This window comes from Sinohyriopsis cumingii, chromosome 7, assembly GCF_028554795.1.
Source record: "Sinohyriopsis cumingii isolate HCF-2022 chromosome 7, ASM2855479v2, whole genome shotgun sequence".
Taxonomy (NCBI): Eukaryota; Metazoa; Mollusca; class Bivalvia; order Unionida; family Unionidae; genus Sinohyriopsis; species Sinohyriopsis cumingii.
The window spans coordinates 120,350,878-120,422,966 of NC_142967.1; the positions used below are offsets into that span (position 1 = coordinate 120,350,878).

The following is a 72,089-nucleotide window of genomic DNA, read 5'->3' on the forward strand; positions in this document are numbered from 1 at the left end:
CGCATTGTTACGAGTCTATGCTCTTAAAATAGGTAACAGAAAAGACTGACATGCAACAAGCTTTGTAAAATTCGGCACATCATTTATGAAAAAAGGAACTTACTCTGTTGCGAATTAAATCCCAAATAGTCCTAGAATTACAAACATATGTCCTAATAATTAAAGTTCTGAATAAACATTAGTGGAAATCCAAATTAAGTCCAAAGCTGAAGGTGTTGGTGTGCGTGTGGTGGCCTGTTTCGTGTTGTTGTTGTATCAATAGTCTTTTGTTGAATCACAGTAATATGATTCCAGGTTTGAATTCACTATAAATCCTAGTGAATGATTCTGTCCATAGATATCATTTTTCATGAGCAGTCTGTATTTCCAGAGAAAAATAACTTGAATTAAATAATATGAAGAAATAAATTCCAGCCGAATGAATTTCTGAACACAACAATAATAGGAGCTGATTCTGTTAGATCGTAAAGCACAAATGAATACTTTTTCCAATAACAAGATTATATAGTACTCTACATGTCCTCAGATCACAATTAGAATTTTTAAATAAAAATTATTACCTAATGGTAAATTTGAGTCGGGAATCTTTTAAATGTTTACAGCATAAAATGTTGCTTATAATTAGATCTGTTACTAAAATTATAATATATAACCTGCACTATATGTCACGTACTCCAGGTGAATCCCATCAAACTAGACCCAGACACAAATATAAATGTTAACCTTTATTAATAATGATCCTAATATTAAACCCATGCTAACAGAGAATATTTTAGCTATGTATTAGTTGATTACAGAACAAAAAAAATCAATAATTCACGTCAAGTAGAAAATAAACTTGATATTGGACACGATTGAGCCCAACATACACTATTATATTACAACAGCATATAATAATATAAAAAAATTAATAAAAGGAAGAAGAAAAAAAAACAACGCAGATGAAATATACATAACACTTCTTGTCGTAAAAAATGAAAGATTTATGCACCAAAAAAAAAACATTTTTTACTATTAGTCAAAATAAAAATGCGATAAAAAGACTTCATAAGATGAAAGCTTATGAATGACACAAAGTATAATATTCCTAGACAAGAGAAAGTGCATCTGTTATTAAATTGTCTTTACCCGTAACGTGCCTAATGTCAATGCTGCATTCCTGCAACATCAAACTGTACCTTAATAATCTCTGAATTTGTTTTTCATCTTGCCAATGGAAGCAAGAGGGTTGTGATCACTAAACACAATAATCGGAGAAGGAGTTAAGCTAATATACACTTCAAAGTTTTGCAATGTCAATATCAAAGCCAAACATTCCTTCTCGATTGTGAAATAATTTCTCTGGTGTTTATTTAATTTCTTACAACAAAAAGCATACTTTATGACATTTTTGTCTTCTTCAATCAGTACTGCACCAACCACAACATCACTTGCATCAAAAAATATTTTAAATGATTTACTGGAATATAGAGCAGAAAGAACTGGTTTCCTCTTAAGAATGGTCTTTACTTATGAAAGGCCTACTAACATTTGTCAGACCAATGGAACTTGGTTTTCTTGCTCAATAAATTTGTCAGGGTTCAGCAATTAGTTCGACCGCTCCGGTGGCCTAGTGGTTAGAGCGTCAGCCTGGGATGCGGGAGGTCGTGGATTCGATCCCCGGCCGAGTCATACCAAAGACTTACATCAAGAGGTTAGTGTTAGGACTGGTCGGCCTGGTGGCAGGATAATGTGACTGGGTGGGACATCATGCTACATGTCTGCGGCATGATACCCCAGTGCTACACATCACTATAAACTGTCACACTGCAGACATCGTAGTGATATGATTTAATTTTTTTTAAAGCTACGTTAAAACTTCAAATCACACACACGCGCGCGCGCGCGCAATTAGTTCAGCAGAAAAAGGTGGAACAAAATTTCCGACACTACACAGCCATACCAAATTATCACATCAGCTGCTTTTTACAGAGAATTCAGAGGTAGTCTTTACCTTGACATATATAGGTTTACCTTGTCTGTGCCCACCATAGGTCCTAGAAATGTAACACAAGCACGGCAAAACTCACTTTTAGATAAATTAATTGTCAAATTTGCATCAGTGATTCTGTCAAAGAATTTCCGAATTGATCTTTCCAGGTGTCGTTGTACATGATTACATCATCGATGTAAGCATCAGAGTTATCTAGACCAGATATCACCATGCTCCTTAAACGTTGAAAAGTACATCACGATTCTTTCATCGCAAACGGCATAACTTTATATTAATAAAGTCCACCTGGAGTCACGAATGCCGCAATTTCTTTTGCCCGTCAGTTGAATTTGCCAGAATCCTCTCAAAAGGTTAAATTTTGTGACATATTTTGTATTTACAATTTTATCAATGCTGTCGTAGATTCTTGGCAATGGAAATGAATCGGTTTTAGTCATGCTCTTGGCCTTTCTATAATCTGTACACATGCGGGAAAGTATTGTTTTGTTTCGTTACAGATATGCATTGTGAACTTTAACCATTCTCCAACAAATGCTGAATTTCTTTTTTCAAACATTCCTGTTTGAGAGTATTCATCCTTTACAGGTGTGGAATTTGTAATTTCAAAATCATTATAGATTTTATTTGTTTGTGCAGGAACATCTGGAAAAAAAATTCTCACATTCAAGTAATAGCAGTTTTAGTTCATTCTATTCTTGATGCTGCAGATGTGAACGTTTCTGGTTCAAATTATTCATAATTTTTTAATTCCGAAGTTTGGTTACTCCAAAATCACTATTGAGCAAATGGATTTCATCACTTAAATCCTTCCTGTATGGGACAGTTACAACTAACATGGTTAACTTGGCTGTCTCTATGAACATACTGTTACTCCTTTAATAATTTTATATCCTAGGAGTACTAATAGGGCAATTTAAATCACTCGTTTTTCCTTCTCACTTTGTAAAACCCATAAAAAAATAATCTGAAGAAAATTTTAAAGAATGTGCAACACACACACGCACGCGCACACACACACACACACACACACACACACACACACACACACACTATGACCAGAATGAACAATTATCTCAATTGTAGTTCTGTCGTACTTTAATTTCACTTTAGACTTGAATTGTTGGATAGCTAATTCAGACTTGCTGAAAAATTCCAAACATAAACTTTGGCACTTTGCCAGACTGGACAGCTTTGGACAGACCAAGCTAAGTAAAAAGAACTTAATCAGAGCTTTTACTATTGTTTAAGTTTTAGTATTCCTCAAAGAAATGGCCTTTGGGAACCTTGTGGAAGCACACGTAATGGTCAACACGTATCGGTTGCCTGACTTATGTTTAGGTAAGGGACAGACACAATCTACCATTATCCTGCTAAATGGTTCGTCAAATGCAGGAATATGCTATAGATAAGCCTTAGGTATCTTCTGATTGGATTTCTTACCATTTTACAAATGTGGCAATATCTACGGTATTTACAAACATCACTTTTCATTTTGGCAAATAAAAGTAATTTGTGATCCGTCTTATTGCTCCCTGAATGACAAGCCAAATGAAATTTCACTGTCCAGAGTAATAATTTCCTGTCTGTACGATTTTGGAACTACAATTTCATAGTTCACTGACCACTCGTCACCAGCAGTTCAATAGAAATGGCTTAAGATCATTTGGTAAGTCTTACTAATCCCTAAATGACCAGCCAAAATAACTTCCTGGGCCAGACTAAGAATTTTCCATCTATCCGAGTTTGGAAATATAATTTGATAGCTCACTGATCACTCGTTACCAGCAGGTACCTCAGGTGGTCTCCATATTCTCAATGTAACAGACAGGTACATGTATGGCGTCAGTTTCGCTAATAGTCCTCTGAAACAATCAGTAGATGTTAGCGTTTTTATCCTGTTCGACAAGTGATTGTCGTTTTGCATCGTGATAAGAGTGTAGAGAAAGGGTAGATAAAAGATGACCACTTTGACCAGTACCTGTTGATTGATCCAAATGAGGAACAAAAGTGACGGATGAAAAGCCTGACCAATACATGTGTCAGCTAAGGAAATAATTTTCTGATCAACATCATTCTCAAGATCTTTCTTTGCCATACCTCTAGTAACTGCACAAGCATGGTACAAATCTGGGATTTCTTTTTCAATAGGATCGACTTTCTCATCCAAGCAATTATTATCAGTTATAAATGGATCAACTACAACCTGATCTCAAGCTAGGTCATTGCCTAGTAAAAACTGAATATCGTCCGTGGGTAAAGACCACACTCTTGCGAGTGCCACGGGTCCTGAGACTAAGTCTGATGACAAATTTACACAATACAGAGACCGTTCAGGTGGCCTAGTGGTTAGAGCGTCCGCCTCGGATGCGGGAGGTCATGGGTTCGATCCAAGGCCGAGTCATACCAAAGACTTACAAAAATGGTACTAACAGCTGCCTCGCTTGGCGTTCAGCATTAAGAGGTTAGTGTTGGGACTGGTCGGCCTGGTGTCAGAATAATGTGACTGGGTGGGACATCATGCTACATGTCTGCGGCATGATGCCCCAGTACTAGACACCACTTTAAACTGCCACACTGCAGAGATCGTAGCGATATGACTGGAAAATTGTTAAAGCTACGTTAAAAATCTAAATCACATCACATCACAGCACATCACACAATGGAGAGGAACATTAACAAATCCGCACTCTGCTCCCTGAATAAGAATACTCTCAATAGAAGAAGACTTCTCAGAAAAAGGCAAAGTACCTGACAATAAAAGACTCTGAGAAGCTCCTTTGTCCCTTAAAATTTTAAGAGAAGATTGGCCGAATCACCCAAGAGTGATATAGAACGCTTCGATATGAACGGTTCATAATTCTCCATAATCAAATCAGACTGGGGTTTATTAGACCCAACAAATGTATTGCTTTCAATACATGACCGTGACCTTGACCTCTTTGAAATAAGAGCATTTGGAATAGGTTTGTCTTGATTCAGATGCCTATTTGTCAATTTGTAGCAATCAGAAATAACGTGTCCTTTTTTTCTTGCAATAGGTACACGTAGGAAGAGACAATGCTCTTGAATCAAGCTTCTCTGAAGTTTGATTTTTTGAAGTTGTGCCAGTTTGAGGAACATTAACAAAGCCGCATTCCACTCCCTGAACAAGAACATTCTAGTTACAAGAAGTTAGAAGAAGACTTCTCGGTAGAACGCAAGGTACCTGATAACAAAAGATTCTGAAAAGCTCCGGTCTCCCCTAAATTTGTGATAGTGATAGGATTGGCTGAATCACCCGTGAGTGACATATAACCATTTTACATGAATGGATCATAATTTTCAATAACAAAAACAGACTGGGACTTCTCATAAATAAGAGGATGTGGAATAGGTTTGTCTTGATTCTGCTGCATCTTTATTCATCTGTAGCATCAGAAACAAATTGCTTTTTTTTTCTTGCAATAGGTACACGTAAGAAGAATAACAACTTCTGATCAGTCTTATCAGAAACATGAAAACTTTGTCGGAGAAAGTCACATGGTCAGCCCGCAATGTTTCGTATTGTGCTCCTTATTTTCGCAAGAATCTTTGGAGTAAGACAACCTTTATTTCGCTATAGAACATTATATTTTTTTAATGTGCTGCCATTATAACAATTATTGGCTTTTCACTAATGTGTCAATAACCCTCATTCGTCCACCTGCGCCAACCATCAACATTATTTGATCAGAGAGGATGACAGCAATTGATCTATAACCATTTGTATCTATATTTTTGCAACTCTTGGTACATGGATGTATCTGTATTATGTGTAAATTATGTTCATGACTGGAAATTGTAGAGATTATTTATAAAGAAGATATTACATAGCTAATTTTGTACACGGGTATAGATTCTAATTTAAGATATTACATTACTTGAGGAATGTATTTTCACCTCTAATGCTTGTGGAGCAGGACATTTTAGTCAGTCTTTTTCTAATGTTCTTGTTGTAACCTCAGTCTCAAGACCTATCTAATGTTGTGTTTATATATTATTTGAGAGGATTGTTTGGATTATTCTATAAAACTACAAAGTACTCATTGTAATAAAATAGTATTCTCGACTATTATTAATTATTCAAAGAAGTTATGGACAATGCAGTTTTGATACACCAGGACTGTTGGCAGACGAGTGCATTCGAGGATCTGAAATTCAATCTAAACATTCGATTTTGGACTTGAATATAACTTTTTAGGATAATTTTAGATTTGATTCATAATAATGTAATTTCCTCTCATACTTTCATTTCATAACTTTCATAATTGAATTATTAGTTAAGTTTTACAAAAATTGTTAGTTTTGCTTCTTTTTGTTACTTATTTTATGGCCAAAGAGTTGTAACACACTAATGGGTAGTTACTTGGCAAGATAACTGTTAAATGTTGCCTTTATACGAGTATGTGCTCGGGATATGAAGTGACAACAGTGATGTGCTTCCAGAACTCGTAAGCTTCAACAAAAGTGTTTCTGTGGCCACGGAAGGAATTATCACAGGCATCCACGTCATTCAAATTAGCATCATTGTGGTCTAAGGTTGACATTGCCCGGGGTGGGAGTGGGAGACAAGCGCCCCAATCCTCCAAAATGCCCCATACGGCCTGCGTCTCTTACTGCCTCTGTCAACTAAAATCCAGCTCCTGGCCTTCGCGAGTGGCTTAGATTTGAAGCCCGGCAGACCATGTTTTCTACTAACAGGAGAAGGGGTGAAGGTGGCCCACTGGCGCCTTAAAACCAGTTGCTTCGGGTAGATGGGACTCGTAAACCTTGGATGGTAGCTCATCTAGGAGAAGGAAAACTCCGATTCCAAACCTCTGCTGCCTTGTGGCTATACCCACTCATGGGAAAGGCTAAGGGAGTAAACCCCGACAGAAAATCCGGAGATGGAGTCCCTAAGGCGGTATGACATTGACTTCAACGTCATTCCGGCAACTCCTGCGACGCCGTTGGTGCCAAGCTGTATCGGCATTCGTCGTTCCCTTGGGCACACCAGCTGCGTGGAGAGGGGGGATCTGCTGCATGGGCAACAGCTGATTCTCCATACCACCCTGCCCAGGCTTCATAGCTCCACTGGAGAGGACACTCCAGCGTCGTCGTACGGCGTCGGCACAACACGAGAAGTAGCAGTTTACCGGTTCTAAGTCAAAGCTCGATTGGCGTAGAGCTTGGCGCCAGGGGTTACTTCTGACGGTGGGAGAGATCATCAGGTCTCACTGGACAGCTACCGCCCGCCTCAAGCTGGGCAGCCCCCAGTCAGTAAGGTGCTGCCCGCCATGGCCTGCCTGCTTCACTGGGTGCGTGGAGCTTAGAGAACCATCTCGACAAGTGGGCCACAAAACTCTGCACCAGGAAAGACTAATAGAAGAAATAAAAAGACTCCAACTCTTCGTTTTGCAACCTGGAACATCAGGACCATGTGTCCTGGATTGACTGCTGACCTACAGCAGATCGACGATGCACGGAAGACTGCCGTCATTGACAGAGAACTCTCCCGACTGAACATTGACATTGCCTGCCTCCAGGAGACCCGACTGGCTGACAGTGGCACCATCAGGGAAGCCAATTACACATTCTTTTGGCAGGGGAAACCCTTGGATGAACCCAGGCAGCATGGTGTAGGCTTTGCTGTCAAGAACACGCTAATCGCCTTCATTGAACCTCCATCATCAGGTACTGAGAGAATCCTTGCCCTCCGGCTGTCAACATCCTTAGGCCCGGTCAGCATCTTCAGTGTGTACGCCCCAACCCTCTACTCCACCTACGAGGAGAAAGACAAGTTTTATGAGGCTCTGTATCAGGCAATATCCAGTATCCCCAACAATGAAAGCCTTTACTTACTAGGAGACTTCAATGCTAGAGTGGGAACTGACCATGAGGCCTGGTCCACCTGTCTCGGCTTTTACGGAAGGGGCAAGATCAACGAGAATGGTCAGCGACTGCTGGAGATGTGCTGCTCCCACAGCCTATGTGTGACCAACACTTTCTTCAAATGCAAGGAGATCCACCAGGTGTCGTGGAGACACCCACGTTCACGCCACTGGCACCAGCTGGACCTCGTCATCACCAGGCGTGCAGAACTTGCCAGTGTCCTCCTTACCCGCAGCTACCACAGTGCCGATTGTGACAAGGACCATTCCCTCGTGGCCAGCAAGGTGCGAATATTACCCAAGAAGCTGCACCACGCCAAGAAGAAGGGTCACCCACGTATCAACACCTGCTGTGCAAGCAACCCAGAGAAAACACAGCAGTTCATCAGCAAACTGAAGGACGCCCTCACCAAAGTGACACCTGATGACACCATTGATTCCAAGTGGTCCCATATCCGTGACTATGTGTACAGTTCAGCCATCACAGCTTACGGGAAGAGGGAGCGAAAGAATGTCGACTGGTATGAGGCAAACTGGGAGGAAATGGAGCCCGTGACTGAGGCAAAGAGGAAAGCCCTCCTGGCATACAAGGCTGCACCTAGCCCCAGAATTTGCGTCGATGCTAATTTGAATGACGCAAATTAGCCAATATCAACACCAACAATACTCCAAATTACATCATTGTTGTCAGATGTTTGTTATAATTCCGCTGTGTGCTTGGTTCAAAGGTAGCTTTGCGAATATATCTGTAGAACCCAAATATGTAACTGACAGGAATCGCACACAAAAACCCAAATTATAGTTCATTATGTTGCGATCAACACCGAGACTCCAATATTTTGATTGGCGTCATAAAACGTAAATTCTTCTATACCTATAGCGGCAGGGTGGTCTATACGTTCCACTGGAGATCGTGGTTTGGATCGTACATGCTCAGCATTATCGTTTGCGTCCTGGTCAAACAGCAAAGACCAGAAGACCTCGTGTCATCGCTGCTTTATCTGAAAATTTACCTATCAATTTTAATATTGCTCAAACACGCTTTGATTTCCTTTCCGTACATGAGATATTACTCGCTGCCAAACAACACCTTGATATTGTTGTTGACAAATCCAATTTTATTACCGGCAATGTAATTGGTACCAAGTGCATCATTTTTTATAAGTGTTCCAGCAATTTCCAAGAAGACCTTACTTAGGAGAAAATACCAAGATGTACCATGGGCTGGTAATTCTATGCTCATCCAGGTATGGATAATAATGATAATTTTTTTTGCTTTAATAAAAGGTTTAAACAATGTGACCATGTCAAACGTATGACAGAATATTTCTTCAAATCTTGCGAATGTTTATACATTTTCAGTTTCGTCTGATACCTTTCTGGTGGCTTCGCCACTCTCTTCCAGGTCCAACCCACAAATGTAATCCGCTTCCCATTACCGCATCTGCAATAATTGAATAGATACGACTTTTGTTGAGCATCTTCTTTGATACTTTTACTCGCCACAATGTAGCAAATACCGAATGGGACTTGTTCCGCAACTTTAACTGTATTTGGCGAGGTCTCAGGGGTGTTCACTGATGTGTCAAGAGATTCAAAGTCCGCGTAAATTATATGCAGGACTTTCATATTTCACTACATCGCAGTAAATTTCAGAATGTTCTTGCTAAGTTCTGGCATGGGTGTACATTGCGGCGTTTCACTGATTCGTGGGTCGGTGGTTCTTTCCGGGGTTTTCCCGGGTTCTTACTCCACCATTAGTACTGGCCGCCATGTATAGCCTATCGTGTCCTGAAAAATGGCGTTAAACCCTACAGCAAAAACAATACCTTGATATATGTTACCCATTTTCAATAGTAACCTATTTGAAAGTTTACCGTCTTTAGCAAGGGGAAGGTCACACAACAACTGTGCTGAATCTAAGAAAAAACTTGAATAGTCGTATAACCAAATCGAGTCATTCTTTTTTAGATTAATATCTGGTTCAAACGTTTAGTTAAACAGGTGCTTGAAGCGACTATTTTGAACAGTTGAAATTTTGAAATCTCTACACTCACTTAGCCCCATTTTCCTCATCACTTTTCCCTTTGAGTCCAGCAATGATTCTGAGTAGCCTAATTAAATGTATTTTCTCTGTTTCTTATTTTTAGACCCACCCAACCCCCACACCTCACCGAACCCAAAACTCCTTCCCCCTTGCGGACTCGGGGGTGTAGATTGTGCTGGATGCACCTCCTACATGCCATAAAAGACAACTGATAGAATCAAGTTTTTGTCCTGTGAGGTGTTTCTTGGCTATGTTCCAGCTGAGGTCTTTGACTTTTATACAAATACAGTTTATATAAGAACTTCACACTTTAAGAATGTTTACCCTTTTGTTATTTGCGTTATCTTTGTTTTCTTATCCTTTTATGACACTTAAATGTGCTATATATATATATATATATATATATATATATATATATATATATATATATATATATATATATATATATATATACGTTATTGTGTTGGTGTGCCATTTTACCCGATACATACATCATTACATACATATATACATACATACCGCAAGCCAAACTCTCCTCGCACCCCTTGGATCTGCCCATTAACACAACAGCACTGCCGTCACCCTTGCTAGTTACAACATTAATTACAAAACATCAGCCAGTTCTTCCAGTTCCTTTGTATGTGTTTACCTTAAACTAGCAGATTAAAACTGGTACATTCTTTGTTTTTCTCAATGCCTAAGGGTGGCAAATCGAAAAGGACCATGACATTTCCAAACAGCTCTGAATTTGTTCTTTCTCCGTAAGTACTCATCTTCCACTAAAAAAAACAAAATGCTCTCGATTTGAACAAAGCTTCTAGTATATCCATAGTGCGATGCTGACTCGTAAACGGATCCATCCATATGATCCTGACATTACACTTTCATTCACCTGTCAACGCCAAATGAAAATCTTTCGGTAGGTTTTCATTTCAATCATGCGATGGAAACAATATTAAGTACAGGATCAACATCATACATTTAATATTATTATTATCGTGTGCAGTGCATACTCAGCCATCTAACAGCGTCATCATCAACAAGGTGAAGAGCCTGCAGTCTACCGGGGAACATTGTCTAAGATTCTGTGGACAGTTGTTCACAATGTGTTACATGGTCTGTAGAGTCCACAGAAACAGGAAGAGTCAGTGGCTTCATGCATTGAATGTATACTTTAACAGATAATCATATTCGTAATACTTCACTCCCGTTTTTAGTCACGTCAATTAAGAACAAGATGGCTGGTATAAAAAACCCACCAATAATATTTTTTTTAAAAAAAATCAATTAAGAAATAACCAGATTAATTATATACTTATGAAACAGGAATGCTGATAACATTTTCTTCTTCTTCAAAATGGACACCATAATACCCGTATTGGAGGTCAGAGAATCACCATATATATAGAGGATCTCAACTGGGTAATGATTTAATATTGAATTTATGAAACTCATTGAATTATGTCCGGCTTTTGGTCTCCAAAGGGCAAAAAAATCCAACTTGACATTATTTAACGAGTTTCATTAAATTTAATATTAAATCATTACCCATTTGATATTATTTTTATCACAAGGTTTTTATTTCATTCGTAACTATTTAGAAAGAAATAAGAATTAATAATTTTGTTCATTCTGACAGACGGTGCACCTTTCATTTGTTGTGCATAAAATATAGTCCCAAACAAAGTTGATCTAAACTATAAATCAAAAGAACAAGTGTCCATCGAATTGAACAGAAGAATTTATAAAGACAAAATCATTTTTTAAAACAGAATGATCAGTGCTTGTGCAATTACATTGTTTGATACGGTAAACAACAGGCCTAGAGTACATACTTACCCTAAAATGTGAATTTCACAACTAAACATTACATTGTTATGCTTTTCATGAGAAATAGGATTACTGGATGCAGAAATTCCAATATTTCCTGTAATGTATTTGTGACCAGATATTTGCAGTATTTGATTTGGAACAGTAGACTGTACAGAAGACGTAAACAAATTTCTTTTTGAGTCGGATTTGCAGCACGTATTTACAGCGTAAATACGTTGTGGTTGGATCAAGTTCTTTCAGCTGTGAGACTGATTTATATCCACATTCTTCTGTGAACAGATTTGAGTTTATTTACTTCTGTAAGTTATCATTTAAACCACGTTTATATATATGGTAGATTCTGTGCTACATATATACCACCAGTGCCCCCTCCCCACACAGTTACTATCAAATGAGCAATACCCTTAGTTTTATTTATTGTTGTTGTTCTTATCTTAGAATTTTACGTCATTTTTCTTGTGATGATATTGTTATACATGACATAAGAGAAACTTGTGGGGGTAAATGGTCCATATTCAGACAGCCGAGCTAATTTTTCCTCAATTTCCTTTCGCGAGCTACGTTGACAAATGGCCGCAAAAATGTTCATTGAAAACAAACATTTCAGAAGGCGGGGTTATAAATGTTTTGCCACGATCGCAGCCAAGCAGTAAAGAGAACGCTGCACAATAATTTATGGGCTTATATGGACCAATCAGAATCACATAAAGTGATATGTTCACATGTTTTAGTATCAAAAATATTAAACTGCACACACTATAGGTAAAGTGTACCAACTATGTGATAATTCATAACTAACTAGATATCGTAAAGAGTCGCCTGGTGCAAACCTCATGTCGATATGGCTTTCGGGTTTTGTATGTAATAATATTTTACTGCACCTCTGCACAGTAGGTGGTGCAACTAAAGGTAAACAGGTAAAGCTCGAAATATGTAAATTAAATTGCACCAAATAATTTAGAAAGACAAATCCTTCCAAATAAATGTAAGGACGAAGAAGAACTATATAAAATAAAAAAACGCGAAGGTGTTAAAAGTCTGTAAAATATATGTAAAATAACAGGTAGAGGTAACACATTTAAACTCCTTAAAACATGGTAAAAATTTGTTATATAAACTGTTTGCCCTTAAAACATCTAATATTTTCTCGGGTGCTACGACTTCATAAAGCCTCTTCATGCAGTTCATGTCACTTATGGCTCGCAGAGTGAATCGACAAGGTAAACAAGAAAGTTATCAGCTGTCAGTACTGGCGTCGTAATGCATCCCGTTTGAGGTTCACTGTTCATGAGTTATACCACCTCATATCTCCGATTTGTTCTATACAGTGGGTGCAACTGTACTACAGTGACTTTGGTGTTCTTCGGTTTGTTTGAGTTTTCATTTTATATAGTTTGCCAAGTATGACGCATTGTACAATATTTCAAGTCAGTATAGGGATATTTCAGTCGCAAACGGCTGACTGCAAGGCCGTATTTACAAATTACATTTTCAAAGCACGTCAAAACAGCCGCTATATTACCGTTTATACCAATGTGACTAGGCAACCAGCAGTGCAGAACAATTTTCCCAGACTGCACGAGGACACGATTATTTTCTAGAGAAAAAAAATCGGGATATTAACGTCTTGCCAGACTTGCAATGCAGAATCCCAAAAGATGAAATATGTTGTTTTTTTAAATATCTCAGCGTGGTTCAAAGCTTTTAGTATGGATGCTCTTCTGCTGGAGTTTAAGCTTTTATCATGTTACTGGCTCGAGATGGCGCCATAGGGAGTTGCATCGGCAGCTTCAAAGCTCTGTCTTTCAAACTGACCTTACGCAGGGACGGACGACTTCTATGGAAGGTTATGGCTGTAGCGAATTTAGTCAGGACAAAATGGAGAGGATTTGGGAGACTTCGACAACCACGATAGTGATTTGGGAATGAAAAATTGTACAGTATTTCCAACACTGTATTTTCCTGTTTGTAAACGAGGGTGAATTCTTATGCCATATGGGGGAATGATGCCTGGTTTCTGAGATCACACGATTTGGTATTAGGGCCGAAAAACGACATGATATACGGTATTAAATAGATTAGAGAAGTTTGGTGGCAGAACTGAAGAGCCAATAATTCGTTCGTCTCAGAGAATGTTAAGGGTCGTTTGCCCCGGGATAGAGGAGATGATTAGTGTTAACAAGATTTTCAAGATACCAGCAATGGAGGCCATATTGGCTGTCAGATCGACATCACTTTATGTGAAACTAGTTAATCACAAGAAGTATGTTGGTGAAAACCCCGTGTCGATATTATCATCCATCTAGGATTAGTAGCGGTAAAACAATTTTCAAGATGGCCACTGCGGCGGACATAGTAGAGGTCAGAATGCACCATCTTCACTTGGGACAAGCTAGATACCATACGAAGTCTTTTAGTTCAAACCCCATGTTGATATGACCATCCATTCAGAAGTAGAAATAACGCGATTTTTTAAAGATGTCAGCTGTGCTGGCCATACTGGATGTCAGAGCAGCACACTTTTCATCAAGGCCTAATTTGAACCTTAGGATGAGTCTCTGTGTGTGTGCAGTTTCATGGCAATCTTTCGAGTAGTTTACGAGTTGCAATAACACGTGTATTAATAGATGGATGGATGGACGACGGACAATAACACCCGATTTCCATTAAAAATCAATCACTTAAATCAAAATTCCCGAGTTAACAATGTTTAATATCCACTCCTGATTGTTATCCTCTAAAAATAGGTCATATCAGTTAACATATCTTAAGTTTGAAAACTGTTAACTACCTTTAACGATGAAAAAAGCTCATCCTACCACACATTCCGTAAGTTATTTCCTTTGATTTGTGAATGTCAATTCAGCCACTAATAATTCAATTAAGACAGGACATCACTCTATTGTAATGCTGACTTACATTGCCCCGTTGATTCACTCGAGCACGAATTTAAAACGATTTCAGTAGCTTTGGCAAATTAACTTAACTGTAAACATTACGTTCTGATTCACATGTATACTCAGTGTACATGTATGGAAAAGAATTATTTTATATTTTACTGGCATTATGGAAGGTGAACAGAATGAGGAATTGATGATGAATTTTATCAAACAACACATCTACCATTTCAGAAGTACACTACATGCATGCACATATCAATCTGCAAACTATTATTCATCAGTCTGTATATCTGGTCTCAAAATGAATTAACTTAACAAGATTCCTGTCTGTAAAATGAATGGCATAAGAGGAATTGACAGCACAACTTGATTGTTAATGCATGACAAATAGGTAACTGGCAACTAATTTACTACTAATGCTACTAATAATAATAATACTTTATTTGTAATGGATGACTCATTTAGTCAGACAATAATATCCCTTAAGACCGTCTTTACAATAAAGTATGATAATATGCAATATACCAAAGATAATAGTGATTACTATTTATTTTAACATGTCTTTAGTATTATAAATACTAAATTCTATTACAGTCTATCAGCAACAAATACATACTCAAGGTTATTACATTTGTATGGGAAATCATGAACGAGTTTTTCAGAGTAATACTGCATGACCTTGGGAGTATTAATCCGAAAAAACGACTTAATATTTTGACATACAAATGCAGTAACCTTTTTATTTAATAATCAGTTGTTACTCTACCTATGGCTTAATTATACAAAAAATACTCTACATTAGTGGTGTTATAAAAAGGGTACACTGTATCTTAAAACATCCTAAAGTGTGACAGCCACATGAAAACAGCCACTACAAGTTGGAATATCCTAAAGTGTGACAGCTTCATGAAGAAATTATACTTTTCCTTGGAATATGCTAAAGTGGGATAGCCACATGAAGAAATTACCTGTACCTTAGAACATCCTAAAGTGTGACATTGACATCCACGTGAAGGAATGACACTATCTTGGAATACCCTAAAATGTGTCAGCCACATGAAAAAAATGACACTGTGCCTTCAAATACCCAAAAGTATGACTTCCACATGAAAAAAATGACACTGCCTTGGAATACCCTCAAGTGTGACAGCCACATGAAAAACTAACACTGAGTCTTGGAATACCCTCAAGTGTGACATCCACATGAAAAAACTGTACCTAGGAATATCAAGTGTGACAGCCACATGAAAAAATGGCACTGTGCCTTGGAATACCCTAAAGTGCAACTGACACATTAAATATAGCACTGTATCTTGGAAAAACCTGAAGTGTGAAAGCCACATGAAATATGGAACAGTGCCTTGGAATACCCTAAAGTGTGAAAGCCACATGAAAAAATGACTGTACTTAGGAATACACTAAAGTATGGCAACATCATGGAAAAATTACATTAGAACGATGATAATTTTAAGAAAATTCATTGCCCAATTATAACATGTCATGTACATATCCATTATGATTGTAAAACTTTACAAAGATTCAATGCAACAGAGTGAAATCGAGAAAAGGCATCACAGATGGATTTTACAACGGAATATTTTAAAAAATGTCAGTTTAATACATATTGATATCTTGCCTTCCTTATACTCATCATATTCATTTCCACTATCTTTGCAGTAATTGAGCAAAGTTTTAAGGAAATGTATTTAAAACTTTAGATTAACACAGATTAAGAACTCTATAGTGGGGCAGGTCACTTGTAAACTGACAAAGTTTGAAACCTTTTGTTTTCAAAAATTCCTTTAGCATCCTTACAATATATCATGTATGTTTCCATTTTCTCTACAACAATTGTGCTAAGTTTCAAAAGCAATACATTGAAAACTGTGGGCGAGTTGATAATGATTACACAAAATATGACTGTACGGTGCGAGGCCCAGAAGAATGGACCTGTGCTATTGAGCACCCACAATATTTATACAGGGGATAAACCTTGATATTATAACTGTAGCACAAAAGGTAGGTCAGTGTTAAGTTGTTTTGCTTGCATACATGTAGTAGTGCTTGAACTGGTTCCATCCATCCAATAAGAAATATAAAGTTAAATGTAAATTTAATCAGTCAAGCATACAAATGTGTTTAGGTTGCTAGTTTTGCTATTTATAAGTATAAGAATGAATGTACTCCAATAGCTTCAGGACTGTACATGCAAGTATCTGAAAAATAAAGGTAACAAAATGATGCAACATTGACACGAGTACTAATGGAGACAGCAAGCAAATGTCAGTAAAGAATTTCACAGAATGCAATATATTAGATTTTCCACTAGGGGCATATTAGTAATTTCTAGATCAAGAGATCACTGTGACCTTCTTTACATATTCTAAATAATGAATGCCTCGAGCATGAAGAGGTTTTAAATAAATGAAGTTCTGTACAATAACATAATCACTGAAGCATGAAAAGCCAGGAATCATACACTGCTTTTGCCCATGAAGAGTAGTACCCAATAGGGTGAATAAAGTTTAATGACTGAAGATAAAGCAATGTCTGAGGAATGTATCTAAATACAAATATGTAACATTATTAGTGGAATGTGAAGAATAAGACACACTGGCCTACTTTTGCTATGGTAACATCCTTAAGATAAATACACCCCTACAGTTTTATGACTGTACATGTCTGAAAATTGTGCTAAATGCAAAACTTAAATAACATTTGTGCCACCATCACTGACAATGCCATGGAAATATTGATACCGGTCTCATGTATTTTTGCAGTCAAGACAATAAAAAAAAAAACTTTTGTCTTTATTATGTATTGCAGTGGAGAAAACAACGTACATCACAGTAACCCAGCTTAGTGCTGGGCACATTTATTCAAAGGTATATCACAACTGTTTTGGACAAACGTCAAAAGGAACAAAAGAATTTTTAATCAATCATCAGTTTCTGCCAACCATAAATAATCCAATAATTTGACAATTTCACATTTTACCAAACCAGAAGCTATATTTCAACAAGAGGCCCAAGTGGTGGCTAGATTGCTAACTTATCCATCAACCTTAAAGTCCGAGTAAAAAACCATTAGACACTTGTGTTCAAACATTCTAGCTATCACTAGTTTACTCCAGAATTCTTTTTTTTACCATCTACATTTGATGATCCAAGTGAAATCTGTCACCTGATGGGGCTGACTGTAAATGGAATAGCCAAAAGAAATCAAGATCAGGTACAATTTTTTTAAAAGCAATTCTGAATGAGTCCGTTGAAGAATCCTAACACTCCAATAGCTAAAGGAATCTCCAGGACTCTAAGACCGCTTCTTTCTTTTCATCCAATAAGTGCTGAAACCATCTTTCATACTTATGAATGATAAAATTTTGAAGATGACATGGGCATATTGGACATATGAGCAGCATCAATTTCATTTAGGACCGTCTAGACTTTTTAAAATTAGTCATTTTGGTGAGAACTGATCAATGTGACAATCCATTCAGTAGTAGCAACAAGATTTTTATGATTGCCATTGTAGCAGTTGTATTGGCTACAGGATCAGCACCATCAGGACCAACAAAATATCACAAGTGCTCATGTTGAAAACCCCATGCCAGTATGGCCATCCATTCAGGAAGAATAGCTACAAGATGTTCAATATAATCAGTTTAGTGGCCATACTGGATGTCCAATAGGTAGTTTTCATGAAGGACCAAGTGGACCTTGGGTAATGTGTAAAATTTCATGGCCAACATGCAAGTAGCAATAACCAGCTTGTGCTAACATACAGATGGAACAACCATAAACATGTCATCCCAAAAGCTCTTCTGGTCTCTGACCAGTAGTGCTAATAATACAAGATAGGTAACAGCAATTCTATTTCATCATGCAATACTGCTTCATCATGATGACAGACTGAAATAGTGAATCCTATGTACTGCCCACTTCTTGAAGCAAGGATACAAATAACAGAACAGCTTTTCTTTTTACTTTTAATGTTCAGTCTCTGACATGCACATTATTGAGTTTATTCATGAAAATAAAAGTTTCAGTTGATATGATCCATTTATAAGCCTTCATTTTTAACAAATTAGTTATCTCAGAATTATTCAATATAATGACTTTAATGAAATATAAAACAGAAATTAAAAAGAAAATGGAAAAACTGAAGTGGATTTACTGTAAATCACAATATTTTCAACAGCACAAGATTTTCACCAATTTTTTTAGGCATCTACACTTGCAAAAATGTACATTAGCATAGCATTAAACAATGCGCAACTCCAAAAGCAAATACTTTACTACTATTCTAGATTCAGTAACTTTAAATAAATTAAATGCTGCAAAAAATAATACGACTTACAGAAATCAAACTGTGTTTTGCTTTCAATTAGGCATAGATACGATTAAATTTGTTATCAAGTCCATACTGATGTATACAAGTACATATTCACGATATTATATTTATCCTTTTGGTTACTTCAAAGTGAATGCAACAGCACATCCAACAATACTTTAATATACCAAAGATACAACTTGAGGCTGTTCCATCTAAACATGCATGGTGTCCAGTGAAGGCACTTTTCTTTACAGCCAGGGTACTCCCCTTGCTTGCAGAGTTCACATGAAAATGATCCAAGTATCTTCCCTGAATAACAAGTATGTTTTACTGGAGCTGCCTGCACGTATGTAAGGATCAAATTCTGGCAAAAATATAATTACATTAGAAAAAAATAACATACATAATTTTTAACATTGCTGAAGTGCACAATGCATATAATAACAGGCTTTATATAATCAAAATTAATAAGAATTATTTTCAAACAGGAATGAAAGTAAGTCTGAAAGGAACAATCAGTGTTTTATTATTATGAATTGGACCTACATGTACACAATTATTTTATAAAGTTTCTTTCTGCAAACAGGAAAGAATGAGTATGGTGGCTAATAATCAACTTGCTAAAAACAAAAGCTTCCTCTTCAGCAAACTGTGACAAATCAAATTCTCTTACAATTCCAAATACTTATGAACTTTTGGAATCCACATCTACTGAAAAGCCTCATAAATCCAGCTCAACCTGATAGCTGGTCAAATCTCTCCTACTCAACCAGTCATGCATGACCAACACTGGAATACTGTATTGTATGTAATTTCCCTTACTTTTAATTTTTCTTTATGTACAGAAATAGTTCAAGGAATAAGGAAATTAATTAAAGATGTCTTAGGTACCACAAGTTTGACAAATGTAATCACTACATATTTGTCTGTTTCCAAATAACAGGCTAAAAAGTATTTATGTAAATTTAGAATGTATGATCAACTGCATACATTAAATGGCAGGCAGATATGCAAGACTAAACTGTACATGTTCAAGGATTAGGAGCCAAAACTAGTTCTATACGTAAAGCTAGGCTTTACAACAATGCTTTTTTCCTAAATGTTTGGAAAATGTGATATTCCCTCTCATTTCTTCCAATTTTCATTTATCAATACAAAAATTAAGGAAGAAAGTCTTTCACAATCTTCTAAGTACTAATTTTGTTCAAAAACCATATATCAACTTGTACGTTATGTTTCCATAATAGTACAAATTTACTTATGATAGCTTCTGGTTACCCTAAGACAGCATTTGACAGTAATCTTGAACCATAACTAACTGTACAACAGCTTTCTAGTACAAAGCCTGGAAAAAGGTTTTAAAATCTGAAAATAATGTTGCATATAAATATTATGTCAATATCTTAGAACCTCATTACCATCTGAGCATATGTGATTTGTTCTATAATCTACCACAATCTGAACTACATTCAAACATTTCCATCAGACCCTAACTCTGGAAGTGCATGTACACCATAACAATAGTACCACTTCCATTTACGGAAGGTACCTTTACTTCCAGCAAAATTTTACATCAATCTGATATAAATAACTCTGCCAAACACTAAAACTAGTCTCTCCGGTTGATGGAAAGGGACAAGCGAAGTCTCAATTCTGCCTGCTATACACATTCTTACGTAACTTCATATTCCTGCACCAAAACCAATAATGATTATAAGGAATATCACAAAATGGGACAGACTGACACTGTTATATGTATATTAAATGTTAGAACAGCATACTTAATTTCAAGGGAAATCGAGCAGGAAATCGCAAAAAAAACAATAGCTTTAAAATATGCAAGTAAAGAGACAAATACAAGGCAGCAAGCTAAAACATCTTTCAAATTTTAACTCCAAATAATTCTGAAAGGGTCAAGGTATCCATTTCAGTAAGATGTCATTACAGCATCATTTATATTTTTCACCTGTTCAATTTATTATTTTAAGAAACTTTTTTCTTTTCAGCAGGTCTGACAAAATATTAAGCTTTTCAACACTTCCCCTTTCTTATTGTCAATCAATTTACTTCTAAGTGACTTGAGGTGGAAACATTTTCTCCGTAACTGTTTTGGAATTAAAGCGAAATTCAATGAAACTAAATTTTCATTACTTTTAAATTCAAATTAAAAATAAATGCAACATGAAATTATACTTCCATAAGCCTATGAAATGGTGTTTTTTTGCCATCACAAATCAAACAAGATATGCAATTTACTTTTTAAATCATTGTTGAAAAGACAAAACAGGATACATCTACAAAATGTACTAGAGTAAGGATATTTCCCCATCTTTGTTGTTTACACCTTTAAGTATCTGTAAAGGAATTTTTCCAAAGGCTTGCTTTTTTGGTTTCTTTTGTTCTTCTAAGTAGCCAAGGAGATCAATACGATAGGCCAAGAGTAAACAAACCAAATATATGATAAAATGCTGAAAAGGTCTATTCACAGGCCTTCAAATATAACGCTAAACCAAAGCTTTGTCAATAGATTTTTTTAATAGCAGATAATAATACAATTTGAGTCAGTTAGATCCAACACTGATAGATGTAGAGTAACATCAAGTTTGCACTACATATTGCATTGATTGGTCCCTGACAAAAAAATGTCATTTACTTTGTGACGATTTTAACTACATCTAATTCACTCAGCTTCTCAGACACCAATATTCATGGATTTCTTGCTTGCCAAGAACCCCCAAAACAATCCTTATACTTAATACATAAGAAACCCTTCCTGATTAGTGACATGTTTACTGATTTATGCATCAGAATATTATTTCTCCTTCAAAACCACAAAAATTCATACTGTATTATACTCACATACAAGACAGATCCAACTGCAGTCAGTACAGACCCAGACCTGACATTCCAATAAAGCACTGGCAGATTGGGGTCAGCTGCTTGTGAGTGGACCAGACTGGTACAAGTACATATGCTACCCATTATAATAAATACATTTGGAGTAAACAGCAACCATACAAATTAAACAGAACTACTAGCCTAATAAAACCACGACCTTTTCAAACTACATAATTCCATTCAAAAGGTTATCTTTACAGCTACAACGTTTACAAAAATTCTAAACTGTGACATGTTTTCTTTTAATTATTTAAAATTACTAAGATATTAGTAAGTGGCTTACAAACCTGAAACGGTGTTTTCTTAAAATGTTTCTGATCACATATTATTTTAACAATCATGCTGTTTAAAGGCAACTATTGTACTTTAAAAAAACTTTTATCTGGATTATCAGTAAATGAATAAAGTGTGATAACCAACTATCATCAATTTCTACTTTGTCCTTGCAATGTGTAAATCATTCATACTTTAATAAAATAAAATATCCTAGTAAACAATTCTCTTATGCTGTGATGTGCAAATATAATTTATTTAATTGGAACAGACAGTTTATGTGTCAAAGACAGCAACATTTAAAGCAGTAAACTAAACTATGCTCTTTTCACATGTAATCAAGGTAGACTCAGTTGTTTGTGTATATTGATTGCAAGCAAACATGGAAGTCTATTGCAAACAGCATCTTGAATGTTAAGAACAGCAACCATGAAACGCCAGAACAGATAAACCTGGGGACAAATAATTTAATAGTAATAAATAGTTGGTGGTCAAGATCCTTAGAATTATATTGACTTATATTTTATCTGAACTTCTATTGTAAACAGCCTCAAGATGCCTTTTGGAAAGATAAACTGACAACCATCAATACATGCACTCACTGTAACTACAAACATATTGGGTGTTTCCTACTCAATTTCCCATTACAAGTGTTGCAAAGATTGCAAAAAATATTAACACAAGAAAGCGCCAATATATCACTTTAAACAATACACAGTAACTCGATTTGTTTTTTTCCATATAGCCACAGAAATCAAATCCATACAGTTTACCAGCTGAAATACACAAGACAATGTTGCAATAGTTCAGAATTCAGTATTAAAAATCCAATTATGGATTGGTGCTTCCCCGTCCAGGCAGATAGAAACCATTCTTCAAATGCACATAGAAATAAAATGTTTTTATTTACCAATTAATCTATTCTATATATAATCATAAAGTATCTTGATTACAAATTGTCTGTAAAACCTTGACATACACATGGAACACAGCATAGCAGAAAGTTTATTATCTAAATTCATGACGCAAGACATTATTTGTTCAGATCTTGGACAATGATGTAGAACTATACAGACACAAATTCAACTATGTAGCACAAATGTATTATATAGCCATTTTACACTAGTTCTAGATACAAGTGTAATTTAGTGTCCTTAAAGTGTATTCAATGGTATAGAACTGGTCTGGAACAATGTCCACCACGACTGCTCTAAAATAAACTCAGCACCATGTAAGGTCTTGTAATAATGCCATGAAGTTTGCATCCATGTATCATGACAAAACCTAACTTTGTGCCTCACAACAACACATCTCCATGAAATTGTTATCACTGATCTGAACTGATCCACATGTCAAAAGGGTCTTGAATAAACCTTGTAAACCACATGTATTATGACCATTTATCTTTACATCTGACAACAATTAGTGTGTGATTTGGATTTTTAACATAGCTTTAACAATTTTTAAGTCATCGCTACAATGTCTGCAGCATGGCAGTTTATAGTAATGTCTACCATCATGTTAGTACATCACTTGAATGAATTGACCTACATGTTGAGACTAGTGCATCACTGAACTGCATTGACCCATATGGCGAGACTTAAATACACTATGCAATACCCTGGATAATGCATTGTGGAAAAATGCAGTATAAAGGCATTCAGCAACTCACGTCATACACTGACTTCACACATTGTATACAGCAACAAGAATTTCAGTAGGAAAAGAAACTGGAAAACATGCACGAATAACCATAAATGGTCATCTTTACAAGTGCACTATAGAAAGAAAAACGATATAATAAAAATTGTATGGTTTTAACATGGCTGAATATAACAGCATATGCCACCATATATACTGGGATATATATATAAGAATGTACAATGCGTATGTTTGCTTCATTTTGAATTTCTGAACTATGCATATACTATCTATGCACAAGCATGTCCTGTGTACTCAACACATCTGACTTCTGCAGCAAGCACTGGAAAGATTTATCAACAAATGTAAACAGTGACTTGTGAAATAAAGTTCATTAGATGATAAGTAGTGTTCTTTCCTTCAGACAGAATTTTACAAATTACAGCAAGGACGCTTTGTTGTTGCTGAATTGTCTGTTGGGGCCACTGTTATCGTCTGGACATTGTTGCTTGGGGAATTTTCATCATCTGGGCTATCTCGAATCTGTTTTTGAGACACTATTTTGTAAATTTCTGAAATAGAATGAAATCACATTTAAGTATATACACTATTTGAAATAAATAAATTCCAACTGAAAACCAGACTTAAATGTATTTCTTTTAACCAGAATAAAAATGTCAAAGTAAATGAGTACCATGAATGACACCTGCCTAAGTTTAATATTCCTGTGTGTAGATGACTGAAATTTCTGCATATAAACCATTTTATCTTCTTCTAGTTAAAACCCAGACATCTGGCCTTCTGGACCCTAGTACAACAGGCTTCTTTCTTACCCTAAATAAGGGCCATCTTCAAAGTTTGGAGTAGCTCTGTGACGTGGTACACCAGGTTTTTGTGTGCAAAAACCATTTTCTGCTTTCAGCCAGTGACTGTGACCTACCTTTTAACCCCCAAATCAACAGCCTCCATTATCCTAACAGAAAGCCATCTACAAAGTTTTGTTGTGGTATGTCATGCAGAACTAGTTTATAAACCACTGCTTTATTATTTCAGTCACAGTGACCATGAACTTCTTTACACCAAGAACAAACCATCCTCAAAGTTTAAAAGCACAGGCCATCCACTAAGTTAATCGGCAGACAACAGACAACTTGAATTGTGGTGGAAACCATATTTCTTCTTTAGTGAGTGACACTGACCATTCACCTTTTTGATTCATAAATCAATACGGTTTATCCTTACCTTATGTGCAAGCCATATATGAAGTCTGGTATCTGTAGCTAAGAACTCACATTGTGCAGAAACAGTTTTCCTTCTTTCAGTTAGTGACCCTGACCTAAGCTTTTGAGCCTGAAACTGATGGGGTCCTTCCTTACCCTAATTGTAAGTCATCTGCAAGTTTGATATATGTAATGGTGCACAATTAAAGTTATTGTGTGGAAACCAAATTGGTAACTTACAGATGGTCAGACAAGATAACATAGCATTATCTACCTTATGGCAGGCTTACAGAAAAGTTGAAATCTGCATCAATGCTGCATAATTCCCATTCTCTTCTCAGCTATTCCCACTCCTACCACTTTACACATAATTCTACCCACAACCCCAAAAGCACCACCCATAATCCACCTCCAACCAATGCCTAATATTCTTATCCAAGTTTGAAACACATAGCTTGAATAATATAGGATTTTTGTCTCGTTTTGGTTTTAACAGCACTGTGAACAAATTACTGGCTATTCTAGGAAATGGGCAGAATCATATAATCACAACCTTTCTTTGGAAAATTAAGAGGGCTTCTGTTCTACAGAACTCGATAGTCCCCAGTTGTACTGATGTATTCCTCCCTGACCCATAACTGACATGAAAAACGTAACAAATCTTTTGCACTACCAATGATGATGCCATTGCTGGCTGAAAAGGAATACCTAACTCACACCATGTACAAGGACTACATTTAAATCAACTGGTGATTGGGAATGCCACATTCTCTTAGGGGTTACCAACATTATAATGAAATAAAATTAAAACATATCGTAAGAGTTGACAGGTCTGGCTTTACATAGTTTTGCCGAGTCTTACCCAAAGTCATAACATGAACCAAATACTCCTGCACACAAACCAGTTTATAAAATTTAAGCTATTAGTATAATTATATTATCAAATTACTATCAACTTACATAGTTTACTTATTTTTATAGTTTTCTCCAGCTTAAGTCACTACCATGTATTAATTTGTTACTTTTCATCACTTGTTCTATCAACATTTATGTATCTCATATGCTAAACACAGTATTATCTTCTAAACTGTTTCTGTTCAACCCCATATTTATAATTCTTAGTCCTTATTATGGTTACTTTGGTTACCTTCCATCTTGACTTTTAACATTAATATGGGCCGTTAGGATGATTTCTGTTTAAATTTCTTACAATATTATTGATTTCATATGTTATGAAAACAATTGGTACAAGGTTCAACTAGTATTTCTATCTTCATCCATACTGGCATTATGGATTTAAAATGTACATAGGAAGGAGGGAGGTGGGTGCCAATCCAATCTCCTTCCATTGTTTGCCAAGTATATGCTAAGTCCCTATCCCCAATGGGAAAGACTGGTAGCAAGGTAGATGGGGGGAGGAGTATACTGATCCCCATCCCTGTCCTCATACTTTTGATTGGACTCCACTTACTCAAATACCAGTGATAATTGAGTAGTCAAATGTTTTATTTTATTAACAGCCATATGTGATGGTTAGCTTACCATCATATGCATAAGTCGTATAGTCATTTTGTGCCAGAATGCTTTCAGTAGAATGTTAAAAAAATTGTTGAACTGGGTTTGAAAAGGCCTTTCTGTTTTTATACATATATTTTTTTAGTAATGGTCACTATATTTGATGATAGGTTGTTATCATATGCATCTTCAAATTTCATATTTCTGATAAGATTACATATCTAAATTACCCGTTTCCCTTCACACAACCCTGACCTTCAAGCAAGGAGTATAGATATGATATTCAACATAGTCTTAGGAAATGTTTCATGAAAACCTCAAACAATCATTGCAAAGTTATGGGCCAGAACTAAAAATATTGAAAAAGGAATGGACCAATGGAAGGCACACCACTAAATGCTTAAGTGTATAAACACAGTTACTTTTAAGTCTGACAAATATTCATGATAATAACTATTTAAGGTTATGTATAAACTGGCATGTATCTTGGTATATGCCACACTACTACTATCAGTAATACAATCAAGAGGAAAGAAAAACTTCTTCCAAGTAGTGCAGTGAACACAGGATACCACACTACCTTATCAGTAGTACAAGCAATAGTGAGTTTCCTGTTTACAGCTTCAAGGTACAACTACCTATTTTCTTGTGGTGACAATTTAATTATTACTAATACTCAACATCTTAATTATACACTCAGTCACTTAATTATACGACTCTTTACAGATACTAAATTTGTGTTTGTAAATTATGTATGCCCTGCCAAGTACATACAAATTAGGCCTACATCAAGTTTATTGAATCTAATCATACCAAGATGGATTAGAAACAAACACACATACATATAAACAGAATGACAGCAGCATCAAAATTTCTGCTACTGCCAGGGGTAGGGAGGCTGGTAATGTGGTGAAATGCTATCCAGAAGTGCATCAAACACATTCCAAATACACATGACTCAGATCTGAAGACATTTATTAATCTAGGCATTACAGGATATCATACTGTTATGGCAAACATTTGCAATTTTATTTTCTAAAGAAAAATTCTGAGTGAGGATAAGTTTTCAAAGTTTTGTAAGCTTCTGAAGTTAGATGCCTCTAAAATACCGACCAATCTTGGACCAAAATGTAAGAGGGTCAAGAAATTACTCTATCATGTTACCCTATTTATTTACATGCAAGTAAAAGGAGTGACTTACCTGTTAATATATTTTGGAAGGCCGTTTCTACATTTGTTGAATCTAATGCAGATGTTTCTATAAAGGATAGGTTATTTTTCTCTGCAAATAAAAAAGATGTTATAATTCATTCCTTTCTTCTTAGTTGAAATAAGAAAAAAACATTCAATCTGGAAAAAATCAGTAAATAATTACATTTTTTGCCAGATCAAAAGTAAATTACCATTCAGCTGACAACCATTTTCCTTACTAATCAAAATTATCACTTTATTTAATACTTCATCCAATAAAAATGTGTGAAATAAAGACTTATACAATGTACACAGTTGCCAGTTTTCAAGTGGAACCTATTTTTCAGACTGCCAATCTGTGATATACAGGAACAATGGCGGGGGTGGTGGTGGTGGTGGTGGTGGGGTGGTGGTGTATATTACCGTATTGGATTCCTTTTATATTCTGGTAATCCTCATCCTAAAGTGTGCGTGTGTTTGTATCATTGTTGAGTGGGGTGAGGAGTGGTGAGGAGAATGCAACAAAAACGATTGAGCTCTTGCAATTGCTTTAGTTTCAAACTGTAATCACCAGAAGACATTACCTGCAAAAGCTTTAGCTTCATCTGTTGGTACTGCTCTTAAATGTCGCAAGTCACTCTTGTTTCCTACTAACATTATGACGATATTGTTATCAGCATGGTCCCTCAGTTCTTTCAACCAGCGGTCTACATTCTCATATGTAAGGTGCTTTGCTATGTCATAGACTAGCAAGGCTCCTACAGCCCCACGGTAATACCTGTCGAAGAAAATGTATTAGGGTTTAATGCAATTATTGTTGGAGAGATCACAAATTCTTGTACTGCAACTTACGTCTGACAGTTTAAATTTTACTTCCATGTGGAGATCACATTTGCAAACAATATTTCCAGTAACCTTTTAATTCTACCTTACTAAAAACAAAATGTACATAAATGTAGACATGTAAGTTCTTTATTGATCTTATATAAAATATTAATTGTTGTGAATAAATTTAACACTAATTTTGTTTTATCAATGTCTGTTCATTCCTGAATGTTGAATGATATGCATCTTAGCTTCCAGACACATTACCAATTGATATAGACTTTTACAACTGGAGTCAAGAAGAGCAGATGTTGGGTCTAAATAGTACCAGTACACTGGGTAGTACATTTTTACAATATAGTGCACTTTCATTGTGGCAATGCTCTAGAGCTAGTACATATTTTTGCGAGACGGACTGATATAATGTTCAGTTGTTTAAATTGGCAACAAGCACAATGAAGAGAATATTGGCATATCTCTATGCCACTTTCATGAAATCTGACTAGAATTTCTGTAGAGGAAATTATGCACTGTTAAAAGCAGTTAGCTGAAAAATGGCTGCTCCAATGTGATCAAAAAATGAGCTTAAATTAACCCTTTACCTCATAGAGCATAGTGACAAATGAGGCAAGGTATAAATATAACACCGGTTACCTAGTCGACAGCATACACATAGGCCTGCCTGTGAATTGTTAAGCAATGTAGTGTATGTTACGTTTAACAGCAGTTTTAACCGTTTTACATTTTTGGTACACATCTATTATATGTGGAAAAATTTAAGAGTATAGTCTGATTGTTATAGCTGTGTAATTATTTTTCATGGAAGAATTTTGTATGTGCTTTAAAATCTTGAGAGAACTCTTTCACCGACATGTCAGTGAGGCCGCGAGCCCAACCGTAGCTGCCATTTCCCATACTCAAAATTTACAAGTTTTTCGTCTGCGTCTACATCACTAAGTCATCTGAATTTGATAATTTATATAAACTAATTGCTGCCTACTTCATTATCAGAGCCTTAACCTAAGTTATTGAATCTTTCATGGTTGTGATTCTAATCGTGAAAACTTCGTACGTACTGAATGAAATCCGCGACCGCCATTTTTGAGTGGAGATTACAACCAGGTTACTTTAAATAGCAGATATCGACCAGTGCATAAATAGCGACCACGTGATCTGACGTAATTGTCATTTGCAGAAATGAATGTAGTATCTAACGGGGGGTTTTCCCCAAAGGTGGAGCTACGAAAACCAGCTCAAAATGGCTGGTTTACAGCAGGCGTCAAAAGACGCTTCCATGCGAATGGAGTAGAGGCGTCCAAAGACGCTTGCATGAGGTAAAGGGTTAAAGTACACAAACGTGAGCAGTAATTAAAATGGGAAAAATGAATTCTCCAGATCAGAAAATAGTATCAACTGAAAGTACAATGAGTGAATTATAAAATACATAAAAAGAAAATAAGTTACTGGCTCTTTTCTTTCACTCCAATTGACCTTGGCTTTCCAGGACGTGAAAATGACCAAGCTGCAGACCAGCCAACCCTGATGAGACTGTCTCATTAAGGCAGTTGATTTTTTTCCCTTAAGTTTAACCAGTTTTCAGTAAGATGTAACAAAATATCATAAACTGCTATTGGAAAATGTATTTAAAAGTTTGGTATTCAAAACATGCAGCGACAGAAAAACTGAAAAGTACAAGCAGACTTTATTTACCACTAGTACTGTTGAACAAACTTCAGTTCCAAACCATATGCAGCTCAATGGCTTGTTGCTATCTCTCAACTTGACGTAATTCTTTGAAATCTTTTCCCATTTCACATGATAATGGCAATCATATCTCCTGTCACGAGACATACTCAAATTGGCATATGATGTCCAATTAACATAACTGTTTCATTTCCTGCTGTTGATTATTAACACTCTTTAAGATGCTTATCTTCCCTTTCGTCTTCAACAAACATTATTGCTGGATGTAACTTTTAAAGTCTTTTAATCAACAGTTTGATCATGCAGATGCTTTGCATGAAAAAATATGCGCAGTTCAAAGAGCCTCAGGTACTTCTGTCTAGTTAGTCTTGTTCCCTGATTAATTCCACTTCTAATATGAAACTTTATTACTTCTTGGTTAGTTACATCTAAAAATGTCCATGTGCTTGACAAAACATTTTGTCATACATTTCCAGTCAATTATATAATGATCCTGTAAGGAATTCTAATCGACTTGAAGCAAAGGTATGCATAATAAAATTATCAAAAATATGACCTATTGCTGAAAAAGTCAACACCAATGACCCCATTCACTACAAAAGGCCTTAGCATAAACACTTGTTGGGAAAAGCATTTAGGGGTCATGACTATTCTAAATGATGATGTAGAATGCTTGAATGTGACATGACTAGGACCCAGGAAAACCATCCACAGCCTCATCCAGACATGTTAATAACTTTGCCAAATACAACATGACGACATACTCATTCCTGGGCAAAACATGATTTACAACCCAAGAATAAATCTGCATGCATTTTCCACACTTCTCAAGCCCCCAAATAACTGCTTTAACCTCAAGCATGCATCAATCATCAACAGCTTCTGCAGATTTGTTGTCAGTCAAAAACATGTTGTAATGGAAGCCAACATCACTTGGCACATGACACAAACTTGATACTAAAATGGCCATTTAGACAAATATTTAATTGACATGATTAGGATACAAACTCCAGAAACTGCAGTTTCACACCTACCTCTCAATTTTCAAAAAAATGTCACACAATAATGACAGTCAGACCCATCAGCAGCCAGAGACATCAGGTTAATACATTATCGTTTCTTCTGTCTTTCCAGAAGTGTTACCATCAGCCGAAGTTACTGGTATTTTCAAGACTGGCTATACTGATACAGTCACACTTGAAGTTACTAGTATTTTCAAGACTGGCTATACCGATAGTCACACTAAAGTGAAACCAACATATTTCTAGAAGTATGTAATTACTTTTCACGATAACAAATTTAGCTAACCTACATGTCTTCACTAATTCTCAAAAAGTTGCCCACAATCCCCAGCCTCTGAAATCTGTTTATATAGCACATCACTGACACAACGGCTGAGTGGTCAGTCCTAGCTTAATTGCAGTCATGTTATAATAACAGCTTAATTGCTGTCATGTTATAACCTTCCAGTTCTGTCAGCCAATCCCCAGTCTACTTTTTCAATGGCGACCTTAAGTAGCTCTCTAGAAAAGGATGTCAACAAAAAATGGTTAATCTGTATTCAAGTTGCTGAAACTGTGCTTGGAATGTTTCTTCCATGTGCAAGTTAGGGACTTGTTTTTTTTTGGAGAAATTACATACGAATGTAAATATTTGTTGGCGTCTTCACTTCAACTTTACAATGTATAATTAGATCTGCCGAATCGTCAAAATCCTGGTAATATTAAGCTAATACAATGACATCTGACCAGACAAAAAATCTCAATTTTAACCTTCTCTGGCTCTTAATTTTTCATAAACATTTTCATAACTCAATGAAAAGGAAAATATCTCCAAATTAAAATCAATTCATAAAACCAAATACTACTCAGAAATTGAGATGAATGTTAAAACTGCAATTTCATGGGTTACAAGATGTTAGGTTTAAACAAGTTTAAACAATGTTTAGGTTTAAACAATGTTAAAAATAATCAGTTTAGAATTATGAGGTGCCACCCCTTAATTCAGTCAAAGAAGTCACTTGAATTTCTATTCTTCTTGATGATTGCTCCAAAAGGAGTGATGTGACATATTTTACAAATTCTGATAGTGTCTAATTTAATAACACTTGCAAGTTGTATACAAATTGATTTGTCAGGAGTAAAGAGACGCAAGCTCGCTTTTTTAAGCAGACTGAGAAGAAAAAGTGCACATTAGATAAAAATAAGACTGGTGATTATCAGTGAAAATCTGGTGTGCTAGAATACTCTGAAGGGCAAAACTCATCTTCGCTAGCCAAGGTTATGATATGTTAACCCTATCTACAATTGGTGGATCAAGCAGATATTTCTGTACGTTGGCTCTGTGAATTGCGTTGGATAAGGCAGCAAGCCACCGCATCCAATCAAAATTAAGTTGTTAAAATCTGAACACTGCTCCTACATGATCGAGACAAGGCGAGCCAACAACCTGAATAGACTCATAAATGTGCACTTTTCCACTGCCAGTCCAAGTTTGTACAAACAAATTTCACTAAATTACACCTGTAATGGCTTAACTCTGATATGTAGTCATACTTTTGATGTTAAACTTACAAAGTATATTTTGAAGTCAACTGCATCCACCATTTTCGGCCAATGTACAGTACACAGCTGTTACACACTTCTGGTTAGTAGATGTTACATATTAAGGGAGGCAACTCATGACATCCAAACGATGTCGCTAGGACAAAGTACTAAATTATCTGCTCGATTTGCCAAGGTGTGGTAAGGGTTCATGTATTGGAACCTTGGCTTGGCAAAGATGACAAAGCTAGGCTGAAGACTGTTGGTTTTTCATGTTTACAAGGGTGATGTCATCAAATCTAGTGTTCCAGCTTTCAAGTGAAATTCGTGGATCCACAGATTTCCTAATCAACATCAGGTTAATACGTATACAAGTGAAACATGGCAGGAAATTGCAGTTTGAGGGAGAAAGTACATGGCTCAAAATGTGAAGAAATGTCAATATTATCTGGTCTTAATGGAACCCAACAACATTTAGGACCAATATCTTTGAAGATTCAGATGATTTGGCAGATACAATGCTTTGCATATAACGGTGACATTGGGGCTTAGAAAAAAGGGGATTTGCCTTGATCTCCTCATGAATACTTACGCACTTGTAATGGCCCTGTACCTCTCCTGTCCCGCGGTATCCCAGATCTGTGCCTTTATAGTCTTGCCATCAACTTGTATACTTCTGCAAGAGAAACACAAGTTGACATGTTCAATTTAATTTTGTCAACAAACTGGGGATTTCAAATTTGTGAAATTGAAATTCCTGCTTTCAGAATCTACTTGCCACACAGCAGAACTTCTTAGGCACCACACTATTCTTGACAGTAGTCACTGGGGCCTGCAACATTCAAGCACAGCCAAAGCACAGTCAAGGTCTTGAAAACGCCCATAATTGTACGCAATTTTCTTCCCTTCTGGGCCACATAAAATCACTTATACAGGAGTCCTCCATACACACATTTGCCATTGCCTGACAGCAAATTCAAGGGCTTGCCAGTACTGCTTCAACCACCTGCCAAGTGGGAAAATGTGTTGAATCAATTGATCACTTTAGCTGTGCTGATATTTACAATGAAAAAATTCAGTGGCTGAAAGCCACCCCACCCCCCAGATGTACTACATGTTGTCATTGTAAGAGTTCATTTGAAGAACATGACCAGATAGTTTGGCAGCAAGTTCAAAGACTTGACTAGCTGCACAGTAGTGGGGAAATGTGCTGATATTTACAATGACTGAATTCAGAGGCAGAAAGACCCAGAGATATACTTGTATATAAGAGTACATCAAATGAACAACTTTAGCTTTCATTATTGTGGTTGTTTCCAAGTGTAGTTGAGTAAGTAGTGCATGTGACCTCGAAATGTTGAGAGTTAGACAAAATGCTGCTTGTAAATTTGGACAAGTATTTTGGGTCAAATTTACGAAGATTGTAATGAAATTCAGCAGAGTGCTAGAAGTTGCTAGAACCAATATTTCACATGGAACATTATGTGTGATGCATAGCTTAGTGCTTGGAATATGACCTTTCATTGTCCTGACAAAATTCATTCTCACTCTAATAGACAAACAAGAGTTATATTGTAAAAAAGTTAGAAAATTAAACTCAATCAAAACCACTGGTTCTACACATCTGTAAATTTAGCCACTTCAGGTATGTCCAACATACTTCCGGTAGGGGACTGCAACTTGTGCTGGTGGGACTCCGGTTTTTCCCAAAATAGGAGTCCTGGACTCCAAGTTTTAAAATCCTAGCGAGACCTCTGTACAGTGTATGTATAAAAACATGAACTATTCTGTGTGTTAAGTACGTTATTGGACCTGTGACACATTGTGTACTGTGCTTAAATGTCTTTCACTAAAAACATAATACCAGTAATTTTTATGTCAAACTGACCAATGCGATATCACATTATACCTATAGAACAAAGCTTTCAGTCTATTCAAGTCCATTTTGGGGCACTGGATTATGTGCATTCTAAATGGTGTACTTTACACCCGATCCACATTGGGAATATGCAGAGGTGACAAAGAAAATTGGGAATGCAGAAATAAACAGACTAAAGCACAGAATTTTCATTTTAAAAAACCTTTCACAAATGCAAAAGAATGTTCATATTATGGTTTCTGACCAAGTTGTTAATACCAGAAGTGTAAGAAGTTTTTTCCAAGACATTTGAGTCATTTTTCTCCAACCTCCAACATTTTCAAAAACCAAGAAATGCAATTTAAATTTTTTTAAAACCTTTTCCAAAATTCCATATCTGCAAGGGAATGCTGCTGATGATACTTCAAAATCTGGAAAACATTAAGTGTATGCCATGGTTCCCACGCATATATAAAGATAAATTTCCAGGTCATTTCCAGGATGAAATTAATTTTTTCATGGTTCACATATGACTTACTGAATGGAATTAAAGAACATTTCAGATTATAAAACATTCATTTTCTAAATCTAAAGACGTTTCTCTTTCAAGACTCTCCAAAACATCCAAGTCAGAAAAGATGATCATGTACATAACGACAAAATGGATCACACAAAAAAAGTTAGATTATATTCATGTAAACTGGCATGTAAAGTCATTTCAATGTGCAGAATAAAAATTCTAACTTTATTTTGCTGACCTGTATAATGTTGCTAAGTGGGAACAACATAATGAACATAAATTAGTTAAGTTTCCTTAAAACCTTTAATTCTAAAGACTTTTTAAACAATGTAATCTCCTTAAGACGATCTGGTTAGAAATCCATCATTTAAAAATCATTTTCAAAATGGTTGATTTAAACTTTGACAAAAGACCTTCAAAATTATATACTGTTGTATAAACAAGGACTGAATTTTCTGTAAAATCAACTTGTCTTGTAATTCGTTAAACTAGTCCCCAAACCTGTATTGATACAGGGGCTTGAATCGTTTTTTTAAATATGTAATAAAAGGGACAACAATTTCTCATTACAGCTCTGAGATTCTACAATTTTGGACTACAAATCTGGCTTAAAATGAACAGCAATCCATTTTCTAATCCGGGTTTCCTCTGACTATTCCCAATCCATTTTTCATATTTGGACATTTAGGTTGGGGTGTGGGGTCATTGCAGTGGCATATAAAAATTGTTGTAGTGACATATGGTAGTCATTTATCAGCAGGCATAGAAAATTAAACTTACCTTATATCGACTTATACCTGCATGAAATCGATAGGAAAATTATTTATTTTCATAGAAATGGCAGGTATTGTAATCATTATGTCTTTAATCCACTGACAAACTAGACGAAACTAAGGCATAGATGAAATCTGATCAGCAGATTAAAGACAATGATTTTTTTTTAATACTCAAAATTTCAGAGAAAATAAATAATTTTCATATTGATTTAATAAATATATCACTCGATCTAACGTTTAAAGCTTGCTAGGCCGTCCAGTAAGCAGCTATGCTTTGCCACCACCATAATGGCCTCTTTTGATGCTAGACTGGTTTTCATACCTTCCATGTAAGGAAAGATACGGATATTGAGCTTACATTGAAGCTAAGTCTACTAGACGAATCTAATCCACTGAGCGTTTGGACTGACTCCGCATATATGTTTACTGCAAGTACACAAACGATCCATACTGCACCCTTTTAATAATTTGGTTAGAACTCGATAAATTTAACTCGTGATCAGTTTAGTTATGACTCGATTAAGTGTTTCTGGCATCAAGTGGTGGCAGAAAATTCCTGGGTTTTTCCCCGACTTTCATCAATATTTGCAAAATCAAGGACTTTTCCATCAGGAAAAAAATTATGATTTCTTACAACTTTTTCCCAATAGCGTGGGAACCATGGTATGCTCTAATTTTTGAATTAGTGAAGATCATACATATTTATTTTCTATGTGTATTTATGGCCAGTATATGCTCATTATCAATACATGCATGTTTTGAAGAATGCATTATCCATATTTACACTGCATACATTTTGCACATTCCACATATAAAACCTATGCAAGTCTGGGCAAGAAATAATTGTTCGCAGAGAATGACGAATAAATGAATGCAACCCACACAGTATAATCTTTTTTCCAACAACAAATAATTAAACATGCAAATGCAGGTCATCATGAATTTTCCCAGACCTGCAAACCCAAACAAGACCTTCTCAGTAAGGTCAGTTTTCAGTAAGGTGCAACATGTACTGCTGTGGTCAAGCTGGATTGAGAGGTCCAGAAGTGTGATCTAAGACCAATACAGTGACAGTAATGTTCAATTAAAAAGAAAATACCTGGACCTTAATTACATACGCCAGTTTCACAAACTGCAGTTCTAAACCCTCTTAACCAAATAATCTTAAAAAATTTAAATTTCATGTGGGCTGTGCCACAATCGTCTTTCCTGCCATGCAACATACTCAAACCCCACCATGATGTCCACTCAATGTAACTTGTCCTTCCTAATTTCCTCCACCCCTCCCAAGAACCCAAAATATTCATGTACTAGTAAAACATTTTGAGTGTTGTATTCTCCCTTTCAACCTAAAGATGTATTGCTTGCTGCACGCCTTTTTTTAAAAATTAAGCAATAGTTTGATCATGCAAATACTTCATCACAAAATATGTACATCTGAGGTACTCTTGTAAAGTTAGTCTAGTTCCCTGACCAACAATACTAACTCTAATATGAAACCCAGAACTGGACAAGCCAACATCCAGATTTATTGCTAACAATTGTATTTCCATAATTTGTGCTTTTATTCTGCAAGAATGTATTTTTAAGAGTCATTTCAATAAGATTTATGGCAAAACTGTAATTGACAGATCTCTTTTCCGACAACAAGAATCAAAATACTAACACCAACCCAGCTTAGTATTGAAAGCTTTTTCTAAACCTCGGAAATGAAATCAACTTTCTATCTTACAAGGAAGAAAAAACAAATATTTGGAATAAAGAGTGGTCTCGATACAAAAATGATGGGTCCTTTAAGCAAACAAAAATAAATAAAAAAATAAAGAACTCCAACAATTACCCTTCTGCTCATGTGCAAGTGAAATTGCCAATGAAAACGATGTTTGTAACACAATAACACAACTAGGCATTAGGTTATTGGAAAATCACCTGGAAGATGATGTATTAGGATGCATTCAGAAATAGCCCACAACATGTGTTTCCTACTCGCATTTCAGGTGAAAACCTCCAGGGGTTAATGAGTTAACTATAATTAACACAGTTTTACCTGGTTGCAAATTCCACCCCAATAGTACTTTTGCTCTCCAAATTGAATTCATTTCTTGTGAACCGTGACAGGAGATTACTTTTCCCAACTCCTGAATCTCCAATCAAAACCACTGAAAACAGATAAGAAAAGTTTTCAAAAACATTGCCTTTCATTCATTTATTTATATATATATATATATTCACATACAGAAACATATACATGTCCAAATTCAAATTCTGCTATCCCTTTACCTCACAGAGCATAGTGACAAAGTGCAGCACGCTATAAATAGAACACCTGTTACCTAGCCGACCGCATCCGCATAGGCATGCCTGTGAATTGTTAAGCAATGTAGTGGTGTTACATTTAACAGCAGTTTTAACCATTTTACGTTTTAGGTAGACATCTATTATATGTGGAAAAATTGAAGAGTAAAGTCTGATTGTTATAGCTGTGTAATTATTTTTCACAGAAGAATATTTTATGTGCTTTAAAATCGAGAGAGAACTCGTTCACCGTCATGTCAGTGAGGCCGCGTGACCGACCGTAGCTGCCATTTCCCATACTCGAAATTTACACGTTTTTCATCTGCGTCTACATCACTAAGTCATCTGAATTTGATAATCAATAAAAACTAATTGCTGCTTACATAAATATCTGAGCCTTTACCAAAGTTATTGAATCTTTCGTGGTTGTGATTCTAATCGTGAAAACTTTGTAGGTACTGAATGAAATCCTCCTGTGAATTGTTAAGCAATGTAGTGGTGTTACGTTGAACATCGATTTTAACCATTTTACATTTTTGGTACACATATATTATATGTGGACAAATTTAAGAGTAAAGTCCGATTGTTACAGCTGTGTACTTATTTTTCACAGAAGAATTTTTTTATGTGCTTCAAAATCTTGAGAGAACTCGTTCACCGTCATGTCCGTGAGGCCGCGTGACCAACTGTAGCTGCCATTTCCGATACTTGAAATTTACAAGGTTTTCGTGTGCGTCTATATCACTAAGTCATCTGAATTTGATAATTTATAAAAACTAATTGCTGCCTACATCAATATCAGAGACTTTACCTAATTTATTGAATCTTTCGTGGTTGTTATTCTAATCGTGAAAACTTCATACGTACTGAATGAAATCCACGGCTGCCATTTTGGAGACTGGAGATTACGACCCAGTTACTTTAAATAGCGGATATCGACCAGTGCATGAATAGCGACCATGTGATCTGACGTAACTGTCATTCGCAGAAATGAATGTAGTATGTAATAGGGGGTCTTCCCCGAAGGTGGCGCTACGAAAACTAGCTCAAAATGGCTGATGTTTACAGCAGGCGTCAAAAGGCGCTTCTATGCGAATCTTGTAGAGGCGTCAAAAGACACTTCCATGCGAACGGAGTAGAGGCGTTCAAAGACGCTTGTATGAGGTAAAGGGCTATGGAAACAAAAGTACTGTGAGCAACATTTTTTACACAATTCCCATGTTTAACATTCTTCTATGTAAAGCATGGGCGACAACTGAGATCACTGACCAATGAATTGCAATGTCTATGAACTGCAGTCATTTGGGCATGGTCTGCAGTCTCAACTCAAGTTATTGTGCATAAATAATTTTCAAACTTTTACTTAAAATGATTGTAATCTCTGACTTTAGACCTGAAACTAGGTTTCTTTTTTTACTTCAAATATATGCCATCCACAAAGCTGGGTCAAAGAATCTGTTCTAGAACAAAGGTTATTCTGCCAAATCCATTTTTCTTTTTGTTACCAGTCCTCAAAATTAATGGCAATCTGTTAGCCCAAGGTTAGAAAATGTTCTTTCATACTAATAGTTTTCATTGTTTTGATACTCTGATGGCAAGTTAATCTTTATACATGTCTTTGTTATATGGGAAGGACTAGACAAGATTCAGCAATATAATTTCTGAGTCTACTAGTTCTTATGGCTACAAAAAAATATCTTGTTCAATTTTAGGCCTGTCACAATGACCTTGATCTTTGCCTTTTTTGATCCAAAATAGACGTATTCCTTAAACTCAAGTGCAAAACCTCTACAAGCATTGATAACAATGCATTTTCTGGAAGAAAGGTCACCTTTCTTCTGTCACAGTGACCATGACTTTTTGACCGTTATCTTACTCAAGTTACATACAATCCACAAAGTACAGTCCTAGTATGTGATTTTTCAATACATTAACTGTGCATAAATTATTTTTCATCTGTCAATTACCAAGACCTATGACCGTTTGACCACACAAAATGTTTCTTCCCCCTTACCCCAAGTGTGTCACCAACAAAGCTTGGTCCAGGCCTGGGACCTACATCTAATGATTTGTGAAACCATCTCTTCTTTCAGTCAGCAATCTGATTAAAATCAGTCTCCACTGTCCAATGTGAAGATATGACAGCAACTGCTTAGGGGTGAAGTTGGTGACCTTTAAATTAGCCAATAAAAATGCAGCTTTCAGAAATCTGAAAGTAAATCTAATTGTTCAGCATACATTGATGCTCTTCAGGCATACTCCTCAGTTTCCAAAGACTCCATCTGATAGACAGATAAATTTAGTGATTATGGTAACAGTATAGGTCACTAGAACATATCCCCTAAGCGATCGTTATCAGATCTTCATGTATGACAATGGAGAGCTCTTTTAATCAGATTATTCAGTCAGGGACAACAAACTACTTTCTTACCCCAAATGCAAGCCATTCACAGATGTTGATAATGATAGATAACTCAAAAACATTCATTTTATTTGATGTCCACACAAATTTAGATTCAATTTATTGGATTAAACAAGGTAAGAGAGTTTCAAAAATAGTTTGAAATTCTAAGGCAGACAATAAAAAGCATTTTAAGTTTTGAAATTTTTCAAGGTGGTAGAATATAGCGGAAAAGATGAAATGCAAGCTATGTGCAAGAGAGTTAGCTTAACATGTTTTAGCACAATGTCCAATAATTTTGAGTACAAGCTTGAATCCCTTCAGAGAGTGCACATGGCTGCCAAAACTAGTAAAAAGATTCACACACAATAACCAATTACACTGTCAAACTACTGTACTTTCTTCAATGTAAAAGTATATATAAAAAGTGGACTGAAGAATTATCAACAATTTATGCATGATCTAAGACCTCAAAACAGAGTGGGGGGGGGGGTAGATTAAATACCTTCATCAAGCTGAATTCCTTTTAATATTTCAAGTTAATGTGTCCATTTGAAATGATAAGGGGTTTTGAGAGTGTAGGTCAATTCTGCCAAACTATGGCAGATCTAAGATCTGGGTGCCCTTTTCACTAACGCGTTTCAAGACAACCCTCGTAAAGACATTTCATAACTTGATTTAATCTCTTCCATCATGCTACTTAATGATCAAGAGCTGAACCCAGCATGGAAATTGAGCTAACCAAGCATAAACACCACACGTGAAAATGTAATATCAATAATCACATTTCTAATGACCAAAATTTTAATGTTCATTTCAAACAAACCAAAATAAGAAAGAATTATCTTCTTTTTTACTCAAGAGCAACAAAAAGAAAACACCAATGATGAAGTGTATTTTTTTTTAGATGTGCAGGCAAGACAATATTTAAATTCTTATCTGTCCAAATTCTTAAATAGAATATCATCAATAGTTCAATAATAAAATATCAAATAAAACTAAGATTCACATTGCTGTAATTTCATGGACTTTAATGTAGATATTTACTGTTGTGGTTATGTAATATATATTAATAGCAATGACAAAATAATAGCCAGGCCCCCACCCTACCCCCAATTGGGAGAGGACTTGTATCCCTTTGTTTGGAAAATGAGAAAGCAATGTTAAGTACATGTCAACAGACAAATCGTACTAATAAATTTAAAATCTAGAGTAACAATCAGTTAATTTCAAGTACATGCAAGTCATGTGAACTTCTGAATTTAAAGTCTACAATACCAACATTCATTAGTACTCCACTTATTAATACATGTCTGCACTGTTAAACAAGGTTTTTGTGGAGGTAGTTTCAATATTCTCAATTACGCTTTTAGGTCATGAACCATCAAAGAAAATATTGGACACTGGAAAAGAATGTTTATACAGCTAAATTTAAAGCTTTTAACTAATGGATTAAAAAAAAAGACATCCTTCATTTAACATACATATATTATAACTAATTATAATTATTATTTACATATATTATTATTTAACTGATATACACAATTATAAAATCTTTACTTTTTATCTATTCAGAAAATAGATTTATATTTATTCGGAAGGCTTTATTCTCATAATGCTTATTACAAATTTCATCTTTACATATTTGGAATATAACTTACTCCGCAATACAAAGCCAGAATTATGGAGATTGACTATCAATTCACAATACATGACTAACAATGAACTAAGGCCTCAGACCTGCTAACACATAACATGCCAGCAGGTAAAATCATAATGCTTATTAACAAATTTTATCTTCTCTGCAATACAAAGCCAGGATTATGGACAGTGACTATCAATACACAATACATGACTAACAATGAACAATGGCTTCAGAGGTGCCACCACATAACATGCCAGAAGGTAAAAGTCTATCCTGTCTTTTTTAATCATGTCATCAAATGTACAACATAGAGCCTGATGTCCAGGCATATTAAGCGATGGCACCTGAGTCTACCAGTGTGTACATTGGTGATGCACATTATCTAAGGGGTTAAACTTTGGCGATCAAATAAAGCAACAAGTCTTTACCAGGAAAAGACAAATAAAAGAAGCCAATAGTACAGTGATTTCTGAGACTAACAATGCTATCATAGTAAGGATTATCACAGAATTTACCTTTCCATATAAAGTCATAGTTATCATCACGGTAAACTTTGTAGGTACTCCTAAACTCTTGCTGACAAGTCTTGCAATGCAAATGGGAATACATTCTTACTCATCAACCCAGCTAGTTTGGGACTTTTATACCCTTCACTCAAATATGCCTAAGCTTTTGTAGCACTTATCAACAACATTAATCACTTCACAAAATATGTTGACTTTCTAGACACTAAGTTAGTCACTCAACCATGTATATGTATAAAATGAGTCAGTATATTCCTCTAATTTGGAAGTTCAAAGAAAGACTGCTTCAGTCAAAAGTTTCTGGTTAAATCTGAACACTGTCATGAACATATAGGTTATCACTGACAAAGAAAATCAATTATGTCAAAGAGATATACATGGCCGAACAAGATTAATCATGATCTACCTATATTAGAGGGAGATTCGACAGCATTCTATTTTTGGATATACTTCATGCCCATGTCAGATCTATTGACCAATCAGAATGATCTACCTATATTAAAGGGAAATTTGAAAGCAATCTATTTTTGGATATGCTTCATGCCCATGACAGATCTACAGACGTGGCTAAAATGACATTTATTATTGAGCAAGATATCCCAAGAAAAAATTATACAATAACAAGTCATTTGTAAAATAACTTTTAGTATTTGTTTGCAAACAAATTGTTTTCTTAGTGAACTATTCATGCAAACGGACGTTGTCTACAGCATACATGCCAAGCCCAAGTGAGGTATAGGCATAATCTTAGCTTAAAAAATTTAATCTCTATATTACTACTACTAATAATACCCCATCTTCATCGAGGCTACATCATAGCTAATATATTACATGCCATAATTACAGTATGGTGAATGAGAAGTATATTCATTTTTACTACTAAATTTAACTGCATGCCAAATACTTGGCTAAAATGGGCAACATGTCTATTGGAACCAGAATACAAACACAAAACATATAATGAAAAATTATTTACACTCAACACTCATTTTACATGTTTAACTTTTGCTGAATGATCATTTAGTCCACAAATTATGCAATAAGCATGATGAAGTGCTCAAATCGAGTTCTGTATTGTATCACTCTCATATTCTTTACAAATTTGTAAAGCGGTGTTGATTTTTTCTTTTTCGGATTGGACATGTTTTGAAGTTTATAAAGACCTATCTGCTTCTAGAATTTTCATCCAAAAGTAAAACTGCAAAATCCAGTTTTGCCTAATATCTGGCACCATTTTCTAAAGCAAAGACCGGTCTGCTAAATAAACTGATTATCATAATAAATCAAGGAAGTTTCAAATTAAAAGAAACCCACCTATATTCTTTGAAATGGGTCACATACAGTTGCTATTAACAGATAATTAGGAAAGTATATTTTGATCTCTGACAAATTAGCTGAATAGTATTCTCACACAGCAGTCCATTTCTGAATATTCTCAAATTTTTATGATGAGTGAAATTAAAGATGTTTATTGGGGTTTTTTTTATGTACCTGAAAAGAATAATTCATATACACCTCTCCCTCAATAACTCGGGCACATCAGGGTCCAAAAACAGAGACTGCACTATAAGCATGGGTGCAAGTTACCAAGGGACCTTAAAAAAATCTGATAGACATCCAGATAACCGCAGGGTTGAGGTGGGTGGGGGGACTGGGCAGTTTAATGACTGAATCCTCATTTTATAATCATGAGGATAATAATTGTCAATAAAGTGCTTTTTCTTATGAAGTTGTTCGTTATTCTCTATAAATTACATTTATTTTCAAAATGTCCAACATCTCAAAGATAAATAACATGATTCCAACTGGTTTTAACAACCAACAACCTCACGCTAAAACATTTGTGTACTACATCATGGCATTTTATTTTGTTGACTAGTCTGGTTCACAGAGTGATGTTCAATAGTATTTTGCGATACAAGGACCTATGAAGCTGGGAGCCAGACTAACTGTCGATACACTACCAAACAAGATTTGTTTTTATCAAAAACATTCAACATTTATTTTGTGAGACAATTGTCTACGTCAAACTCAGTTTTGTATTGTTCAATTAGTAAAATACTGATGCCATGACTTCACTGCAATTAATAGGGAAACTTATCATCATTGAGGATATTTCTACATGCAAATTTAGGAATTCTCTGAAACTCGTTTTCCCCACAACTGTCCGTATATGTGAAACAAAGCTCTTTATTTTATGAAGTATTCATTTCACTTGGTTGCCTTGTAATCTTTAATTACAGTTATGACTGAGTAGGTTAATTTATCTTGAAAATGGCATTGGCGAATTCCAACTTTTTGATAGGGAATGGATTCTGACTCTACACCCCAACATAAATGTCCAAATATAAAAAATGGGGTGGCAAGGGTCTGAGGAAACTGATTACCCTAAGACCATACTCCTCTTAATAAGTGCTCAATTATCTATAAGCTCTAATGTGACAATTATCAAAAAGACTACATTAGGGAGATCGCTAGAAAACTTGAGAGAAGAATATGCATAGCTGCCAACCTTCCAGGCTCACAATTAGTGAAAATAGGGATAAAAAGTCGTGAATTTCGACATGAATTAGTGAAAAATACCATGACAATAACTCCATCCACTCTGACCATCAATGCTACACTATATCAAGATCACAATAAAAAACTAAACACTACATATATGCAGAAATATATCAGCATTTCTATTTATTATGGTATTCATAAGCTTCACTTGTTCTTGTGCTTATTTATCAAGACATGATACTGTGGCAGTCTTGAACTTCCTCAACTGCTTGATCATAAATTTGTTTTGTAAACAGTTCAGACTTCTTGCCTGCTGGTTGATCTTGGTGACTAAAAGTTTCTGCAGCTAAGAAGGCCCTAAAGTCTGTCTTATTTTTCCTCACTTGAGAAAATACTCTTTCGCTGTTACAGTTGCTGTGAGGAATGCGCATGAGCTGCAGCACTTTTGGTTCTTCACCAGGAAAATTTGGAAGCGATTTTAGAGTCCGGGAACATTGGTCGGAACAAATGTATAGCAAACAATGCTTCAGCGTTGGTTGCTTGCAGGTCTTCCGCCGATGGCTTAAAATATTTCAGAGCTGAAATCTGCGTATTCTTAATTTTCCCAATTTCTACAAGTTTTTTGCAACCAATTTGCTTCCTTACATCATCTCTGCGACCTAACTACGATGTCATTGCTTCCTTACATCATCTCTGCGACCTAACTACGATGTCATAGCCTCAACTTGTTTAGTTGTGGCTGAGGCTACGAACTGATCCCATATCATGTATATTCCAAATTAAACTTTACTTTTTGAGCAATACATTTTTTTTTCCTTAGAGGTGAAGACATTTTCAAGATCTTACATGCGATGCTGAAAGGTAACTCAAATCAGTGTTGGTGATGCATGCACAGGCAAAATTCCAGTTAGGCCCCCGTTTCTCTCAAAATCATTTGTAAAACTGCTCTTATACATATAGATTAAAATAGGCTAAAATGCTTGATACCGGGCCAACTGTACTAATCAGCTGTAGTTCTACTAATATCACGACTAGTGCTTAACGGGAAATCGATTATTTTATTAATGATTTAAAATAATTGAGAATTGGAGAATTCATGTGTGAATCAGTGAATTGCTGAAAAAGTCATGAAATTGACACCAAACTCGCGAGGGTTGGCAGCTATGGATCATGCGACGCATGTCCAGAAGACATTCCTCTGATAAAGGCCTTGTCAGAAGGCTGAAAGCTTAAGAGCAACAAGAAAAACCCCAGCTTACTTTGTTACAGAAAGGAATCCATTTTTAGCTTGATAAACCACAAATGGCTGTAGCAGGTAACAATATTCATTCTCTAATACTAAAATGATCATAGCATACATTTTGTAATTTCAATGCAAACAGTCTTCCTTCAACTGCATTAGTGCACATTTACGTTGATCTGGATAATCAATTTTGAAAATCAAAAGATCCATCACTATCAATCTATCACTACTAAATGAAAAAAATTATGTTGATAATGTGCATTTCATTAATTTCATTGCATCGACTTGTATCAAAGATTTACCTGCTCATTAGTATCCAAGTCATGTAAATACAAAGTAAAGCGGATCATTTAAAACACCACTAATTAATCATACATGATTGGTTTGAAGTGTTTTGATTGGCTGAAAATTTGGTCACTTAGCTACATACACACTTGAGCAGTAATATATCTCAAGCACAAGCAACAGTCAACAATACTGTCATAACACAGGAATTGCAGAATAATCAGGGCACATAAATGCCCAGATAAAGGGAGATAAAGTGATTATTTATTTAAAAAGTTGGCATTTGCCAGGCTAGTTTGAATATGAGGGGAAAAAAGCACTTGTCAAAGACTAGCTGATTAGAAAAAGTCTGTCACAGAGCTATGCTTAAATGAGCTTCCGGAGACCTATGCTTAAATGAGCTTCAGGGGCCAATATGCATGAAATTCTCAAAAGTCATATAATTTATTCCTGTAATGTGTCCCCATGATACACCCCTTTTACATTCTCTGGTCAGCCATGACAATCTAAATGAATTACAAAATGAAAGTTCCAGCACGAATCATGTATTGACAGACTAAGTTGTATTCTGTCATGAGAGGAAAAACAGGTGAGAACAACTTGCTGGTCTAGTTCCTGCTACGGCTGTCTCAAATAAATTCTAAATTTAAAGAACGAAAAAACCAACAACTAATAATTACTTACAACTGCTGAAGTAACCTGTACTAAGTATCGTTACATTGATTAATCATTTTGCACACATTCCAGTCTGACAATGTAAGGTGCTTCAAATTAAGCTGAATTATGTTTCTCTAACGAGATGAATAAACTTGTATTATTAGCTTTCCAATAGCTTTTTCCTTCAAAATTTATATCATCCTTTTAACCGATTTCGGCATTCCCAGCTTCCATCGCATTCCAGCCAATTGAAATGTAGGTCAATGGAACTTGAAAACAATGTTCTTTTGCTTCTGTCGGAATTTGAATTTATTAGTAAAAAAATAAATCAGAGTAAGTAAAGCCTCACTAAAGCAATACTACTTTAATTTGTATAATTTGTAGAAAAGTGTCAATATGGGCTGCCAAGCACGAGATATTCCTGAACATACAACTTTTTATTCTAATATCAGTCAACCTCTGAATATGCAGATAGTAATAATAATAATGAGGACTTTGTATAGCACCTAATCTTTAAAAGTTCTAAGCGCTTTACAACATTAGACAACACGTATAAGATAAAAAACATATATAATGATATGATTACAAAAACAAACACCATGAAATTAGAAAACATAAAAAAACATGCTGAGAATATTTAAGGTAGGAAACATTATTAGCTGTTTAAGTTTGTTCTTGCAGTCGAAATAAGTGAGTTCTGAGAGCACTCTTGAATGTGATCACTGTGTCTTTATGTCTAAGTTCAGTGGGCAAGTCATTCCATGTTGCTGGACCCTGGTATACAATCTGCATATCGCCCTTGCCACAGTACTGAAACTATTCTTCTAAAAGTAGTTAATGACATTCTCTCTGCTTTGGATAGTGGAAAGATTACAGTTCTCACCCTCCTTGATTTGTCTACAGCATTTGACACAATAGACCATGATATATTACTTCTCCAGCATGTATTTGGCATTCATGATACAGCGTTATTGTCGTTCAAGTCCTACTTGGTCAACAGGACACAAATTGTGTCTGCAAATGGATTACACTCCAGCTCAGTTGATCTATGTTGTGGTGTTCCACAGGGGTCTGTTCTTGGACCTGTTCTCTTCATTCTGTACACTCAGCCGATCTCAAGTGTCATAGATCATCATCCAGTGTCTCACAAATTCTACGCTGATGACACCCAAATATACAAATCTAGCCACCCAACTGAAGTTGATGCTACCATCCAAGGTGTAGAGAGGTGCATTTCTGATGTGAAATCATGGATGACATGTAACAAGCTGCAGATGAATGATGATAAAACTGAGGCCATTCTGATTAGAACACCAAGAAATTCTCATTCACAACCTTTACCTCGAACAATAAATATCAGCAACACCAACATTAAATTCACACAATCAGTTCTTCCACAGGAAAATGTGGAAGCGATTTCTGAGTCCAGGAACATTTATCAGAACAAATGTTTAGTATGTCTCCAGCTGATAAAGGTAGATTGTGTTCAACAAGAAAACTCACAAATAATGCTTCAGCGTTGGTAGCTTGCAGGTCTTCCGCCAATGGCTTAAAATATTCCAGAGCTGAAATCTGCGAATTCTTAATTTTCCCAACTTTTAAAGACCGACTCTGCATCTCCATTTGTTTGTAACCCCCTATCGATTTCAAAAACGAAAACGCTTAATGTGATAAAAAGTGCACAGAACTAAGTCAATTGAATGAGTGATTTATAATTTCTAAACTGACTGTGACCAGAATGGCACTAATACTGGCATCCACTGCAACTTTCATGCTTAACAGACTTTCCATACTAATACGGCGCCATATTGCGTATACTTTGGGCTAGTTTATTTCCATCAGACAACATAATGATGTATTTCACCATGTTCGATAACTGAGAGATAATTCCGTAAATTACATCACTTTGCAGACATGAATATTGAAATTAAATCGCATGTCACATCCATGGAAGATGAAATTTGTTGTCCTTCTTGTACACACATCTTTTTTGAAAATGGACTTGTCCAGAACTGGAAATGGATCTCGGCCATATCTGTCTATTGTACTGAAAACTTCCGTTAAGCATGAAACTCGCAGACAATGACGGTGTTATTGACAACCTGGTGGCAATCAGGTTAGAAATTATAAATCAATGAAAGAACTGATTAAGTTCTGTGGATTTCTGATCTTGTTCATGCTTTTTGTTATTGGAATCGGCAGGAAGGTACAAACAAACGGGTATGCATATTCTGACGTGTTTTTTGCAACCGATGTGCTTCCTCACATCATCTCTGCGATGGCACACTGAGTGCAAAAAGCATGATGAATATCAATGTTTAATGGCAGAATGCATGGCCAATTTTTGATACATTCCAAATTTAACTTCAAAATTCCGGTTAGGCCCCAGTTTCTCTCAAAAGTATCTGTAAAACTACTCTTATACATATAGATTAAAATAGGCCAAAATGTTTGCTGCCAGGCCAACTGTACTTATCGGCTGTAGATCTACTAATATCGCGACCAGCAGCAACGGACTGTTTCGGCAACTGCCAATATCATGACTAGCGCTTAACGGGAAATGGGTTATTTTATTAAAGATTTAAAATAATTGAGAATTGGAGAATTAGTGGATTTTTGGCTTGCTGCGTGAATCGCTGAAAAAGTCGTGAGATTCACGCAAAAATTCATGAGGGTTGGTAGCTATGATCATGTGATGGCAGTTTGTTAAAAAACAAGTGAAGTTGTAAAGTGGGGCAAGACAGCTGAGATAAAGTCTAATTGTTCTCGTTTCCAAAACAAGGAGATGAAGAAACACATACGAACTGAACAGCCAATACATAATGGACACAACAATGTAGACGAAGACAGACAACAAGCACAAATATCATAAAAATGGCAAAAAAAATTGGAACAGCTGCTTCAAGCCAGTTAAGCGATATCAGCCATCTTGATCAACATATCACGGTTATATAGCAGTTAAGATGGTGACTCAAAAACAAATATCAGGGTCGATATCTTACACTGTAGGACTACAACCTAGACCTACATGTAAGACCTTGACGCTGATATTTATGTTTTGGGTGTCGGGGTCTTACTGCCTAACTAATAGCATTGTGTAGTGTGTTCTGATGTCGACTAACATCGTAACAAAAGTCAAATTTTCAGGGATATCTCACACAAATGGCAAATAAAAATACTGCACTTTTCTACAAAGTAAAGTCATAATGTTTTAGTCAGACTTTACTTACTCTGTCTTTTCTCTAATAAATTCAAATTCACACAAAATAAATGGGCTTGTTTTCAAGTTTCGTTGTCCTACATTTCAGTTGACTGGAAAGCGATGAAAGCCAGTAATGCCGAAATTGGGTTAAGTTGAAATATTCTTTAACGAAACAAATAAAAATAGAGTATGCCTATTGGAACTGTAAAGCAAGATTTCATTCAAGAAACATATCCGCCACATGAACCTACTTAAACATACTTTGACATACCTCGACTACCGTCACATTGCAACAAATTCAAATGTATGTCAACGGAACATGAAAATGCATCCATTTGCTAGTGTTATATTTTCATTCTGCCAGGATAAAGACAGCACAGTAAATATATTAATTACACATACATTAGTGGAAGGTGCTGCTATATGCTGCCAAATGTGCATGATATTCCTGAAACTTTGACTACTTGTTCCGATGTCAACAACATCCGAACACGCTATAAAAGGCCGTCATTTGGAATGTAAGACATAGCACTAAAACAAAACCAACATGTGCCATGTCATACATTGTAAGACTAGACTACACCCCATCCCCCATTTCCACCCCTATCTGCCCCAAAACACCTTGCCAATGACTTAACCATGACTAGACGATGCACAAATTACATCTATTACATATTCTCGCAATATTTATTTTTTTTAAAATTATGTTGGATTGACTTAGTGAAAATCGCTAACAAAATGTCATAGTCATTCAAGAGCACAAAGTTGGCAAACTGGATACGACTCTTAAGTTTTAAATAGCTTATTGATTTTTTAATCATTCTGCTGTCAGGTTCAATAATAAAAAAAAGATTAAAACATCATACTCAATGAATGTACTGAATATACAAATTATAAGAGCTACAGTAAAACAAATATCTCGCCAGATCTTGACATTTCATTTGCATTCAACTGTCAACATTCAACTGTTCCTTTAACTTCCACTTCTAACAGGCGACGTATACAAAATTTAGTACTAAATCATCACCTTACATTAAGTGTCTCTATTTAATGTTCAGATCCTAGATGTAAAATTACGCCGCTCACCTTTGAATAGATAATCATATTCGTCATCCTTGGTTCCCATTTTGAGTCTCTTCCGGGAAGGATGTCAACCAAAACAAGACGGTTGGTATCAACCCTACCGTCAATATCAGACAAATCGATTAAGAATTAAATCTCTAAATTATATATTTATGATGCTGTCGCTGTTTGGACGCCTTAAAGTTATCGATGAAGGAGATACAAAGCGGATTTTGGTTTCACTATACCAATCAGAATCTTCCCAATACAATATGGCGGCATTAAACGCCCCTCTGCGCAGATGATGACGTCACATCAGCCTACCGTCAAGCATTCAATTGACAATGACTAACACACACACACACGTATTTCTCTCTCTCTCTCTCTCTCTCTCTCTCTCTCTCTCTCTCTCTCTCTTAACAGTGTAGTTTATACAAGAAATATGATATCACAGAATATACACCAATTGATCACATCACCATGAAAAGGCCGTGAAAGATTTTTTTTAGTGCACATAAATGTACAAACTATTGTTTTGAACTTGAAATTGAAGGGCCAAAACAGCCATCGGTGAGCTTACAAAACTGCAATGACCTCAGATTATCCCCATGACCAGTTCTATCTATACACAACGGAACATCTGGATAACTTAATTGACTTGGGAATTATTTTGGAATCTCACGGACCTACACTTGGCGCAGAATACAATAATAAAAAGCACGAAAAGTCCTTATTTGATATTGTGCAAGATAACTTCAAACCGTTGACGTTAGCAGTCGCCAGTGAGCGAAACTGGCGACCAAGACAGCAAATATATGTCACCAGTAATAGTGAGAATCGTCACAAATGCAAAGATACTTTCAGTATCTATATAATGGCATCCCAACAGACGAGATTTCATGAAACCCTTTCAAAGTCAAGAGAATCAAAAAGCATAGTTAAGAATATACAGACATTGCAACACTTCTGTACTTATTGGATCTGAAACTTTTAGTATTATGGTAGGAGTACTCCTTTTTAATAAATCATTTGACCCAAACATGGGCAGATATGACCCCGCTGTCCAAAACAGTTACACCATGCATCCTGTATGGATGGGAAATGGTGTAACGCATGTATATTTGCAGATTTCAATGGGACAATCCGCATGAGACTGTAAATGATACGGGGCACAGCATACAAAATGTGCTAAGCTATTACCAAATCTGAGAACTAAAAACAACTACATACGGCATTTGCAATTATATATACGATTGGGTATGCGTGTGTCACGGATACATCTAGTGCTTAAGTTTTGTCAAACGCATAGATGACCCGTATGCAAATGAATACGGATCTGCACACAAAGGCCACGAACGAGTTTGAGAAAGATTTTTTCAAACCTGTGGACATTATATGCTCACCCACGTCAAAGCAATGATGTGTGCGCTGACATGACATAGCTGGTAAATGTGAGTGACGACAGCAAGTATCCGAAAGATTGCCCAGTCTTTAGTAACGAACAAATAAATTGTTGTTGGTTGTTGTTGTAGGGTTTAACGCCATTTTTCAGCACACGATAGGCTATACATGGCGGTCAGTATTAATGGTGGAGGAAGAACCCGGGAAAACACCGGAAAGAACCACCGACCCTCGAGAAGCTACTGGCAAGCTTTCTCACATACCCACATTGGCTGAATCCGAGACTCGAACCTACGCAGACAGAGGTGAGATGGCAGTGATCCGTAACGGAGAGCGCTTTAGACCACTCGGCCACTCGGGGCCCCAATTGTTGTTGGTAAGTTTAGAGATAAGTGCTAAGGAAAGCTTATCGAACAGAATGTGGGACTGCGCCTCGAAATGTATTCGAGCGTTATTAGTGGCTCCAGAATCATCAAGAAGGCGAAATGTGTCTCACACGTAATTGTGCAAAAGGATCATCGGCATGATGTGTACAAGGAATGTTTAGAGCAACGAATTTGCACACACAGCTAATCTGATCGAGTCGAAGACACATCGGATGGGTATGCAGATGGGTGTGTATCGTTACGCTAAAGTATATTAGTAGTGAAGGGGGATACTATACGTACAATGGGAATTAGCATTACAGACCCCCCTTGGGATACTATACGTACAAGGGAAATTTAACATGGCGAAAAATCGTGGGATACTATACGTACAAGGGAATTTAACATGGGAATAAATCGTGGGTTAATATGCGTACAAGGGGAATTTAACATGGGAATAAATCGTGGGATACAATACGTACAAGGGGAATTTAACATGGGATTTTAAAAAAAAAAAAATTAAAAAAGGGGTAGGCAACGGAAAGGCTATCTCTTTTCGAGAAATATGGGGCCCTGAAAAGGGCCTTTGGGTTTTCTTCTTCTGCTTCTAATTTCTTCTTTTCCTCCACCAACTTCTTATTTTATCTCCAACACTCTTTCTCTTCTTTTCTTTCTTTTTTTTCTCCTCCTCTTCTTCTTTCTTCTCTTCCTCCTCTTCTTCTTTCTTCCTCTTCTCATTTTCTTCTTCTTTTTCAATTTTTTCGTTCCATGTTCTTATTCTTATCTTTTCCTCTTCATCCTCCTTCTCCTCCTTTATTTCCTTCATCACACCACTTATCATGTCCTTTGCTTTTCGTAAGTTGTTAATCTCCATTTTTACTCTATGCAGACTATAAGAATAGTGGTCTTCAACGAGTCGTACTAGCATTTGTTCTATCATGCCCAAATTGTCAAGGACGTCTTGCAATGATTGAAATTTATCCAGGTGGTTCGAAGCCATCTTCTCTGTAGAATGGTTTGAACGACGAATACTGTGGGTTCTTATACTTAAAGCGCGTACGTGAAGGAAAACATCCCCCAAAACATAAAATTGATCTTACCTAGATCATGACCGAACAACGCGCGGACGTGAAGGAAAACATCCCCCTACTTTTTCATTTCATATAAGTAGTGAAGGGGGACACTTTACGTACAATGGGAATTAGCATTAAAAACACCCTTGGGACACTTTACGTACAATGGAAATTTAACATGGAGAAAAATCGTGGGACACTTTACGTACAAGGGGAATTAACATGGGAATAAATCGTGGGACACTCTACGTACAAGGGGAATTAACATGGGAATAAATTGTGGGATACTATACGTACAAGGGGAATTTAACATGGGATTTTTTTTTTTAAAAAAAGTTTTTTTAAAATTTAAATTTAAATTTAAATTTAAAAAAGGGGTAGGCAATTCAAAAGACTATCTCTTTTCGAGAAATATGGCTGGCCCTGAAAAGGGCCTTTGGGTTTATGTTAATATGCCCTTAACATAGAGGGCATTTGCGACATCTTCTTTTCCTCAAACTTCGTCTTACAGCAGGGCCATACATCAGAGTCCTCTTGAGGCAACCTTGTCTCTCTATATAGACTCTTCTTATCCACAGGCTGCTGTTGGTCCTGTAGACAACGGTCCACTTGGATCGGACATACATGAGCATGTCCGTCCTGAACATCATTGTTGACACAAGGGTTGAAGATTCAACGTCGGTCCACATGTTGAGGCTCCGAGAATAGGTGAATCAATGCAGTGAACGGCGCTTATTTATAGGGACAGAAAGGATTGAAACGGATTGAGTTCATTCACCAATCCAAACACGCGTTACAGAATTCAGTCAGCCCGCATCCAATCCGAAGAGAGCAGTTTGTGACGTCACGTAGTCAATATAGATTCGCTAGCGCTTGTGTGCAGTCAATCTATGCGATAGTGATTCAACATGACGGAAACTCAGAAAACGATCCAGTGGGGTGCACCAGCAGGGGAGACCGCCCAAGGGAACCCGGACTTACTTTCAGAAGAGGTGAATTGGGATTTTGTGGATTTTCTCTCCTCGCAAGAATTTGTTCCGGAACCTTCGTTACCTTCTTCATTACCGCAAGTGGAGAATTTTAGACAGAGACAGAAAGAAGAATTGGAGAAATTTATACAACGACAAAAGGAAGCGGAACAGGCTTTTCTCCTACAGCAACAGCAGCAAGAAGAAGAGGTAAGAAAAAAACAACAGCAAGAAGAAGTAGCAGCAGCAAAGAAACAAGAGGGTGAAAATCAAACGGTCACGGTACTGTTGGACATTTTAGCGGAGTTAAGAAGTCTGAAACAAATGTATCAGACTTCTTTATCACGACCGAAGAGAATACGACCTTCCCGAGCCAAACATGTCAACCCTGTGACTAAGTCTACCGTACCACCCTTAGTGATTTCAACCCAATCATTATCATCATTACGCAGTCCAGAAGTAGGCCTTGGCCGTGGCAAAGGCTTAAGGCAGTTAAAATTGATTGCTTAAACTCACCCCTGCACCATGAAGAAAAAAGGCCCTTTTCAGGGCCACCCACATTTCTCGAAAAGAAATACAATTTCAATTTGCCAATAACTCAAAAAAACTCACCCATGTTACCCTTTTAGTACGTGTCTGTGTATGAGTGCGTGAGTGTAGCTTCTTATTTTAAAATCAAAACTCAAAGACTCTTACCTTATATCATTCATTTATTCTTTTCTCCATTTTTTACAATCCAATTCACAATTCACAACACAACACTTTAATAATAAGTTCATTGATTTCTTCTTTTCTCCTTGTTTAGTCTCTCTGTTTTTTGAATTTCTTCACCGTCACACTCTTTTCCTCTTCTTCTTCTTCCTCGCTTTCTTCCCTTCTTCTTTTTTTCTCCTGTTTCTTTTTCTTCACCTGTCTTCTTTCTTCCTCAGAAGAATCCCTCTCTTCCTCTGAAGAATCCCTCTCTTCTTCTGATGAATTCCTCTTTTCTTCTGACTCCTCTTGTTTCTTTTTGGGGCAATCTGGAGACCAATGTCCTTTTTCTTTACAATAATAACAGGTATCTTGACTTTTGTCTTTTTTATCCCCTGTTTTTTTTCTTTTTTGACGGTCTGGACACTCTGAAGACCAATGCCCTTTCTTCTGACAGATATAGCAAGTATCTTGACTTTTATCTCTAAAGGAAGGAGAGTAGTCCGTAGGCTGGTCTGAAGAGAATTTTCTAATGACCCCTCGCAAAGCTCTGACGAAACGTTCCATCTGGTCAGTCTCTTCCATCGTTGTGCTCGGCTTGAGAGTGAAATGAATAGTGAAAGGACAAGACACACACCCTTTTATATACGCTGGTCTGCTATGACTATAAAGTAGTTTATGGTGTTTGAACTTGAGTCATTTGACTTTTTGCTTTCAAGATGAAACGATCCCATTCATTCGAGAAGAAAGAAGAAGAAAGTAAGAGGCAGAAACGTGATCTATCGCCTCGTACCAGGGCTGAAATCTTGGCACAAATTCATGCCAGTGATTTTGAAGAGGACATGAGTGAACCAGAATCCGAACCCTCTAAATCAAGTTCACCACCCTTTGTCAACCCTGAAAACTACTATTCCATTCGAGAGACGGAAAAGCGCTCCTCTAGAAAATTTAGAACCACGGCTTACAAATACACGGTGAAGTTTAAAGATTTCAAGTCCGAAGTACCGTTAGAGAAAGCAGAAGTGTTCATCACTGAGGTGTGGGATTCTTTGCTCACTGCACTCAAGCGACAATGTCAACCCAAAGAAGACGATCGCTTGAGACTTTCCATACAACACGACGGTTTGAAATCCCCTGTTTGGATCGAGTTTAGCACCCCTGCAGAATTGACTGCTTCCAAAGTCATGGACAAGATTCAACACGTACAACAATCTAATGATCAGTTTGACATCACCGATGGTAAAGCCACACTGGACATGACCCACGTCTCTCCTCCTCAAGGGACAGGACGCAAAAAGATGTTATTGGTGGACGACCTTCGCAACACCAAAAAGAGTCTCGTCCGAATTAACAACTCTCATGACCAGATGTGTTTAGCCCGTGCCATCGTGGTGGGACGAACCTATGTCGACAAGAACGACACGGTAGAATGGAAAAGAACCTGGAACACTATTCAACGTTCCCATCGAGCCAAGCAACGAAACGAAGCAGAACTCCTGTTGCAACAAGCTGGCCTGTCCAAAGACACACCCTGTGGCATTCCTGAGATGCAAAAATTGCAAGATGCCCTAGCTCCACGCTACACCTTGAAAGTGCACCCTCAAGAAGTGCGCGGACCTCTGTTGTTTCGAGGCCAAGACTTTAAGGACGGAAAATACATTCATGTCTATCATCACGATGAACATTTCGATACCATTACCAGTATCACCGGATTCCTGAAATACGGTTATTACTGTGAGAAATGTGACCATGGTTATAACAATCGAGAGCAACACAAGCATTGTGGATCGAAATGCACAGGATGTTTGGCCTCTTCACCCTGTCTGAGCGAAGAACCAGTGCCTTGTTCCACTTGTCTGCGCACGTTTGTCAGCCCTACCTGTTACCAACAACATCTGAAGACACAAGGTTCACAGAAGAAATGCGCTTGTCAACTGCTGAGATTGTGCTCTACGTGTGAACAAGTCATACGTACCAATAATACCAAGGCACACGTATGTTCAGGAAAGAAAAAATGTCACATTTGTCACCACATCGTGGACTTGGAACACCAATGTTACGTGCAAAAATACCAACCCCGACCAGAGAAAGAGGACGGTCACAAGAAGAAAGGCAATTTCATCTTTTTCGATTTCGAATGCATGCAAGAGACCGGCATTCACATTCCTAATTTCTGCGTGGCTCATCGAGCGTGCGAGAAGTGCATTCAAGAACCTATTTTTAGTCATTGCCCTCACTGCAGCAAGATACCCGGAGGGCGTGAAAAAATCTTTCGGGGACCCAACACGTTAGCCGATTTTGCCCAATGGGTCTTAGACCCCGTCGACAAGACGTGGAGCCAAGAGGACATCGAACGTTACGGAGATTGTCATCGTCATGCCACGGTGATGGCTCACAATTTCTCCGGATACGATGGACAGTTTCTTTTGAGGTACTATACGGAACAAGGCACCGAACGTCCTAAAGTGACTTTGAACGGAGCCAAAATCATTTTCATTCAAGTGGGACAAGTGCAGTTTAAAGATTCGATGAGCTATTTGGCCATGCCTTTGAGTCGAATGCCTAAAACGTTTGGAATGACAGAAATGGCTAAAGGGTACTTTCCACACTTTTTCAATACGGAAGCCAATCAACACGCCGTTCTACCCCATTTGCCCGAGGCTCACTATTACGACCCCGACAACATGCGTACCGAACAACGAGAAGCTTTCTACGCTTGGTACCAGGCTCACGCCTCGGACCCTTTCGACTTTCAGGAAGAAATGCTAAAGTATTGTCGTTCCGACGTGGACATTTTACGGCGTTGCTGTGGAAAATTTCGAGAACTGTTCATGGAACACGGAGGGGTCGATCCTTTGAAAGAAGCTTGCACCATTGCCAAAGCGTGTTCCTTAGTGTATCGACAACGATTCATGCCTGAAAAGACCGTGGCTGTCATCAGTCCTCAAACGACCCACTTTGTCAAACGTCAATACTCGGTCAAAGCCCTACGTTGGTTACATTACTTGTGCGACAAGGAAGACAAGTGGATTCAGCATGCCCGCAACGGAGGGGGCGAAAAGACCATCGGAACGTATTCGGTCGATGGCTGGGACTTAGAAAACCCCAAGATCGTGTACGAGTTTAACGGTTGCTTATTTCACGGATGTCCCGTCTGTTACCCTGACCGTGGCACTAAAAATCAGTTTTTGCAACGAACCATGGAAGACTTGTACCAGGACACTTGTCAGCGGCGCCTAAAGTTGGAACAGCAAGGATACCAAGTGGTGGAAATGTGGGAACACGAGTACGATCACCGTATGAAAACCGATCCCGAGTTTAAACGCCTCGTGGAAAGTTACCAGTTCGTGGACCCGCTGAACCCGAGGGATAGTTTGTACGGAGGAAGGACCAATGCCACCTGTTTGCTGTACCAAGCCGACGAAGAGAAAGGAGAAGAAATCAAATACTTGGACGTGTGTTCGCTGTATCCCTACGTGTGCAAATATTGTCGTTTTCCCGTAGGGCACCCACAATTGCTGACGGAACACATCGACCTGAAAAACATTCGACAATACGAAGGCTTGATCAAGTGCAAAGTTTTGCCTCCCACGAACCTCTACCATCCCGTCTTACCTCACCATTGTCAAGGCAAACTGATGTTTCCCTTGTGCCGTACTTGTGCCGAAACGTGCAACCAAGATCAGCTTTGTCAGCACACCCAGGAAGAACGGGCCTTGACGGGAACCTGGGTCAGCGTAGAATTGTTCAAAGCTCTGGACATGGGATACCAACTGTTAGAAGTGTACGAAATTTGCCACTTTCCCAAGACACAACAATACCACAAGGGTGACCCTACTCAGAAAGGCATTTTCGCCGACTACGTGGATGCCTTTTTGAAACTGAAGCAAGAAGCCAGCGGCTATCCTTCCTGGTGTCACACTCCCGAAGACCAAATACAATTCAAAGAGAAATACCGGGAACAAGAAAGCATCACTTTAGACCACATCGAGAAAAACGAAGGCAGGCGATCGTTTGCCAAAGTGATGTTAAATTGCTTGTGGGGTAAAATGGCACAACGACCGTGTTTACCCAAGACGGAATATTTGACAGAACCTTCCCGCTACTTCCAGATGATTCACGACAAAACCAAATACATGAAACACGTGGACGTCGTTCGAGAGAATTTAATCTTGGTCAATTACGAAGAAGATCTGGACTTTGTACAAGACGACCCTTTTGGAAATGTCATCATTGCGGCTTACGTGACAGCCCATGCTCGCTTAAAATTGTACGAAGCTTTAGAACTGTTAGGGGAACGCGTCCTGTACTTTGACACGGACAGTTGCATTTACATCCATCACCCGATTCAACATCACCCTAACATCGAAGGAGACCGTTTAGGAGCCTGGACAGACGAACATCCCGACGACAAGATTCTAAGTTTCGTCAGTGGCGGTCCCAAAAATTACGGCTACGAATACCGTGACAAACAAGGAGAAGTGCACACGACGTGCAAAGTGAAAGGACTGACTCTGAATTATCGTACCAGTCGAGTGGTCAACTTTGGGGTATTGAAAGAAGCCTTGCAATCGGGAGAGGATGGAAACTTTAAAGTGACCACCTACCAACCGAACAAAATTGTACGTTTACCCACTCACCACATCGTCAGTCGGCCCTTGGAAAAAGTCTATCAAATTGTATACCAGAAGCGAGTTCGACTTCCCAATCATTTCACCTTACCGTACGGTCACGTCGGTATTGGTCTGTATATAAAAAAGGAACCCTAGGCAAGATCGATAGTTCATTGTGACTACCAAGACCGAGCAAACAAGATGAATACTTTGAAAGAGACATCTTTCCAGTTTGGGGATTGTAAAAAAGTTGTATCTTCCTCTAGTGTGACTAATATTGGATGGATAAGACCCATGCATTGCGACGGAAAATGTCCGGAAGGAAACTGCGATTGTCCATGTGGTTACCATTGTAATTGCGTAACGGAGTTTGCAGACGAGTGCGATTGTGAGCCTTGCGATGGGACCGATGCTGTACCTTGTGACCTGAGCGATGCCGTAAAGCATCATGGGAACTTTAGTGCCCCTACCCCTGTCATGGAAAGTGATGCTGTGCGTGTCAAACCTGTGGGATGCGAAAGCGATGCTGCTCGTCCTCTTGGACATTTTACTGGGTTTCGTTTTAAAGGGGAATGTCGACCTTCACGTTTACCTCCCTACGGATGTCATCCAGCCCTGAGCAAACTCCTACCCATGTCACTCAACCCTCATCGAAACGAACCTGTGAAAAACGAATATTCGTTTCCTGTGCGTTCGTCGGAATACTGCGACTTTGAAAATCGTCTTCAATCGTTCAAAGGAAAATGGCCAAAGTATCTGGGAGGACCGACCCCCGAAGAATTAGCCAGAGCCGGATTTTTCTACTTGGGCGAAGGAGATAAAGTCAAGTGCTTCAGTTGCGGTGTGTCACTTCACCACTGGGAACCGCAAGATTCGGCCTTCGTTGAACATGCTCGATGGTCACCGAATTGTCATTACTTACCCTTAGTGGGACCGAGACATTGAAGTAACTTTTTACCATAATCATCTGTTCATGGATACTTTACAAGAGAACATTCGTGCTTTGCCTGTGGAGTTGAGAGAACGCATTTACCGAGAGCTGGTCAAAATACAAGTGAAACGTAAAGAACAATTGCATCCGATACGTCACCGGTGTTTGAACCACTGGTACCTGAAGGCTATACAAGGACTGATTCAATTGAAAGTGTTCCATTGGACAGACATTGATCAACGACCTTCTGGTTATAAAAAGGAATGGTTTGGTATGGACGATTGTAGTTACTACATTGTAAACGTACTGCATCGAATTCCAGAGGAAGAGTTAACGAATTACAAACTTTTTGAACACAATGTCAACTTGGTGAAAGAGGAAACTTCTGAACGAATTGTAATGTGTAGATTAGTGACTCAACGATTTAAATTCGACACTGAAGTGAAACCATGTTTGTGCAAAGAGTACATTTCTTGTGTCAGACCAAAGAGGATTTAGTATGACCTATTCATGGATACTTTACAAGAGAACATTCGTGCTTTGCCTGTGGAGTTGAGAGAACGCATTTACCGAGAGCTGGTCAAAATACAAGTGAAACGTAAAGAACAATTGCATCCGATACGTCACCAGATCTTTAACCACTGGTACCTGAATGGTATAAGAGAACTGATTCGTCAGAAATTCTTTCAATGGTCAGACATTGTTCAAAACTTTGAGGTCGCTAATGATCGACATGTTCATGATTATGGTTACTTCGAGATTCACCTACAGCAATACATTGAGGAAGACAAGTTAAAGGATTACCAACATATTTTACGTGGAATCTACTTAGAGGAAGAGGAAACACCTAAACGAACTCTGACGTTTCGGTTACAGTATGCAAGATTTAGATTCCCTACTGGAGAACGAAGATCTCTGGCTAGAAAGTACGTCTATTGCATCCGAAAAAAAGAGAATATAAAAACAGGCTGCCATGCCACGGTTTATGTCACATGTCATCCAACAGATTCCGTGGAAGGAACTCAATGACCATATTCAAACCGTGGATCATTACCATCAATTATTACAAGAACTGTATCCATTCAATTTTGGACGACAAGTGGTGTGTGTCTTAGTGACTTGTTTTCTGGGATTTCGTTTACCAGCCGATTCTTTGTGGACTCTTTACGATCAGTACTTACCACCTCCATGGCCTTAAATGGTCACGAAAAACTCCTTTTGCTCAAAGCCTTGCGTTTTCATCTGGATACTTCTCGACCTCAACAGGAAAAAAAGATTCGTCAACTTTTAGCGACCCAAGACGTGTATGACGATGTGTGTGTAGCTTGTGACTTACACCCTCATTGGACAGATGTTCGTGATTGGAAAAAGGGGGGTTTTGAGGCTTGGACCCAAGAAGTGGCCCAGTATGCACAAGAGTTGTTCAAGGAAAAAAGTTACTTTTCAACCCGTGTTAGTGACGGTGCCAGAAGAACCCGTCACCGAGAACAACCACTCGCTTCAGGACAGGACTGTCATGGACATGCCTGAAAGGTCATTCCGGGAGGACACTTGTGTGACAATACCTCATGTAGAGACTGTAAGAACATTACACACTGTCCCTAGGACATCTTGGTTAACCAAAACATGTTGTACAGACACTTGTTTATATTTCACTTTGATCGCTTTGCTGTGTTTTATATTCCTGTACATCACTATTTGGGTTGTATGTATTTTTGTCTTTCGTGTTCATATTTGAAACATTCAATAAACGTGTTCTGAAAAAGTATATAAACTCTTGTCTTGTTTGTTTTTTCGTGTCACAAGTGACATTTCTCATACCATGGCTACCTCTGCTGTCTCTGCTCCCTCTTCCTCTACTGTCAAAGTCATCGACGAACACTTAGATCGTGCCAGTTGGGAGGCTTTGTATCTTCGCCATCCCTTTAACATGCTCATTGCTGGACCTAGCGGTTCGGGCAAAACCGAATTCGTCAAACGTTTGATCGAACATAAACATCATTTGATCGATCGGCCCCCTCAACGGATCGTGTGGTGTTACAAAGAGTGGCAATCGGCGTACAGCCTCTTGCGAGAAAGTCAAGGCGATTCCATCGTGTTTGTGGAAGGCATTCCTAAAGAAGACGATGGCATCGTCTCTGACTCCCGTCTAACCCATTTGGTCATTTTCGACGACATGTTAGGAGAAGACGAAGAAGAAATTAAATTGTGGTTCACGCGCAAAGGGCATCACCGTAATGCCAGTGTCGTTTACATCACCCAAAATTTGTTTCAACAAAGTAAAGCCCATCGCACCATCAGTCTCAATGCGCATTACGTGGTCTTGTTTAAAAGCCCTCGAGATAAATCGCAAGTGCAAGTCTTAGCCAAACAGTTAGGAACGCCTTGGCTGACTCAGGCGTACGACGATGCCACTCAAACGCCACACGCCTATTTACTCGTCGATTTGAAACCTACGACCCCCGAGGATTTGCGATTTCGTACCCACTTGTTTCACCACTGGTGCCAAGACGGAGGACCTGTCCTGTACACGTCTCCGTCCTCGACTTCATTTCACTCCTCCCATGAAAAAAATCTATAAAAACCTCAGACCCTTTTTCGTCTGTCTCACACAGTGTGAACATGACGTCCCTTCAGTCACATCTTCCCGTCAAATTGATTCGTGCCTTGTATGGCATCAGCCGAGAAAAAGATCCACAAACACGAGCCCGTGTCTTAGAAGCTAGTCTCAAAGAAGTCTTACGATGGTTCACGGTGACGGCACGTCAATTACTCCAAGGAATCATTCAGATTCCTCATCAAACCCAACGCTTTTTCGATCGAAACAAAGTCGCTTTGGTCCAACTGGCCGATCCCCGCATCGACACTCAAACCAAAAAACAAATCATTTTGAAACCTGGAGGGAGCGGTACTCTAGGAGGGGTCATCATTCGCTCACTCTTAAGATGGGATCCTAATGCCCCCAAAGTTATCCCCAAGACAAAAGTTCAACGAAGCCCCAAGAAGAAAAAGAAAAAGACCAAGTCCCCAAGAAGAATAACTTCTCCAGTGGCAGGACCCTCCTCTTACCAGACACCACCACCATCACCCCGGAAAAAGAAAAGAAGCCCCCAGAAAAAGAAACAGAGAAAAAGTCCTCAGAAAAAGAAAAGTCCACAGAAGAAAACTAGTCGCAAGAGAGGCACTTCGGCCAGGACGCAACCTTACACTCGCAAACCACGACCTGCCACAACGTCTCCGGCAGCCTCACGTTTGTCCACTTCTCCGTTGATGTCACCAGGAACTGAAGAGTACTTGGAGACGTTGATCACACCAAGAACTTCTCCGTTGATGACCCCCAAAAGAACTTCCCCAGTGGCAGGACCTTCCCATTTAGCGGCAGTGGCTGCTGCTCACAAAGTACCTTCTCCCAAAATCAAAGTTCAAGAAAGATCGGGCATGTTACAAAGTTTACTGGATTTGTCCAAGCAAGAACTGGCTCGATTTAGTCCGTTACGTACCCCTGCACGACGTGTCATGCCTGTCCTCAAACTGATAAAACGTAAAGACAATCAGTGGCGACGCGTTCCAGTATAAAAAAGGCCTGTGACCGAGTAGGGTATCAGTGTTTTTAGGTGCTCCTAAAGACTCAAAGATGTCACCCTCCAGAAAACCCCAAGGAAAGAAAAGGAAAGGACTGCCACCACGTTTAGCCAAACATGGGGACCTGTTATCTGTCCTGTCCAAAGCTTCTCCACCCCTACGAAAAAAACTCATTCAAACGGCCTCCAAAGAGGTCATCGATACCGTGTGCGAATGTTGTTTGAACGTTTTGAAAGGCACGATCCCTTTGTCCAAACACCAGAAACAATGCTTAGGCAAACATCGTCACGTTCTTCGGAAAATGGTTCAAAAGAAAGTTCCCATTCGTCAGAAAAAGAAGATGTTGGTCCAACGTGGAGGTATTTTACCTCTCTTGTTAGGCCCCATACTGAAAGGAGTCTTGGGAACCATGTTGGGAGGACTGATGGGAGCAAGATAAAAAGGCCTTCGGAAGTCCCAAGATCTCAGAATTCACCCCTGACAACCCCATGGAAGGACGAAAACTAGCTTTAGTGCCTTACAAACGATGGATGGAATACCATCGGTGGCAAGAACAACGCACCCCGCATTTACCTCCCAATCCCAATTTGAGCGAGATGTCCCAGTTACAACACGAATTGCAATCCTTGCTGGATCGCCAAGATTTGTCCGAAACAGAAAAATCGCAAAAGTACGGTCAACTCTTACAAAGACTGCAACTCTTTCACCAGAAAGCTTTAGACGAAACAGCTCTACCCACTTTGAAAGATTTTAAGACCTTGATGAAAAGTCCAGCACCATCACCAGTACCAGTACCAGTACCACCAGTACCCGTGACCAAGACAGAAAAAGGAAAAGAAGAAGAAGAAGAAGGGTTTCAAACTCCACCAGAAAAAGTACGCAAGTTAACAACACCACCTACCTCCAGAATTGGATGGATTAAAAAGATGATGGCCACCCCTTCTTCCTCACAAGAGAAAAAGAAAGTGAAGACAGAAGTGAAGACAGAAGTGAAACAAGAACCGATATCCCCCGCTCAGACATCCTCCTCCTCCTCCTCTTCGACACCTATTGCCGGTCGCACACGCAAAGCCTTGCAATCCAAGAAAATACCCCAAGAGAAAAAGAGTAGCCTCTTCCAAGAGTGGGTGCCTTATTAACACACCAATCCACACAAAAAATGGAAAAAGTCTTAGCTAGCATTTACTACGATCCCTCCCATCCTGCAGGTTACGCAGGAGTTCAAAAATTGTATCGTGCTGTCAAAACTCGACTGAAAAGTCTCCGTTTACCTCAAGTGCAACGATGGTTACAAGAACAAGCTACCTACACTTTACACAAACCCATTCGACGCAAGTTTGCCAGAAGTCGCACCCGAGTGGAAGGTATCGATCATCAATGGCAAGCCGATTTAGCCGATGTCTCTCATTTGGCCAGCTACAATCGTGGTTACAAATATTTGTTTTGTGTCATCGACGTCTTTTCCAAATTTGCCTGGGTCGTGCCTTTGACTTCCAAATCCAGCAGCGAGTTAGTGCGAGCCCTGCAACGGGTGTTGAAACAAAGTGGCCGTCGCCCTCTTCGATGGCAAACGGACAAAGGCACCGAATTTCTGAACCAAGCTTTCCAAAAAGAATTAAAGAAACGTGACATTCATTTTTTTACCACCGAAAATCCCGAAACCAAAGCCAGCATCGTGGAACGTTTTCAACGCACTTTGAAAGAACGCATGTGGAAATATTTTACGCATCACCACACTCTGAAGTACATCGACATCTTACCGCACCTGGTGCAAGCGTACAACCAATCTTACCATCGAAGCATCGGACGTGCCCCGCAAGACGTGACTCCCGACAACGAAGTGCTGGTGTTCGAGCGCCTGTTCGGTACGTCCCCGACGAGGGCTGTCCCCAAGAAAAGTGGAGAGTTGACCGTAGGAGATTGGGTGCGCATTGGCAAAACCAAACGCACTTTCGACAAAGGTTACTTACCTAACTGGACGACCGAACTGTTTCGCGTCACTGGACGAGTACATGGCCGTCATCCTGCCGTCTATAAATTGGAAGACATGAACGGAGAAGTACTCAAAGGAACGTTTTATTTGCCCGAGTTACAACGTGTCACCAAAAAAGAAGACGACGTGTACGACATCGAAAGCATTCTCGAACGCAGAACCCGTAAAGTGGGCAAACGACGTGTCAAAGAAGTCAAAGTACGTTGGAAAGGATATCCACCCAGTTTCGATTCTTGGATCGACGCTTCGCAAGTCATCGACTATAAAAAGAAGAAGTGACCATCATGCCCTTTCACACATCAGACGCAGCTACGTCGACCAGTCCTTCTTCCCCTAGTTCTTCTGTGCAAGATTTACAAAAACAACCCTTGTGGGTGTGGTGTGGAGAACGTGTGCCTAAAACGCAAATCGTCTTTTTCTGCCAAATCTTCGTGGTGTATTGTGTCATCGGGGCAGCCATCGCCAATTTGAGTTTGCAACAAGGAGACAAACAATTGTGGACCATTTTATTGAGCAGTTGCATCGGTTACCTGCTTCCCAATCCCTCCCTAAAATTCTCCTCGAACGGGAACGTTGTGTCCAGTGCCAGTGCCAGTCACCACTCCAACAACCACAACCAGAACCCCATTTTGGGCGGAGACACACCTCTGACATCCACTAATATTCCCTCGGACAGCCACAGAACTCTGGAATTATGAGTCACCAAAACCAATTTTACTTAACCTTACCCAGTGACAGTTCCATGGAGGTGTTTCCCAACAACACGTTGTGCTGTTACACGGCCAAATTACCTCAAGCCATCGCGTTAGATCACGAAGCCCATTGGGAAGTGGCTTTAGTGGAAATGATTCACCCAACCCAAGTCCAAAATATCATTGCCCAGCAAAATTGGTTTAAGGTGGAAGTTCATGACAAACAATTGCAAGATGAGTTGGATAAGATTGGCACATCAACCAATAGAACCTATGATGACAAACTTAAAACGTGGACCTACAACTTGTCCATTCTCCCAGGCTGTTATTTCAGTGGTCATCATTTGGTCAGCGCCATAGCTTCCAGGTTTAATGGCGTGTTCCATAAAGCTTTGAGTAATGTCCAAAAAAGTGTCACCCTGGAATACCACAAAATAGCTCGTCGCTTTCTGATGAAATTTTCTGAGGGGTCCAAAAAATTCATGTCTTTCTTATTTTGTCCTGAATTGTTTGACATATTGGGCGGTGACACGGAGATGAGAATGGTCATGATAAAGAAAAACGAATTGCCAGTCATTTCCGACAACGATATTTTTGCCAGGTATTTTCGTTTCCCGGTAGAACTGAACCAAGGACTGAATTTGATCTTTGTGTATTCCGATGTAGTGGAGTACAACGTGGTGGGACACACCTCCGTGCCGTTACTGCGTGTCATTCCTTTCAAAGTGGATTCTGCCACAAACGCTGACGAGGAAGGTGGAAACACTTACCACGTTCACCGCGAATTTGTCCATCCTCACTATTTACCCGTCAGCAAGTCGTACTTGGACACGGTCAACATTACTATAAAAGGAGATTTGGGGCAAAATATTCCATTCACCAAAGGAAAAGTCACGGTGAAACTCCATTTTCGAAAACGGTTCTCTCACGACTCGTAAGTAAGTCATGTATCCAGTGTACCAAGGGGTGGCTCGACAGCGAGGACACGGTTTAGGAGACATGTTAAAATCGGCCTTTCGTTCGGTGGCCCCAGTGTTGAAACCGATGGTGACACGCGGATTGCACGCCTTGAAAGATGCGGCACTGACACAAGGCAAAGAATTTCTCCAAAATGTCATCATCGACAAACAAAACCCTAAAGAAGCCTTCATGAGGGCAGGCAAAAATGTCTTGCTGCAAACGGGCAAAGACATTTTGGGCCGACGAGACACACCTATAAATGCCCTGCACGCTACCGAGTCAAGCATTCAGCAAGGACAAGGCAGAAAGAGACGACGAAGAAGAAAACACCCTTTCACCAGACTTCAAGCGAGAAAGGCCAAGAAAAGAAGAACCGTTCGAGACTTAGACGTTTTCGATTATTGAGACACAGCAACAACAAAAAATGATGCACCGAGAGTCTTGCGCCTGTTCCAAGACGGAACTGGATCTGTTTGCCATGCCCCCCACCATGATGACCATGCAAGAATCCCAATGGGTGGAATTTAATCCCATCTCCTCACTGACCGATTCCGCTCCCATCGAATTTGAAATCAAGGGGCAGCCCGAAGATTACATCGATCTGAATAGCAGTTACTTGTACTTGAAAGTCCAAGTTCTAGAAAAAGATGATAGTGGAGTAGATGACGCTGACGAAATAGCTCCCGTCAACAATTTCATGCATTCCTTGTTCAGCTCAGTGGATTTGTACTTGAATAACAAACTAGTCAGCAGCAGCATGGATACATACCCTTACCGTGCCTACTTGGAAAATCTCTTGACGTACGGAATAGATGCCAAGGATAGTCATCTCAATGCCTGCGTGCTGTGGGTAGCTGACGAAGCGGGCAAGTTCGAAAAAACAGATGGAAGCAATTCCGGCTTTGAGGCAAGAGAAAGCAAAATCTTAGAGAAGAAGAGTTTAGAACTGATGGATCGTTTGCATTTGGACATGTGGTTGCAAGAGAAATATTTGCTGAACGGGGTCAATGTCCGCTTGAGACTGAATCGCAGCAGTGCCGCTTTCCATTTGATAGCTGCTGATCCTGCTAAGGCTCCTAAAAGCATAATCCAGGAGGCCAAACTCTACGTACGACGCGTGGAAGTGTTACCCAAAGTGGGTAACGACATCAGTCAAACGTTGAGCAGAACGACTGCCAAGTATCCCATCCGACGTGTGGAAGTGAAAACGTTCACCATTCCCGCTAACCTTCAATCCATAACCGAAGATCATCTGTTCCAAGGACAGTTACCCAAACGTTTAATCCTTGGTATGGTCACGAATTCAGCCTTCAACGGAGCCTTCAAAGAAAATCCTTTCAACTTTCAACACTTTTTAGTGAAGAAAATCGAAGTCAGTCGTGATGGCAAGACCTTGTGTACCCGACCTTTCGAACCTGACTTTAGTGACAAGAAGATGAATTACTTGAGATCGTACTTGTCCCTGTACGAAGCCACCGGTCAGTTAGGAACCAACACCAGTCACGGCATTGAGTATGAGGATTATGCAGGAGGTTATGCTTTGTGGGCTTTCGATTTCACTCCAGACCAAGGCAGCGACGAGGGACATTTCCACCCTATAAAATCTGGCCAGATTCGTGTGGAACTTCAGTTTGCAGATAAACTACCAGCGACAGTGAACGTCATCCTGTATGCAGAATTCGATAATACCATAGAAATCAACAGTTTGAGAGAAGTCATTCTAGACTATTAGAAAGCCATGGAAGACTGTTATCCCTCTTTACCTAGTGGAGAAACTTTGGAGATGAAATGTAAGGAGACCGTGGAAGGAGAAGAATCTCAAGACAAAGACGAAGAAGATATCATGATGAAGTCGAGATGGCCAGAACAAGAAGCCCATTTAGTCTCCTGTTTTGCCAAACACTTGGTCGACAAAATGACGGAATTGATCAAGAAAAATTGCTATGGATGTCAAAACGATCATCCCAGTCAAATTCAACACGATAAATGCCTGATGTTGAGTCAAGAAGAAAAATTGGACGAGTATCTGGACGAAGCTTGGAGCCTCATCTCGAACAAAGACGTGTTGCACCAGTGGTATAAAGACTTGCGTGAACATTCTTGTCCAGCATTAACCACTCAAGAGATCCATCGTATCGAAGCTCTCCTGAATCAGAGTGAGGAAACAGAACGAATAACCGTTTATTCGTCAGACATTTTCAAGCAAAAAGTCAGGATCGAATTGACGACTTATTATTACCTGTGAAGAAGAAGACAACAAACACAAAAACAATGGATACCTGGGAACTTTATTACCTTTTGAACCACAGTTCGTATACGTCTTCTTGGAATCCTGTCGTCTGTGCTAAAGATGAACTCCCTCATCGCAAACCTAAAGACCATCAAGCTTACGTGATCAACACGGACGATAGTCATCTCCCAGGAACCCACTGGGTAGCCGTTTACTTTCCTCAAGAAGGCTGTGTGGAATATTTCGATTCGTACGGATTGCCCCCTTTGGAAGACGATATCATCGACTTTATGAGAAGAAATGCTCAGACCACCCGATTCAATAACGTGAAATTACAAGGCACAGATTCCTTGGTGTGTGGACAATATTGTGTGTATTTTCTGCATCATCGCAGCCTGGGCTATTCCTTAGAACATTTAGTGACTCATTTTGATCCTCGTTCTTCTGCTAGAAACGATGTGAAAGTAGATCGATGGTTTTGTGACCATTATGCTTATCTTTTGTCTCAAGCTAGGAAACGTAGTGTCCATCAATGGCCTAATGATTTCCAACAGTGGAAATCACAATTTCATTCACAACGTTGTCAGCCTTGTTTAAAGTAGATTGTATTTGAAGAAAAAAATGTTTGTGATTTGAAAAAAATTGTTTGATGTTATAGTGTTGGATTATTGTTAAAAATGTTGTTGTTTAGTGTTAAGTGATTTTTGAATAAAAAATGTTGTGTTTAGAAAAAATGCCTTTGTCTTTTGTTTAGCTAGAAGAATGTTGGATTGATGCTCTTTCATTTCTTACTATCCCTCTCATGAACGTTG

General features: G+C 38.1%; 1 protein-coding gene across 1 annotated transcript; it reads right to left on the reverse strand.

The window, feature by feature from the left end:
* Window positions 1–24,098: 24,098 nt before the first annotated feature.
* LOC149796034 (ras-related protein Rab-11B) lies at window positions 24,099–51,995 on the reverse strand. The gene is made up of 6 exons (XM_089965953.1): window positions 51,804–51,995; window positions 38,008–38,119; window positions 33,399–33,482; window positions 28,319–28,512; window positions 27,745–27,825; window positions 24,099–24,380 (listed from the first exon to the last, which is right to left on the reverse strand). The coding sequence occupies exons 1-6, from the start codon at window positions 51,841–51,843 to the stop codon at window positions 24,241–24,243; spliced, it is 651 nt and encodes a 216-aa protein (XP_089822079.1). The 5' UTR covers window positions 51,844–51,995; the 3' UTR covers window positions 24,099–24,240.
* Window positions 51,996–72,089: the final 20,094 nt, after the last annotated feature.

Coding starts and splice junctions, on each gene's coding strand:
- LOC149796034 (XM_089965953.1), bottom strand. CDS start 51,843: ATGGGAACCAAGGATGACGAATATGATTATCTATTCAAAG. Junction 38,120..51,803: donor ATATGATTATCTATTCAAAG/GTGAGCGGCGTA, acceptor ATCTGTTTTCAG/TGGTTTTGATTGGAGATTCA. Junction 27,826..28,318: donor TGAAGCTAAAGCTTTTGCAG/GTAATGTCTTCT, acceptor TTTTATTTGCAG/AGAAAAATAACCTATCCTTT.